The sequence below is a fragment of the Trachemys scripta genome, chromosome 1 (genome assembly GCF_013100865.1).
Source record: "Trachemys scripta elegans isolate TJP31775 chromosome 1, CAS_Tse_1.0, whole genome shotgun sequence".
NCBI classification, from domain to species: Eukaryota; Metazoa; Chordata; order Testudines; family Emydidae; genus Trachemys; species Trachemys scripta.
Window position 1 is genome coordinate 144,902,360 of NC_048298.1, and position 70,221 is coordinate 144,972,580.

Here is a 70,221-nt window from a genome sequence, read left to right on the forward strand (position 1 = left end):
TGAAGAGCAGGATCCCTGGCAGCTGATGGTGTATGTTCCCAAGGTGAGACCCCCCAGATGGAATGAGTATCATCCAGTTTTTGTCTGGATGCTCTCTTCCCATCATGATGTCCCAAGCTCAACACAACAAGGATCAAAGAACTCTAACCCCTGAAAATGATCCTCAATCTCCATATATCCAGCCCATGGGGCTGAATTGCTTAACTCTTTCAGGCACCGTGGAGTGGTTACTGAAGAGGTGCTGCTGTTGAAGCTGTATGTCCAAAGAAAGGATCCAGTATGACCATTTCTATGCTCTTGCATATCAGTGGTAGCCAGTTATTTTCATCCGACATTAAACTGTCAAACTGTAGGAACAAAATATGGATAGAATGATAAAAAGAGAGGAATCTGATGGTACTGGATGACCTAAGTGGTGTGTGTGGTGTGTGTGTTTTTTTTGGGGGGTGGGGGGTGGGACTCCTCCTTTATTGTATTCTGGAATAGTCCAAAGTACACCACATGGTGTTTTATAATGCTTCCAGAAACCCTGCTCATCTTCAACCCAACAGAGGCTACAGGTCCCAGTATATGATGCTTTTGATCTGTCTGTGTGAAGATGGAGTATAGTCTGCTGGGATCTTTGGTCTTGAATGATCACAAAGCTATATTAAAATGAGGACAACTTGAAACTAGTTCCTGTTACCAAATGTGGCCGTCAGCTGGGCAAAGTTTTGGGGACCTGACTTTAAGAACATAAAAATGGCCATACTGGGTCAGACCAAAGGTCCATAGAGCCCAATATCCTGTCTTCCGACAGTGGCCAATGCCAGGTGCCCCAGAGGGAATGAACAGAACAGGTAACATCAAGTGATCCATCTCCTGTCACCCATTCCCAGCTTTTGGCAAACAGAGGCTAGGGATACCATCCCTGCACATCCTGGCTAATAGCCATTGATGGACCTATCCACCATTAATTTATCTAGATTTAAAAAAAAAAAAAAAACCCTATTATAGTCTTAGCCATCACAACATCCTCTGGCAAAGAATTTCACAGGTTGACTGTTCGTTATGTGAAGAAATACTTCCTTTTATTTGTTTTAAACCTGCTGCCTATAAATTTCACTTGGTGACCCCCTAGTTCTTGGGTTATGAGAAGGAGTAAATAACACTTCCTTATTTACTTTCTCCATACCAATCATGATTTTATAGACTGCTATCATATCCCCCCTTAGTTGTCTCTTTTCCAAGCTGAAAAGTCCCAGCCTTATTGGTCTCTCCTCATATGGAAGCTGTTCCATACCCCTAATCACTTTTGTTGCCCTCATAATCCTAAATCACACAAAAACGCTGATAAATTGGCAAGTACAGTGACCTGATTCTACTCTTCAATGTACCTCTTCATTCTTATGATGCGCAAGAGCTTCAGAACACGGGCAATTAAGACAACTTGAATCACTTGCATTGTAACTTGTCTGTCATAGGAATGCTGAATCGTTGAACTCTACCTTAGGACAAGCATGTAACAGGATGACAGAAGTAGCAAAGCTGTAATACTAATCTTTATATTAAAATTCTTGTCCATATCTGGCTGACCACTTAAAACTTTTTCCTGTTGAACTGATCTTGATGTCCAGACACCAAAAGCTCATGATCTGTAAGCACCTTTGGTTTTTCAACTGGTAACAAAAGATATGCAACTGATCATGCAACTTTCTTGCGAGAAGGACAGTTTGCTATGTATTGTTTAACTCAAACAAGCACCGTATAATCTATCCACACTGTCATACTGTGGCCATCACTGTAGTATCTGAGCACTTGTTTCTTTAGCAAAGCCAGACATATGGGAATAGGTTTAAAAAAAAAAATGGTGGTTAGTAATTGGAAGGGTGTTGTTGGTTGTGTGTGGGTTTTTTTTTTTCCCCACTTCTTTCACATCCCCCCCCCCATTTTCCCTCTGTATTTATTTGTAAAGTTTTCCAGATTTACAAAAACCCACACATGACAGAATGAAGGGTAAAGTACTATGCATAAATAAAGTATAATGGAGCCACAATGAACATGCAAAATGGAATGCCAATATAGCAATGATCAGCCCATAAAAATAGTTAACAATATGTAAGTGTAATACAACTTTACCTAATGTACCAGTATTTTGTAGACCTACATCTGCTATAATTTCCTTGTGAAAACCTATTGTATTTATTTTGCAGTCTTCCATAGAAAGTGTTTTCTGAAATGCTTTGTAGAATACCAATTAGACAAGAGGGAGGGGGGAAAAAGTAAATGGCATAGACAAGGGAATGAAGTTCTATATTCAAATACCACCTGAAAATGAATGGAAAGACAATGAAGTGGAGGGTAGGTGTGTCTTGCGTTACCTTCTATTATGCTGTTTCTTCAAAAGGAGAGATATATGTGGGAGAGGAAAGGGGGAACTTCTCTGTCTTATCTTTAAGATGATTATAATGAAATCTGTAGGAAGAGCAGAGAGAGAGTCTGGGACAAACCAGGATGTGAGGTAGGCCTTCCGAATAAGTTTTAGATCCAAGATTGCTAGCTAGTCATAAAAGTGTGTGTGTGTGTGTGTGTGTGTGTGTGTGTGTGTTAAACATCCCCTATAGATTGGCCTAGCTTTTGGAGAGGAACTAGACAATGGGAGTGGTGAAAAGGGTAAGTACACTGACTCCAAACATGAAGACAACGTAGAATTTCCTGCAATCACATAGGGAGAAAAAGGCAAATATAATCCAAAACCAGCATAGTCTAGTTGATAGGGCCCTAATGTGGAAGTCAGGAGACATGAGTTCTGTTCCTGATTCTATGGATGACTTTGGGCAAGTCATTTCCCTACTCATTCTTTATCTCTTGATGTGTGTTTGTCAGAATATCACCAGATTGAGACTCTATTTACTTGTACAACAAATTTAGGACTCCACTATGCTGAGAGTATACTAGATAGCCTGTGAACCAATAGCCGAGCACAACCAGACTGCCAGAAACTGTGGAGTTTACTCTTCTGAAAGGTGTTGGACTGTATGGTTATATACGAGGAGCAGTGTAATTTGAGGTTTAAATGCATTGTGGTGGTGGTGTGAAGAGAGCGCGTACAGAAAACCCAACTAGGAGAGTATATGTGGGCTCCTTTGTGAGGGTGGATACCAGTGTATAGCAGAGTGACCCTAAAACAGCATCCCTATGCTAGAAGGCAAGGAGCTCCCTGGTATCTAGCAGAGAGTTTCAGCTGGCCTGACCCCAACTCATTATTGTTATAATCTGTATCTAAAAGATGTCATCTGATATGTCATTGGAAAATTCACTGATCATAAATAATCTAGCATGATATGTGATGTATGGTCAACCCACAAAAGCTTATACAGATATGCTGCAATTATAACTAAAATGTGTTTAAACCAGGCATGTCAGGGGAATCAGTAAGTAGGTTTTCTCCAAACAAAGGAAAGAGGCCAACACCTTAAACCAGCTTTGCCCAAATTAATGGGATATTCATTTGTATCAGAGGTTGCAGGAAGCGATCGCAGCCCACTTCAGCTTATTCTAAGCTACTTTTGGCTTGTTTGTGTGGCATTGGGTGACTGTTTTCAGGCAGTCATGGCATGTAGGTAAACTTGGCTCTCAGGTGTGTGTAAGTGTGTAAAATTTTTTTTGCCTCAAATCCTGTCCAGCATCAAGACACCTTGCTGCAAATGCCACCAGCTTCAAGATGCAAATCCCACCCAGCATCACGATGCCCAAATGCTTTTTTGGGACAGTTTTCACAGGTTCTTCAGTCCAATAACACTTGTTTGGGGGAAGTTTTCGGGCATTAGGAACTTTATCTGGGGCTACGTTTCAGCATACATTTCGAAGGCTTACTGAACTATAAAGAAAGGGGCAAAGAACACTGAAGTTATCCTGTCACCTGAGGAGACAAGGAATATCAGTATCATGGGCTCTGTGGGGAGCCTGACTAAGAGCTAATCAGTCATTGCTGGAAAACAAAGATTGTAACTTGTTAAGTTAAGCCTTAGCCATTAGAAAGCATATTTTACCTCTGTTTGTTTATAACCTTCCATCTTGTATTCTTTATAATTGAGCTCACTTAAAACCTATTGTTTGATTGATTGAATTAACCTAGTTTTACTTTTGATCTAAACCAACCCTGTGTTTTGATTGAATTGAGGTGCATGTTAACTCTAGTTAAGATAACAAGCTCCTGTTTGTTTCTTTAAAGTAACAGTAAATTTAATATTTTCTATGAATGTACAGTGACAGGCTGTGCATGGTAGAGAGCCATCTCTGAGAAGCTCTAGGGCTGGAGTTCAGATTGTTACCTGCTAAGCAAGGTTGGGGCTAGGAAACCCCTGAGCAGTTTGCAGGCAAGGTAGGGTCAGGGAGTTGTCACACAGCTTCATTGCAGCCAAGCTCCCACTTGCTGAGGTTGAAAGGGCTAACACTGTCCACAGCGCTAGGTAGCCCTAGCAGCTTGTCACAATCAGCCTCCCTCTTCCTTACCCATACACTGCTACCTGCTCCCAGAACAAGTTGTTGGGGCAGATGCAAGGAAGAGATACCTGCTCTCTGCTCAGGCCCAGCTCTAGGAAGAGGGTAGGAGATGGGTCTGTAAGGGGCAGGTCACGCAGTAGCAGTCCCACTCCTCGCCTTGGCACCTGAAGGGGCTGTAAGGGTGGATCACACAGTATGGGGCATGTTCCACCCTCCACTGCTCCCGCCTGAGGGCGGCCGCGCTATCAAACACAGTGAAACGCGTCTCCTCGGGGGCCAGCAGCCTCGCCACGCCATGGGGCTCCTGCAGGGCACGGACACAGCGAGGGGCGGGCTGGGGGGTGCAGAGCAGCGGGGGAGGGGGAAGGAGGGATCACTGTGGGGAGGGGCGAGTGGGGGCGGGCACGCGGGGAGGGGGTGTGGACACGAGTCGGTAAGGGCGACTCGCGTGGGACGAGCAGAAGCGCGGGGCGATAGCGGGGGCGTACGCAGCAGAACTCCTTTTCCCGCCGTGCTCCTGAATGGGCGCGCAGGCGCAGTAAGTGTCGGGTCACGGGGGGGAGGCCGCTGCCCGGAAGAAGTCGCGGCCCGCCAGGCGCATGCGCATTGACGATCCGTGCGCGGACCCCGGTAGGAGCGTGCGAGGGTTGCGCATGTGAGCGGGGGGAGGGGCCCGGTCTGTGCCGAGAGTCCCCGCGGGGGCGGGGGTCCCGCGAGGGGCGGGTGCACCGGCCGTTGGGGGCCGGGCGGGCCTGTCGGGTCGAGCGGGCTCTGACCGGCCCCGTGTATCCGCAGGGATCCCGCGAAGCCGCCGAAGATGTCGAGCCTGGCGTCCGCCAGCTGCGAGCCCCCGGGCCCCGAGCCGCAGGAGAAGAAGCCGCTGAAGCCCTGTTGCGCCTGCCCCGAGACCAAGAAGGCGCGAGATGCCTGGTAACCGGCGGGCGCCGCCGCCACCCCCCCCCCCCCCACCGGGGCCCAGCGGCGGGCTGCTCGGGCCTGGCGCGGGCGGGCCAGGGAGGGTGACGCTTCCTGCAGCAGCACATGGGCTTTGCCCTGGCTGCAGCGACTCCCCCTCCCCGCCAGCAGCGGCCCACAGACACATCTTCCAGCAGCCTGGTTGCGTCTGGGGGGGGGGAGGAGTTAGGTCAAGTCGGCTTAACTGCAGCCCTGGGGTGTGTGTGTGTGTGTGTGTGTGTGAAATTGTTCACATCTCTGAGTGACACAGCTGGGTCCAGCTAAATGGGAAATGTAAACCGGGGCTGTGTCACAAGAAGCCCTCTTCTTTCATCAGGGGTGTTGTCAGCATAGCTGTGTCACCCGGGTGTGTGTCTTTCCCTGGCACCACACCCTGACCAACATATCGCTGCCCATATACGTTTTACGTGTAGCCCAAGCCTCAGGCTGGTTCCCAGTGGACAGATGACCCCCTGCCAGAATCACCATTATAAGTCCCACTAATCAGTTCCTTCTCTTAACCTACAAGTAGGCTAGTGACTGAATAGGGAATGGAAATTGAGCCTTATAAGAATGGCTGTACTGGATGAGACTAATGGACTATCTAGTCCAATAGCCTGTCATCCAGCAGTGGCTGGTGCCAGTTGCTTCAGAGGGAATGAGCAGGGCAATTATCAACTGATCCATCCAGCCTGGAAATGCTCCTAGGATGCAGCCAAGGACTTGCAGTGGTGCTGGAGGAGCTTCCCCAGTCATTGCCTTTATTGCCTTTGTGTTGTAAATAGGGATTTCAGTTGCCAGAACTCTGTCTGGAAATTTTCTCTGTTTTAATTATACATTAGTCCAGTCCCTCAAAAACAAATAACTAACTTCCCTGTAGATGATATTTTAGTTCCTAGGGGATCACCTGCCTTTTTCAGGCAGTGATTACTTACTGTTTGGGATTTGTTTTGTCAGCATCACCAATTGATAAAAATGATACAAGTTCTCTTTAAATTATCAGGAAACTACTTTAGTCCAATGTGTTGATGTTTAAAATTCCAGTACCAGTGGTGATGCCAAAATAACTCTCCAGAAAAATCCAGGGTGTGTTCAGGTCTACGGGGTCTAATCATTACTCTTATTTTTCTTAATATATTGTCTTAGTCTGATTATAAATTAGCTTTCTGTCTTTTGAGGTACTCCAGCCAAATAAATATCTTATGGGGAGGGAGTTTCAGAGAGCAAAGCTAAAAGGCCCGATCTGCTAAGCATTTTTTTGTTTTTATATATCGCCACATCAGAAATTCATACTGGGTTGGAGGTGGAGGGAGTTACTTGTTAGGTCACAATTAGCTCATCTTCTCAGCTGTCAGAGGATGGTACGCTTTCTGGTCAAGTGAAAAATTCTCTGTTTTGCCCTTTCTAGTTTATATGTCTCAGGTGCTGGGACTTGCTTTACTTCCCTTAAGAGAATAATCCATGCTCTCAGACCTTGTCTACACTAAAGGGAGAAGTAGATCTAAGCTACACAATTCGAGTTACGTGAATAGCGTAATTCAAATCGATGTAGCTTAGATCTACTTACAGTGGGGTCCACACTATGCAACGTTGATGGGAGATGCTCTCCCGTCGATTCCCCTTACTCCTCCCGATCAGGTGGAGTACAGGAGTCGACGGGAGAGCGATCGGCAATCTATTTAGCTGATCCCACCACAACATCAATCCTCTGGTAAGTGTAGACAAGCCTTAATAGCTTGCACTGCTAAAGGTCTCGTCTTGGTATGCATCCTAATTTTTCTTAACTAAGTTTTATCCCGTTATTTATCACTTTGGACCTCCCTACACATTTCCTTTTTTTCCTCAGTGTTTTCACTCATCAGTTAGTGCAAATCATCTACAAGTATCTCCTTTCTGCGTAACCAGCTACCAGCCTCATAGCGCTCCCTCTTGAGAAATAATACACTGAGACTCTTGTGACACTGCAAGTTCACAGGACAAGGAAGTGTGTGTTTGGGTGCAGATATTAAATGGATATACCAAATTAAAAATCTCACTTCCGCCTGAAAATTGTTTTTCTACTGTCATTACAAGTAACAGAGAGGAACACTTCTCAATGTTATGTTTTATTTATGCATATGAAAGCCCTTCCTGTATAGTCAGTTCCCTATAGTTGTCTTCTGTCTTCTATAGTGTATATTTCACTGCACTTTCTGTATCATCAGTTTCTCTTGTTGCTTTTGGGATTTGCACACAGCAGCAAGTCAGAAAAACACTTAATTTACCTTTTTTTAAAACACCAAAATTGGTAAGTGATTTCAGGACACACATAGTATCAGAAACTATTAACTTAAAAAAAAAAAAAAAACAAAAAAAAAACCCCACAAACCTGACTAGCTCTCTACACATTCTTATGACCCATGCAGCACACTCTAGTTGCTTCAGACTTTAAAGACTTTTAATACAAGTTAAATCCTAATTTGTGAAGTTTTTACTACAATTTGTCTGCAAACTTGTAGAGTAGAATGATGTTTAGCATCTCGTAATGAACCTTGGCCTCACTGGGGAAGTTTTATCTCACTAAGTGACATTCTTCCCTTGAGAGGTGAGAGAATAGCAACAATAATTAGATACATAGGTTAAAAATAATATATACCCATTTTTAATGTCTTTAATTGTTACTAATAGCACTTTAGATCAGGGGTCTCAAACTCAAATGACCACCAGGGCCACATGAGGACTAGTACATTGGCCCGAGTGCTGCATTACTGACACCTCCCCCCCGGCCGCCCTCGGCTCCGCCCCCACTCCACCCCTTCCATGAGGCCCCGCCCCTGCCCCACCTCTTCCCACCCCTTCCCTGCCCCCATTCCAATCCCTTCCGCGAACTCCCCACCCCAACTCTGCCCCCTCCCTGCCCCCAGGGAGTGCAGGTGGTGTGTGGCGGGGGCTCAGGGCAGGAAGTTGGGGTGTGGGGTGCAGGAGGAGTGAGGGGTACAGCAGGGGGTCGGGGTGCAGGAGGGGTGCGACATGGGGCTCAGGGCAGTGGGTTGGGGTGCAGGGTGAGGCGGGGGCTCAGGGCAGGGGGTCGGGGTGCAGCAGGGGGCTCAGGTCAGGGTGTAGGAGGGGTGTGGCATGGGGCTCAGGGCAGTGGGTTGGGATGCAGGAGGGGTGCGGGGGTGAGGCAGGAGGTCGGGGTGCAGGAGGGGTGCGGAGTGCAGCATGGGGCTCAGGGCAGGGGGTTCGGCTGCAGGAGGAGTTCGGGGGGCAGGGATCTGGCCCGGCGCGTACCGGGGACCGAGCAGGCTCCCTCCCTGCCTGCCTGTCTGCCCCCTCGCTCTGGGAAGAGGCTGGAACGTGGGGAAGGGGGGGGCAGAGGGGCTGTGTGTTGCTTCAGGCACCGCCCCCAGCTTCTCCCATTGGCCGCGGTTCCCTGTTCCCGGCCAATTGGAGCTGCTGGGGGCGGTGCCTAAAGCAACACACAGCCCCTCTGCCCCCCCTTCCCCACTTTCCAGCCTCTTCGGGGAGCGTTGTGGGGGCAGGGCAGGCAGGCAGGACCCTGCTCTGCCCCCGGTGCATGTGCACGACTGGCCCGAGCCGCTCTAGGAAAACACTGGGGGACGGTGGGGGGGCTGCGAGGGGCTCGCGGGCCGCAGAAAATAGCCCCGCGGGCCGCATGTTTGAGACCCCTGCTTTAGATTATTTCAATAGAATTTCAGAAACCAATTTACTTTTCATCATTTCATCATTTTAACATTTTTTGAGTTGACCGTGAAAATGCTGTAATGAAATAGGTCTCTAATGGTCCCTGGAGAGCTTGCTGGTCCTCCTTTGGGACAGGGAGGCTGTCAGTTTGCAAGTCAGTGATTCTTAAATAAATAATTAATAACCATCTATGATCACAAAATGTAAACCCCACAGTTGGAAACAGGAATTATTTAGGACGATACAAAGTGGTTGGTTTTCTGTCTTGGGTAGTTAAAAATTAAAATAAGGACAATATAGGCTAAACATCAAGATAACTTCCTGAGTGTGAGGCATGGTAGGCCATGGAATACTTCCTCAAGGGAAAGGGCAGGTACTCCCTTCCATTGGACGTTTTAAAACTAGGCTATTTCACACAACAGAGAACTATCCAGTAGCACTAACTGCTACTAGATATCCTTGAGGATAAGTTCTTAGGATATGAAAAAAGTTTAGGCACTTATGTAGATAATGAGAACATCCACTGTTACATTAGACAGTATAAAAAGTTTGTTTTGTAGAATGAATATAAAACCTATTGCTTCAGGACATAATCCAATCACTAACTGAAGGAATTTAAACTTTCACTGCGGGTTATTCCAAAGTAGAGAAGGGCCTGATATATGGAATTCATTTCTGAACTTCCCAATAGTTTTTAGGTTTGGGGTCCTCTCTAGACAAAGCACTGCACTGTATGGCATAATTCTGCCCTGGACAAGGATGGAGGAGAGAGGATCTCAGACTTAATAGGGTTCTTCCATTTCCAATTTCTGTGATAAAATGCTGAAAGAATGGAAATAAGCCAGTTTAGAAGCAATAGGAGGATGTCTCCCACTTCTCTTATAATGGCTAATTCATCATGTATTGGTGATGGAATTCTGAGTTTCTTTGCACTTGCCCTCAGGAGAATTTATATAGCATTCAGCTTTATACTTTATTTGAGATGTGTTGCTTCTTTAATGGGGAACTCTTGTGCTCTGAATCCTGTTTTCTGAGCCTAACACTGTCTGATAAATTAGCATCAAATCTAAATTTTCTCAGGATTGTGAGTGGGACAGCAGTGGTAGAAAATACCCTTCATCTTCCTGTGGGAAAATGGTGGTGGAAAATCAAAGCAAGCTCTGCAACAGACTGGGCTTCCTGTCTTACACTTGCCACTTCTTAGCATTTTATGGGCCGTAATTAAAGTCTCATAGCTAAGGTTAAGATTTTGTCACAATTATTTTTAGTAAAAGTCACGGATGGGTTACGGCCAATAAACAAAAATTCACAGAAGCCTGTGACCTGTCTGTGACTTTTACTAAAAATAACCCGGGGTTTGTGACTGCCCAGGGGACTGTGGGGATGGGACTGACAGCCCCTGCCACTGCAGGGAGATGAGGACAGCTCCAACTTCATCCCCGGCCGCGTGGGAAGGAGTGGGGGACTGCTCCCGCTCTAGCCGTTGGAGAGGAGTGGTGGAAGGACAGCTCTGGCCACTGCTGCGGGATTGGGTGACAGCTCTGGCCACTACCACGGGATGGGGTGACAGCTCTGGTTACTGCTGTGGGCATCCGCAACTGCTGCGGCAGGGGCTGAAGCCAAAGAAGTCACTGAGGTCCGGAATGTGTGATCTCTGTGACTAATCATAGCCTTACTCGTAGTCCTCCACTGAGGTGTGTCAGTATCAGACCTATATTTTAGAGGAGAAACTGAGGCACGGGTGTGTAGTGACTAAAAATTATGGCCTAAATGACTTACCTAACATCATGCTGTGAGTTAATGACAGAACCAGGAATAGAACACAGTTCTCCTGACTGCTGGACCCCTCCTTAAGCCACTAGAATTTGGTGGCTTGCAAAAGAGAACTGTTTTTTGTGTGTGTGTAAAGTACTTTGGTGCAAACATGAAGATGAGGTGCGCTTGTTCCACATCACTGGAATCATTAACCCACACATATTTTTCCCAAATAACACAATGTATAACTTGAAGTCTCTTTAGGTTTCAACTTGATAACTATTCTTAATCATATTTATGGCCTTGTAGCTGCTGTTTCCACCCCTTACAGCTACAAATGTTCTACCCTGATAGGGAGATGCCAAAAGTAGCTCCATTGTTCAAAATTCTTCCAGAATTTTCCTTTTAATGGGAACTTTGCACAGACCTGGAAGGTGACAAACTTGAATACTTTTGGAGGAAAATAAAAGTATAAATCTGAACATATTTTAATGTTCTAATGTAGTCTTGTGTTCTGAAGTTCTGTAGTTGGCCAAGTGACTCAAGGTTTAACACTCAAATCAACTTAGTGGCATTTCTGGTTGTCGGTAACGTGATAACTTTGGAATGCTATATTTGATCAATTCCAAAATTTCAGGGATGTTCTAGGTATCTCTGGGCACAAGCCCAATAGATTTTAATGCAACTCAGGCACTAGAAAAGCCTTACTCACAGAAAAATCAGGGCCCCCAGACTGCCTGGTACTGCAGGCAAAAGGATCTTTCTGCCACCCCTTGCTGCTGCACACACTTGTCAGATTCTGCAGCTTAACTGTCTGTACAGGGAGTTCTCTGTAGCCTGGACTCTACAGAAATAAGAGTCTTACAGGGAGGGTTTGGAGTGTGTGCGGTGAATGGGGACCAGTGGTAGGGAGGGCAGGGGGGGGAGTGGAGCAGTGGGGGTGTGGGAAACAGCAAGCCAGAGTGGAAGAGAAAAGTAGAGGTGGAGCTGTGAGAAAGCAGGGACCCAGAGAGGACTGTGGTGGGGGGGGAGCCAGGATCCAGAGGAGTGTGGGGACAAGGAGACTCTACTTTGTGATTGTGGGGGTGGGGGAGTGAAGCAGGGATCTGCAAGAGAATGGACACGTGGGGAGTGTTGATGAGGGATGTAGGGTCTTAGAGAATGACACCCTGGCATGTGGTGGAGCTGTGGGAGAGTTCCAAGAAGTAAATAGAGGGGCATGAGAGGGTGGCACACAGGGAGGCTGTGAGGGGATGCAAGGAGCCCCTGATGGACACAATGCCTGTGGCCTACACAAGCTACAAAGCGTGCGTTCCCCTCATTGTTAAGCTCAAGTTTTCAAAGCCTTCTTCACCCCCATCACCCAATTTGAGGTTTCACCTTTTTTCAGAACATCTTTTTTTTTTTTTTTTAATTAAAAGATAGCACATAGACTCCTGGAAGAAAAAATAATACTGCCTTGGGTATAACACAGGCAAAAGTTTAATTCATTGGTGTCAAGTGAGCTTGCAACTGTGCAGCAAAAATGAAAAGATTAATGAGTATGCCTGTAATGTTAACATTCCCTTGTCTCCTTGTATTGTCCAGGTTCTCTGAGCATAGAGCCCAGCTGGCAGCCAGCTTCCTCAAAGTCAGCTTGGCTTCCATTGCAAGCTGTGAGAGGCAATGACCTTCTTTACTAAGAGTAGCCTCCCTTCCACTTGAAAAGGCTGTAGGGAAATGACAGCCATCTTATCTGAGAGAAGCCTGTGGCTTTATTCCTATGGGGAAGGACGGGAGACAGTCAGCATCTTTACTAGGTGTCCTTATTTCCACATGCAGTAACTAGATGAGGATAACCTCTCTGAAGTAAGCCAGTTAATTCTCCCTGAGGTAAACTGTACAGCAAATTAATTTGAAACTACTGCCTTTTCAATTTAAAATATTTAAAAACAAGCAGGGAAAGTCAAACAAATCAGCTGAGTTTAAGGGCAGCCTTATATTAAATCAGATTGTTTTATGACCTGCTTACTATGAAATCTATTATACAATTTCTTCCCTTCATGAACCCTTCACCTGTGAGAGTCCATTGGTCCTGCAAATCTGAGGATTACATGGTGTCCGTTTTGCAAGCTAACCAGGGAAATCTCTTTGCCTTGCAGCATCATTGAGAAAGGGGAGGAGCACTGCGGGCCCCTTATTGAGGCTCACAAGGAGTGCATGAGAGCCTTGGGGTTTAAAGTATGAGCGAGATGAGCAGCAGGGCTGTATGGATGGTGAGTATAGGCTGTGGGACCATATTCATCACTTGGTCTCTGCCTCTGCAGTGGCTCTGAGAACTCAGTAGATGTCACCTCCTTAGATGTGAAAGGTGGTGCTTTAGGATGAAGAAGAGAAGGCAGGTATCTGCTGCTGGCCTCACTGGCTCAAGAGTAACTGCTGCTGGCCTCTTAGAGCAGTAGTTTTCAAACATTTTTTTTTCTGGCGACCCAGTTGACGAAAATTGTTGATGCCTGCAACCCAATGGAGTTGGGGATGAAGGGCTTGGGGTGTGGGAGGGGCTCAGGGTTGGGGTGAGGGCTGCGGGGTGGGGCTGAGGATGAGTTTGGGGTGCAGGAGGGGGCTCTGGATTTGGTGGGGCTCAGAGCTGGGGCAGGGGGTTGGGCTACAGGAGGGGGTCAGGGCTCTGGACTGGGGGTGCAGGCTCGGGTAGGGCCGGGGATGAAGGGTTTGGAGGGGCTCAGGGCTGGCGCTGCACCCCAGAAGCAGCCAGCAGCAGGTTCGGCTCCTAGGCGGAGGCACACAAGTGACTCTGTGCAGCTCTTGCTTGCAGGCACTGCCCTCCCCCTCCCCCCCCCCAGCTGCCATTGGCTGGGAACTGGCCAATGGGAGCGGGGGGGGGGGCAGGGCGGCGGTGCCTGCGGGCAAGAGCTGCATGGAGTCATTTGCATGCCTCAGCCTAGGAGCCGGACCTGCTGCTGGCTGCTTCCGGGGCACAGCCCCATTTCAGAACAGGTAGGGACTAGTCTGCCTTAGTCGGGTAATATCACTGATGGGACTTTTAACGGCCCGGTCGGCGGTGTTGACCAGAGCCACCGCGACCCAGTGTCTTACATTCCACAACCCAGTACTGGGTCACGACCCACAATTTGAAAAGACACTATATTAGAGCATTTGCAGTGGTGAAAGGACTGCTGGGAGTCTGCATCCATATTAAGTAATTCTACAATGACAAAGCACAATCCAACCCTTATGAACAGATGTCCTGTAATAGATTTGGATTTGGAGGGGGTTATAAACAGGGAGTTTGGGAGGGTATTAAATGATTAAAAATGACAGTGCCTTCTTTAAATATGAAGTTCAGCTTTCCTTCTTTCATCTTTTTATTGTGTCACCATCATTACAAAGACACCATATTGTATTCTTAGAGTTCCTACAACAGAGAAACTCTGTAAGTAACTGTCACTAGTGTAGTGGTTAAATTGCTGCACATAGTGACCTTTATGACAAGAGGCTATTGAACTGTTCATATCCAGTAGAAGTCTTGTCTCTTATTTGATGTATTCTTTTTCTTCTCCTAGGTGATTTGCTGTTGGGTGACTGGTTTCTCGGGTGGCTGAACAATATTAAGTTATTTCTGCAAGCTACTTCAAAGAACAAACTTATGAGAAATCTATTTATAAAGAATTTCTAATAAAAACCATATGTATATTGCCTCTGTGGCACCTCCATTATCTGATCTTGACTGGCTGATAGAGATATATTTTCCTCTTAATAAAGGATTTAAAAATGCTCATTTCCCTTTTATTTTTAAAGCAAAGACACCCCCACCTTCTAACCTAAACCATTTTCTGTAGTATGGTGGGCAGCAATTGGTTAATGACTCTCCTCCTTTCCTTTCCCTATCCAAATTGGAATAAGAACCGTGATAGCTGTAATCGTATTAAAATATGCTGGTTTCTAGCGAAATTTTTCCCTTTACTACTATGGATGGGGAAATCATGCTAGCGATAAGTGACCCTATTGTAGACAAAAGCAAAGATATGCTGAAGTTTGTAGCTGTTGCCTGTTGTGCAGGGATAACTGGTATTGCAGATAAATCAGGGCATCTGCTCCTGTAAGCCTGCTGCTCTTTGCAAGGAACTTCCCCTAGGATTGAAGCAGGTTCTGCTGCTCCTAATGTTGTGCTGTCCACATCTGAGACAGAATTTTAATAATCATTGGCACTTCTGTACCATTGCTTGAAAAATTGACTAGCTCGTGGAAAGTTAGGAACTTTCCATGTCAAGTTGGGGAGGCTTAAGTCAACACACTCTTAAAAAATAAGTTTCTAGCCCTTGAGAATGCTCAGATACACTCACAGTTAACTGATACAGTGCTACCTTTGTCCTGAGTCTTCACCCATGTTTCACTATATCTACTGGCTCAGGGCTTTCCCAAGCCTGCTGCAAGGTGAAATTAACAAGACATTTATTAGTTTCTCTGGTGTTGTTCAAAACCCTTTGGGTGGCACAAAAACTGACAATTTAATTTTGACTGGTGCTTGTGAAAGCTGGGGGTTGAGTCTTTACAAGTAAGGGACCTTAAAAAAGCTGGGGAAGGGAGGGGTAGAGAAGCAGACCTCCCTTCACTAACAGCTATGGGTTGGGTGAGATAACTCGTTCTCCTTTACAGCGGCTCTAGAGTGGGCCCTTCACATTTGTCAGAGATCTTCTGTCCAGAAGCTGATCCAAAAGACTGAGCCTCATGCAGTCATCAGAAACAACACCCTGGAAGTAATCCCAATGCACTCTCACTTCCCAGAAACTTCTGTTTCTATTGGTGGTTCGTCTCTTGTGTTAGCCTGTGTTTTGAGAGTTTTGTTTTCTAGTAGAAAGCATACAGTAAACTTTTAAGTTTTGTATCTATAGCCACCTCTACCAAAGGATCTGTAAGCATTTTACATATGTTAATTAAACCTTAACCTGCTCTGTCAGGAAGGTAAATAATATCTTCATTGTATTGCAGGGAAACAGAGACCCAAAAGGGCAATTATTTGCTCAGGGTCACAGTGAGGTGGTGGCAAACCAGCAATAGAACTTGAATCTCCTGGTACATATTCCTGCCCTTTGGCCACAAGATTATCCTTTCCTCCTTCGTGAAGGCCAAGAAAGAGTGAAAAAGGAAGATGAGTGTCCTCCATTTATATCTCCTAGGTTCCAGTTCTCCCTAACCGCTACAGCCTACAAATAACTCCCTGTCAAGACAGTAGGAGTTGCTTGGGTCTGTTGGGGGGAGGAGCAGGGAAGAACAGCTCTATGTTTGCTAGGAACCTAATCTAAATGTCTTTAACTTTCTGTTGTCCTGTTTCACCCCCAAACAGACCGTGATGAAAGTGGTTTTTCAAATTACTCTCTCCTGGTGTATGTGCCAGCCTTAGCTTGTACTGTTTCTTCACCCTACGATAAGCTGCCAAAGATGACCCAGGCTCTGGTATTGCTTACTTTGGTACTAATGAGTGTTCCACATGGAGCCAGTCTTCCCAGGGACAAAATCATCCAGGGATGGTGATTGATTGACACTTTCCATCTCCTTTTTTAAAGGTGTCTTCAAATCTCACGCTAGCGCTTTCTAGTACGAAGTGTGTTAATCCAGAATACGGTATTAGTAGAGGAGTTGCTCATGTCTCTTTAAGTGACTGGTGCCCATGGGAATGGTATGATAGGCATGGCTGCTGTAAGTTTGTCCTGAAACACAACCACCCTTTCAATCCTATCTTACGCAAAGGCCTATTCCATTGGCCTATGCAGGCTGACTTCATACTGTCGTCCTTTGCATCCATATTCTGATCTCAAAGGATGCATCTGGCCGTGAAAAGTGACTGCTTCCTGACAACCGTGAGAATTCTCCCATCGGAGCACAGCTGATGATTTTGTTACTGATGCAGAGGATAGAACAGGATCCAGTTTGCTATCCCAGAGCTCTGTTGACACTATAGGACGACAGAAGAAGATGTTACAACCCTGACTATTGCTGCTGTTGTAAGGGACAGGAAGAGCCCAGCTGGATCCTCAAAGCCTGAGTGCGGTTTGCAGTAGTGATCACTAGAGAAAACATCCTTTTTGCAGCATATTGGTTCTGGAATCATGGGGAGAGAGTAACTGCTCCCATTGTGTAACTTTAGGAGTCACTCTGCTGTCAGTGCACTTCAAATACATGAACAAGGGTATGTTTTTCTTTCTGTACTGGATGAAACCCCTCTGTGTTTGCAGAGAACTATAAAAGTTTAACATGGTGTTATGTTTCCTGTGGGGTGGGCATTCCTTCCATTGCTGTGTAGCTGCCAGCTAACTTTGCTGGCATCAACAGTGGTGCTGCTGCTGCTGTAACATGGATTGTAGAAGGTGCACAACCACTGACAGTGCTGCTTAGGGGTCAGGCAGTGGTTGGCAGGACATCTCCCCGCTGAAGCACATCCCTGTCTTTCAGCGCTCACCCCCCAATAGTTTCCAGTCCTTCCCTTTTGCACAGGGGCTTTGTGGGCTGGGCCCTTGAACAGTTACAGTCTTTTCCAGCTGGCCTCTCACTGGAGGTGAAGGCTCTTGTAGTATTGTCCGTCTCAGACCGGGTAGGGGAGCTCAGGCCCTCCCTGTTCACCAGGCTCCAGTCCAGGGCCTAAATGGTGGGCAGCTCCAATCAGCACCTTGGAGTGCTAAAGCCACTGCCCCCCAGACCACTTCCTACCCTAGCTTCCCAGAGTAAGTCACTCTGATCAGGTCTCTGACCGGCGCACTCTGTCCCATGCTTCTCTTTTATGGGTTTGCACAAGTCTGTGTTGTCAGGTCCCAGGCAATGAGCTCCTAGGCAGCACTTTCCCCTTAGAGCAGCTGTCTTCTCCCTTCCACTGCCTGCCTTCTGAGCTGCTTTGCTCTCCTTTTTAAAACCCTGCCTCCAGCTTGTGCAGGCTTTGCAGGTGTGTCTGGGCGGGGCAGCCTGAGTCCAGAGCTGTTCCTTAACCCCCTGCTCTCCAATGTGGGGTTTGTATACCCCATCACATAGGTCCAAACAGAAGACCTGCTCACACAGTAGACAAGTGCACCCTAATTGCACCATGCCTTCCTCCTATTGGTGGACTAGAAATACAGCTTCCCCACAGCCTGCTGGAGATGGGAGGGAGGATCCTATGCTAGGGTAGAATTTGTCCATTGCACATTTCCAAGCAGTCCCCTTAATGTTCCCCGTCCCCCTGTGCCCTGTAGCATTATGTTAAAGGTGTGAAAATCCTATTGGCTCCTCCACTGAAATTCACCCCTCACACATTCATGTTTGCAGTGTGTTCAGAGCAGGATCATTGCGCACACTATAAGCTCCAGTACTCTGCCCAGTCTAAGTTTAAATGTCCCACATGATGGAGTTGCCACCATGTCCCCTAGGAGGCTATGCCACAGTCTGACAGGTCTCCTCACTAGAAAGCATTTCCTGATGTCTTGACTATGTTTTCCTTTGCTAGCTTCCTCCCATTGCTATTAGATATCACCCAGCAGAGAGGTAGACTTTCTGGTTTTGTAATATGATGGACATTCCTTTGTCCCAAAACAATAGTGAGGAATAGTGTGTAAGCACCCCCCCCACACACACACACACACACGCACTGTGATAAACTAGCTACTTTTCTCCTTTCTCAGCTCCGTGTTGGGCTTATCTAGTTCTCTGAGTTATGTTAAGTGGCCAGTGCCAGTCTGTTCTCTGTTCCCCTCACTGGCTTTGCTCTTTGGATTTCAATTCCAAACATGGTTATCCATTTGGGGTCTCTCTTCATTCTGTTGCCAAGTGATATACATTCCAAATTCAACACAAGTGCCCGTTGCTCCCCCCTCCCTCTCTGTCTCCCTGCTGCTCTCTCACAGTCTCTATTTTCACTCCTGGAGGGTTGGGGAGAGTGAAAGCAACAGGAGCTCTTTCCAATCCCATTCTCTGATGAGTTCTCTAGCTGAATCCCTCTCCTTACTCTGTGACTGAACTCTTCGGACCTCTTTCCCTGCTCCGTCTCCTGAAGGCAGTTAGTGGGGGAAGCCATCTGGCAGGACCGTGCACCTCACCAACAGCAAAGAGAAAAATAAGCCATTTGGATTCTCCAGCTTGGTGGTTTTTTTTTTTTGGTACGAACAAGTTTAAAGTTTTTTTTTAAAATGTTGCTCTGAAGGGCGTTCCAGTGGGACCAGTGAGCTCCAGGGAGAGGAGCTGCCAGGCGGCTCCGATTACAGCTATCTCTGTAATTTTTATATGACAATACATTTGTAAAGCAGGACGGCTGGGAGGGTGGGGAAAGGGGAAGGATGAGCAGAAACAGCTCCCCTTGGGACCAGCTACTTTTTCAGCCCCCTTTATGCGAGGGCTGGAAGCAGAATGTTGAGGGAGCAGCCTATCACCTGGGCAATTGCATCCTCCTCCTAGGCTACATGGGGGGAAGTGGGATCTTTGGCTCCATCTATATCTTCAGCCTTCTGGCCACTGGCTACATCTGCTATGCTCTGTGGGGCTGGCTGAATGCCTGTGGACTAGACATCTTCATCTGGAATATGCTGCTGGTCATGGCCTGCATACTTCAGCTGGCTCACCTGATATACCGGCTCCACAAGCACACCTTCTTGGAAGAGTTTGACCTCCTCTACAAGACCCTCTGCCAGCCCTTGCATGTGCCCTTTGAGGTCTACAAAGAGATTGTGAAATGCTGCGAAGAAAAGGTCCTGTCACTGGCCAGAGACCAGAACTACGCTGTGGAGGGCAAGACACCCATCAACCGCCTGTCTCTGCTGCTCTCTGGCAGGTAGGCTGTTCCCTCTCCTGACAAGACATTTCCCAGCCCTGGAATGTTGATCCACCTTAATATTTAGGAATAGTTTTGTAGAATTGAGCTAGCAACAATGAATTTGCCTGGTCAGCCTTCCTGGGGATATGTGGGGAGGATTTTAATCTCTTTCCCATTTTTAAAGCAATCTTAGAGCTGGTGGGAGGTGATGATTTACAGCGCTGGAGTCTGAAGGCCTCTATCGATCGAACAGGTACAACCTGGACAGCGGTAGTGAAGCTTCTCCCTTACCAGCTTGCTGGAGGAAGGAAGAGAGGCCTCTTTGATCCTGTGGTCTCTTGGGTACCACTTACGATGGTAATTTTTGTGACATGGTTGCCTGTCTCCTAGGAACTGCTCTGAAATTCACCAGTTTGTCTCAGCCAAAAGCTTAGAAGGGAATGGTTCCATCTCTCACTCCCAATGCCCAAAGCCAGTGGTTCACAACTGGGCCATTTGGTAAGAGAAAAATCCTTTGATGATCCCACCTCATCTGGCAGCCCTCCTGCCCTAATCCATCAATGCTGCTTCATTCTGTGGGCCACCAAGAAGGGTTCCATGGACCACTGGACATCCGCAGACCTTAGTTTGAGAACCATGGCACATAACTGTATTCCTCCATTTACCTGAGTCTCTGATTAGGTAGTGTAGTGCAGTGACTGTATTAATGAGGAAGGACTTTGTGATGTTTACTTGCTTTGGGCAATGAAGTCGTTTTAGCAGCATGTCTAGTTTTCAATTCAAAATATTAAAATATAGAAAAGCAAAAGTAGCACTATGGGTATGTCTACACAGTAATTTAAGCCAGGATCTGAGCATGGGCTCAAACCACCCCCCACCCCCACTTTGCGTCCACATTGCAAATGTGCTAACCAAGACCTCAGATCCAGGGCAGGAGAGTCCGAGCCCATGGTTAGCTGGGGCCTAGGGTCTGAGCCCTATTGCTTTCCTGTGTGCAAAGGGCCTTGGCTTGACTTGGGTCCTGGAAGTCCTCTGGATTTATCCCAGAGTTCCTGGCAGCAGAGGAGCAGTGCTGCAGGCAGCCAGCACAGTGGTCGGAAGGGTCATTACTACCTGGCTGAGCACGCTCCCACTTCCCGCTCCGGTGGAGCTTGCCTGGAGCAGGGAGCAAAGCCGACAGGTAGGAGGAGGCTCCTGCTCACCAGGATGCTCGGGATCATCCCTCCCCCAGCCATGCTGAGCCGGGAGCTCTGTTGCTTCCCCTCCCTGCAGGGTGGTGCTTGGTCCCACTCTGTTCTCTGGCCCTTGCTCCTGGGACCCTCCTCCCCGCACTCCCTGGGGCTGTGTATGCAGGGCACTCGGCCGTGTGCACTGCAGGGTAGTGACGGGCAGCTAGCTCCAAAACTTCCCCACAGCCTCCTGAGGATCCCTTCTGCCTGCCTCCCACAGTGTGGCAGGGGCAGGAATAAGGGATCCCAGAGGTGCTGGAGCACACTACAGCCCAAGCCCTGGGGACGCATTTCACCCTCTGCAGCTGGCACCAGCCAGGCTGGGGGTGTGTTCTGTGATACCTTCATTTTATGTCAAACTTAAAAACAAACAGACAAAGATAAATAAAAAAAAACAACCAAACAAAAACATCTTCATTGAACAGCTCATTTTAAAAATTAAGAATTGCAAAGTTTCATGGCAATCGTTTGACAGCTCTGGAGACTGTTGTGCTAATTATCCGCAGAGCAGGTGCCCATGGGCATTGTCCTGCCATGGGACTCAGCCTAGAGGTGTGGAGCCCAATTCTCAGATTAGATGGTAGTTCAATATAAGGCCCTCTCAAACTGCTGTCGTTCTACTGAGAGCCACCAAGGGCAGTTTATGTACTCGTGTGCTCCTTATGGGCATCAATAGCCCCGCCACAGTTAGGAAACAGGGTGAGCAGTAGAGTTTTCCCACAGTAAGCCACATTCCTAGGGTTAGAGTGTCGACACGTGGGAGGTGCTAGGCACTTTGGGATATGTTTACTTTGATTCGGGTCTGTGCACTGCAGGGTGAATGCCAGAGCCCTAAGTTCAAGCATGGGTCAGAAAATCCACAACCTAGGGCTAAAATGCAATGTAGACGCTCAAGCCCAGGGTTCCCTGACACTAGGCTTACATTGCTGTGTAGATATAGCCTATGTTACCTCCCACTGCCAGCCACTCTGCAGCAACACAAAATGAAACAGATCAAGAGAAAGGAAAGGATCAATGGGAGCCACTTTTAGTTCCAAGAATGGCCTGCCAGAATCCCATGGGCGAGGTAGTGAGCTTGGCTGGGGTAGACGGAGAACATTGGTTGGCATTCCAGCTGTCTGTAACTCACCAGATCATTTCTCTAGTGCTGCAGTCCCAACTCCTGCCCCACTGCTCTGATGGGGATTTCAGGACTTCCAAAGGGTTCAGGACCAATTTCTTTCTTTATTTGTTCACTATACTAAGCCCACGTACAATCAAACCATTCACAAATCTTTCCATGATTTCTTCCTACTGGACAGATAGGTGTGTGTGTGAGAAGGGCTGTTCTTCCTTCTCCTCCTGTTTGTCACCTTCCTCCATCATCTTGGGTGGAATTGCAGAGCATAGCAGGCTCATCAGACAACAAACATAATATTTAGTACTCTACACTTAGACCTTTCATTTGGGGACCTCAAAGCACATCACAAACAGTGATTGTTACAGCTTCCATAAGTTGCTTGACTCATCGAACAGACCTAACCTAATCACTGTGGGCTCAGAGGGCACCTTATGCTACGGAGCTTGTTGTTCATAGTCTGAGCTGTGTGTCAGAATCCTAGCGCTTGTACAGCTCTTTATATCTTTACTTGCTTTGTAAACAATTTTTACGCCCTCTCCCACCGTGAGGTATTTATGTAACGTCTCCCCCATTTTACAGAGGAAGCTGAGGCACAGAGTGGCAAAGCCCTAGTTCATATAAGGGGGTCTGTGGTGGCTGAGCTGTGACTAGAAGCCAGGAATCCTAATGCCCAGGGCTTTGCTCAGACCATGTCTCCCATTTTAACTGCTGAATGGTTCTGGTTTAAGGTTACACTAAGGGGGGACTGGGATGTGGTAGATAACGTGCTCCCTTTGAATAAGGAAAAAGTCAGTGACTAAGGCCCATATGCTCCCTCCCCCCGCCCTGCTTGCAGCCCCTTGCTGCGCAAGGTGAAGGGGAGCAAATCCACAGAGAAAATGCAGTGGGAGAAAGTGGCTAGGTGAGGGTACTGCCAAATATCTGTCCCCCTGCCAACAATCTGCATCCAGCAGCCTGCTTCAAAACTGTAGCTAACCTACTGGTAAAGTCAGTGGAGAGTTAATACTGTCTTACCTCCCACTGAGTGCTCTGTGACTCCCCTTCATGGGATCAGAGTGCTGCTGAAGGAAGTTAGCTAATTACATCAAAGCTATTGGTCCTGCCGTACTGCCACAGATGTAGGGGTAGCATGGAGGGTGAGTCTCAGCCCAGCTGCATGTGCTCCACAGGTCTGGCACTGTACCCCCAGTTCCCTCTTCTGGCCTCTCCATGCCAGACCTTTCTATCCCTGCAGGCTGTGGGGATGGGCAGGAGAATGGGGGAAAGGCTTCAATGGAGCATTACTGTGCTCCACTCTGCATGCTATTGTACAGAAAGGGAGTGCAGGGGCCTTGACTATTTCATTATTATGCAGGCTATTTCAGGGTTCCACACTAGCAATAGTCTAAAAGCAGCAAGAGGGGAACCTCAAAAGTACAGAGTTCATATTAGAAAGCTCAGATAACAATAGTTTGCCCTTCTCTGCCTCCTTCAATCTCAAGTGCTCCAACTACTTTACAAACATGAATGAATTGAACTTCCCAGTTACCCTGGGAGACAGCAGAATCACTATGGCCATTGTACAGATGGGAAAACTAAGGCATAGAAAAGGGAAGAGATTTGCCCCAGCACACAAAAGTCAATGGCAGAGCCAGGAACAAAACCCAGGTCTCCAGACTCCAAATCCTGTGCCTTAACTGCAATATCTGGCTTTCTCCCTTTTGTAGGCTTGAACCAGCGCTGGTCACAAGTTTGACCTTAACTTTGTTAGGCAGCTGCAGTGGCAATAAGGGAGAGGGATACATGGAAAGCAGTGAGGCCAAAAGAAACTGAAGATAGTATGAATTTGCTGTGTGATATGGCTGCAGCAACAGCCAATATGATTTTGGGCTTTATAAATAGAGGCATCACACCATGGAGCATGGGGGCATAGATCCTTCCTATACGGCCCTGATGCAACTACACCTGGGTTTAGTTTTGGGTATTGGTGTAGGAAAGAGGTGGATAAGTTGAAAGGAGTTGAGGAAAAGGCAACAAAAATGGTCAGTGGACTGGAAGGAGAGGTGAAAAGAAATTGGTACGAAGAGTTTGTCCTGATGACGGCTGAGGGGCAGTCATACTAACCATCTCCAAGTAGCTGAAGAGGAGAAACCCCCAGGATAGGAGGAATGGTTTAGAATGGGCCAAAGGAGTAATGTGATGACATTAAGAGAGGGAAAATGTTGGCTGAGTATCAGGAAAGACATACTAGCAGTGAGATCTATGATATCAGCCTATTAACAATTTCCCAAGAGAAGGGATAGAAGCTTCATTAACTGGAACATTTGTAACTAGACTGGAGAAGACACCAGACAAATATACTCTAGGGAACAGTCCTGCACTGACAGAGGGATGGAGTACATGTAGCTTCTTTGAGCAGATTCTGTACAGGTTACACTGGTTCACGCACCAGCCCTTTTCTGGCCTATGCCCGTCATTCTCCTGTTCTCTATCTAGGGTCAGAGTGAGCCAGGATGGACAGTTCCTGCACTATGTCTTCCCCTACCAGTTCCTGGACTCCCCAGAGTGGGAGTCACTGCGACCTTCCGAGGAGGGAACGTTCCAGGTAACTCAGCACTACCACCTGGCAGCTCTACTGCTCAGACTTGGGCTTTAGTGCTTTGTACATGTGCAGGAGAGAGTGGAGAGGAGGAAGATGGAAGGTAGTGGAGAGGGCCAGAGAAGCGTTGTTAATCCTCAGGCTTTGAGCTCTCAGCAGCTCACACAGCTAGGTCTGGAAGACATTCCTCCCCTATCTCCACCATGTTATAGTACAACATTGCATAATCAGATGCATTATCATATTTCTGTCTTCCTCTGAAACACCCAGCATTGGCTGTGGTTGACCATAGGATACCAGACTAGCAGTATCGTTGATCTGGTTCTGATTGGCAGGGAGACAGCATGTTAGACTAGCTCAGGGGTTCTCAAACTGGGGGTTGGGACCCCTCAAGGGGTTGCATGGGTGGTCGCGAGCTGTCAACCTCCACCTCAAACCCTGCTTTACCTCCAGCATTTATAATGGTGTTAAATATATAAACAAGTGTTTTTAATTTGGGGGGAGGGATAGCTCAGTGGTTTGAGCATTGGCCTGCTAAACCCAGGGTTGTGAGTTCAATCCTTGAGGGGGCCACTTAGGGATCTGGGGCAAAATCAGTACTTGGTCCTGCTAGTGAAGGCAGGGGGCTGGACTCGATGACCTTTCAAGGTCCCTTCCAGTTCTAGGAGATGGGATATCTCCATTAATTAAAAAAAAAAAAAAATTTATAAGGGGGATCCCACTCAGAGGCTTGCTGTGTGAAAGGGGTCACCAGTACAAACGTTTGAGAACTACTGGACTAGATGGATCACTATTTTGTTTCCATTATTGTGATTTTTAATACCAGCATTAATGTGTTGCACAATGAGAGGGGAAACCTCACAAGAACTGCAGAATTGTGTGCTGCTGCTGTGGGAAAGGATGACAGTGACAGGAAAGACTTAAATAGCTGATTTTTCAAAGATCTGAGTTTTTGATGATGATGATGATTCTCAGGCAGGGAAGCATGGGGAGAGAGAAAGAGGATGTTTTATATTCAAATCTAGTTCCTGTACTTTCAAATTGCGAACAACCCTCCTTAAGGCATGGGGGATTCTCCTGGGACTGAATCACTCATTGTTATTTGTAGCAATTAAACCTATTGATTTTTGTTTTCATCTATCCCATCAACACCGTAGAATCGAGTCCCTCCCATTCTGCAGGAAGGTTATTAAGTAGATGGACAGGTTCATCTCTCTGCAGTCTGGTGTAGGCTGATTCCAGTCAGTAGATGAATGGCCAGAACCTAGAATATGCCAGAAAGGACATGTCTGATGTCCCTGGGAGTGTAATCAAGGTCAGCAGAGAGTAACGCCTTTCCCCAGAGAGGGCCAAATTCAGACCTGCGGCAAATGGGTGCAGCTCTACTGAAGCCAGCTTCCTGCTGAGGTCAGCCCTGAATGTGGTCCACATACTGTGAGTGAGAGGATTGTTAAAGCTACTTTGAAAAATGAATCTGACAAACTGATGGTTGGTAGATTGCACGAGGAGTCTTTCCATATTATTGCTGAACTTCTGATTACAGTAGCAGCTTACCGGTAATTCTTAGCACAGCATGTGTGAGCTGAGCAGGGAGACAGTGGCCATGCCGTCCCCTGTGAGTGTGGCATCTCACTCAGGGTGGGAAAGACAGATTCGATGACAGTAGTTCTGGAAAGCTGCCTGTGGTGCTTTCTGGTCTGAAAAGTTAATTGGGCAATTTCTGGGGAAGGGTTTATTTTTGCTTAGCCAGCTCCACATATTGCAACATGCAGTTTTTGAATCCATTTAACCCGTCAGTCCCTCCTCTCTGTATCTCAGCTCAGTCCCATGGTGTGAATCACTCTGTAACTCCCCAGATGATCCCAACCTCATTTCTTCAGATATAATTGATTGCTCCAAAAACATTTTGGATAAAAGCAGACATTTCCATTTGAGGCCTTCCTTGAGGGCAGAGAGGGGGAATTTCCTTGCCTAAGTTCCCCCTCCACTGTTGGGCTCAATTGTTTCAATTTGGTGCAGAATGGAGAATGGCAGAAGATTAATTAGCTGTGACAGGATCTGGTTGCCGCCTGGATTCTGACCTGGATTTGTCTTCTACTCAGAGAGCAGCTGGCTCGCAGTCTGAACTGGATCAGGTTTCATAGTTACAGTATTTACCCAGAACATTGACCTATGGGGCCTGATGGTGCAGAGAGAGAGAGAGAGAAGAGAGAGAGCGAGTCTGTCTGTCTGCCCTGTAAGGACCTGGGGGGGAGGGGGGGTTCTTACTCTATTTCACTTCATGCATTGTGAGAGAAAGAGGTGCTGGTTCAGGAGGGATTCAACTGATTGTTAGGAAAATGAGGCTCTATCCCTTTAAGTTTCAGCATGACCCTGACTCACTCACAGCCCATCTCAGGGAAGTTCTCATATTCTACCTCCTATGTTTCATAAGGCAGCTGCTTGCATGGCAGTGGCATTAATATCAAACCCAAGGACGCACACTGCAGCTCAGCCTTGTTTGGCTTCCCAGCAGCCCCTGCCATGGTTCCTGGCCAAGGAGACCCCTGCGTATGCAGCTCACAGGGAGGCCCCAGGATATTTTGGCCCAGCTGTAACACTTGTTCACATAGCTGTGTCTCAGTTACACTTTGACATGCCACACTTTGCTGCAGCCTAAGAAGGCTTGGTCCTTTGACATGTTTCCCCATCCCACAGCCCGAAAAATAACCTGTTTCCCCCTGGGCAAGATTTTAAAAAACCCCAAACTTTCTGCAACAACAACCAAGTTAAACCCCTAATGTTCTGGCCAAATTCCAACTCAGATAATTTTGCTCTGCTTCCTGCAATCCCCCCCGCAGTATCAAATGCATTCGCTAGCCTTTCTCCCTCGCTGTCCTGAACTGGGGTGTGTTGCAGTGCACTGTTAAACAGCTCTTGTGTTCTACCCCAGAGGTGGTGGCCTGAGGGGTATCCAATGGAATGAGTTGAGAGACCCCACTGTCTAAAACAATCTAGCAAACTTGAATGCAGCCTGCAGCACCTGCCTTCCCTTGAGCTGGTGACTCAGCCACTCTGAAACCACACACACCTGCCATCCAGCTAACGAATGAGGGGAAGCCCATTACAATGCTGTGCAAGGGCAGTACGGAGCCACCGTTTTTTATATGTAGCTCTCCCCCTTGAAACCAATCATTCTCCCCAATGGTAACTGTTCTGCAGAATAGTAAGGCTCCCAATGCCACCTGTGCTACCCTAGTCTTTTCAGTGGCATTGCACAGGTACAAATGGGGGCATAATTTGAAGATGAGAGGGTGGCAGGGTTGGCTCTGCAAGTGGAATTCACTGGACAGTTGTGTTAATGATGCACAGGAAGGAGCAGACTGCAGCTCCCTCTCTCTGAGCCGTACTGGCGCTGCATGGAGAAAACAGGCCTGAAAAGCAATAAAAGCCCGATTTAGTCTGTAAACTCAGCAGCACCTACTCTTCTACACACAGGGAGCAGCTCTGTGGTGGAAAAGAGACCACGGTTCCTTTTCAGAGCAGAACCACACTGTAAAGTGATGGAACCAAAGTCTTCTCCTTGTGGCTTACTGTGCTCATTTCCCCGCTCCTCCCCCTGCAGGTCACGTTGACAGCAGAGACGGACTGCAGTTATATCACCTGGCCAAGGAGGAAGCTCTACCTCCTCTTGGCAAAAGATCGCTACATCGCCCGCCTTTTCTCGGCCTTCCTTGGCTACGACATCTCGGAGAAATTGTATGCCCTCAACGATAAGCTCTTCGCTAAGTTCGGCCTGCGCTTTGACATCCGCTTACCCAGCCTCCACCACGTCCTGGGACCCGCCTCCTCAGAGGCTGAGGCCGAGAAGGAGCTGTATGAGTGGGAGGAGCTGGCCGTGCCCCATCGTCCGATGCCTACCTTTGTCCAGACAGCTGCCTCAGCCCCACCTCCTCCTCCTTCTGCCCACCCCAAGGTGCCCCGGCCTGACAGTGCCCTGCTGGGTGAGGACTCTACCAGTCTTGTGTTGGAAGATTTTGCTGAGTTGTCAGGGTCTTTTATGGACTATGTAAGCGAAGGGGAGTATATGAAGTGAGGGCACTTCTAACGTGGGCACACGTCACCCTGTGTGGGATCCCCATGTAAGTACTCGCTTGCCCGCGGAAGGAAACACTTCCCTCTGTGCCTGGGCCTTGGAGGCGATGGCTAATGGGACTGGCTGTGCAAAGCTTAGCACTAACTCTGCCTAGGGAAGGGGAGGGCTAAAGTGTCCCAATCCTTGGCCAGTTTGCTCATGCTTTGATTCCTTGCAAACTTGGTAAATGGCATGAATCCTGGCAGCCTCCACTCAGTCTTTAGGGATTGGGCACCGTGTAAACAGGCACCCAATTGCTAGGTAGGAATAAAGAAAGGTGACCTGCTGGTGTCATTAACTCCCACTGGGTAGCTTCCTATCAAAGTTAACTTCATCAGTCAGCAAGACATTGGTCCCGGTAGAGCTGGGCTTTGGGGCGTGAGGGGAATCCCAGTTTCAGGGAAATGACCCAATGATCTTGTTACTTACCCAAAATAAATCAGATGAGGTAATGCTGTCAGTAAAGGCTGCAAAGACTGTTGTGAAATTTCCACACTACAGCATTTTCAGGACACTTCCTCATCAGAATCTCATGAGATGTGCTGAGTCGGGTGTATTTCCCCCAAGGAGGTTCATAACAGAATCTTCCTGAAGAACCCGGTTTAAAGGTTTGACTCCAGGCTCTGGTAGCCTCAGTTAACCATAACATTATACAGCCAGGCTACCGTATCCCTAGATCTGAGGGAATCTTAGACCAAGCAGAGTGTCTTGGGAGGAGGGTGCATGACACTGAGTAACGGTGTAAAGCTGAGGCAGAATGGAGACACAACAAGGAGAGACACTTATAAGGAATTTGAAGGGTGTCAAGTCATTTTCCTTGGTACCTAGAACAAAACAACAGGGCAGAAAATAAACAGATTTTCTGACTCTGTCAGGGCCATAAAGAATACAGAGGAGAGTGCAGGAGAGTGAGGTATGGATGCTTTTGAATTAAAGGGAGCTTGGGAAATTTCAGGGAATGCAAACACTGGCTTTCTCCGTGGGGTTTCTTGAATTCTCTGTGGCTCCCAGAAAGCACACAAGGCCAAATTGTGCCCTCAGTCACAAGAGACCAACTCCAGGGAATTCAGTAAGATTCAGGACTTTGGTGGGATTGCATGGGTGTCGCCACTGGCAAGCTTTGGCCCAGTGTGCCTGATTCTGTCCTCACACTGCCTTACTCTGGTGTGACTCGGTTGACATCAGTGGGGTTATTCCGGACTTACACTGATGTCAGTGAGGATAGGCTAAGGCCAGACTCCAGGGCACCAGACAAATGCATGGCTGGTGGAGAACTGAAACATTTCTATCTCTAGGGTAGGGCTGCGCACCAAGATACATTAAAGAAACGTCAGCTCAGGCTTTGGAATAGAGAGACTGACAGCTTACAAGAAACGCTCGGGGTTGATTCTGGCCCCTGCCCTGTACCCTGAATTGTCACCCTAGTGACATATAGGTGCTGTAAAGGTACCACAGCCAGTGGAGGGGAGAATCCCCCTATGCATGAGCAGTCTAAGGTCAACCCCATGTTGTCCCTCTTGCAGCCCCAGCCACGGCGCATGCTGTGGGTGAGGAGCACGGTGGTCTATTGCACTGTGCACCGTGGAGACTCTGGGCTGCTTCAAGCTGTAGAACAGGCCACAGGTGATCTGGGTAAGGCTGCTGTAAATTACAACAGCCCGAGGGCTGCTCTAATTTACACTAGGGGCTGCATCATGCCCCAGCTGGCACAAGATTTGAGGGGCACAAAGATGGTTCAAAGCCACCTTTGCGCCTGCTCTCCCTGGGCTGTCCTGCCTGTGAGGCACAACACAGAATCTGCCCCCTCGTTTCTACCTAGACTCAACTCAGCCAGATTGAAAGGGTTTGGCCAAGGCTCCCGTGTTCCAGTAGCCATTATTTTAAAACATTCCTGGGTTGGCTGAGAGGAGATGAGTGTGGTGGCCGCATGTCATGGGTTCCCCTCTGCATGAGTCTCATTACAGGAATGCACTGGGCTTCCCTGCCTCGCTACCGCCACTGGTGCATGGGAATAACACGCTGTCTTCCTAAGCTCCTTCCTCACACCCATTCCTCACTCTGCAAAGGAAGAATTGCTGGGGTCCGTGCAGGCTAAAGGGAGCTGGGAGAGATTTGTCAACAAAAAAAGATGCTGGAATAATTTGTGCTGGAAATTCTGAGCCAAAGGGTTAAGGGTTAAATTCCAGGCTGAGCTACATGTAGCCACTCGCTGAATGTTGATTCCAGTCACTGCACTGCGATAGCTATCCTTTGGTTTCCCGTGGCCAGTAACTAAGGGTACACCTACACCCCTAGGCGACGTGTGGGGAGGGCATGTGGGATCAAGTGCGCCCCCCCCATTTCTGCTTGGCCTGGCGGGTGGGGAGAGAGAGGGGCTCTGTCCTTCTCTTGCTGCACCTGCCCCCAGCATGTTCAGCCCTGTCCCTGGCAGCTGGGCCTGGGCAAGGGGCGGCCTGCTGCTGCCGCCTCCCCAACCAGGCTCTTTCAGGCAGCTGCTGTGCTGCACAGAGGCAGTGACTGGATAGGGTTGCCAACTTTCTACTTGCACAAAACCTTGTCCCACCCCCACCCCGCCCCTCCTTCGAGGCCTCGCCTCCAAATCACTCCATCCCCCCTCCCTCTGTCGCTCGCTCTCCCCACCCTCACTCACTTTCAGGGAGTTGGAGTGCAGGAGGGGGTGAGGGCTCCAGCTTGGGGTGCAGGCTCTGGGGTGGGGCCAGAAATGAGGAGGTCAGGGTGTGGGAGAGGGCTCCAGGCTGGGGCCGGGGGTTGGGGTGCGGGGGGTGTGAGGGCTCTGACTGGGGGTGCAGGCTCTGGGGTGGAGCTGGGGATGAGGGGTTTGGGGTGCAGGAGGGTGCTCCGGACTGGGACCGAGGGGATCGGAGCGTGGGAGGGGGCTCAGGGCTGGGGTAGGGGGTTGAGGTGTAGGAGGGCGTCAGGGGTGCAGGCTCCGGGTGGCGCTTATGTCAAGCAGCTCCTGGAAGCAGCAGCATGTCCCCTCTCCAGTTCCTATGCGGAGGTGCAGCCTGGCGGCTCTGCACGCTGCCCCGTCTGCTGGCACTGCCCCTGCAGCTCCCATTAGCCACGGTTCCTGGCCAATGGGAGCTGCAGAGCCAGTGCTTGGGGTGGGGGCAGCATGCGGAGTCCCCGGGGCCATCCTTCCATCTAGGAGCCAGAGGGAGATGCCGGCAGCTTCCCAGGAGTTGCGGAGAGCCAGGTAGGGAGCCTGCCTTAGCCCCACTGCACCGACCGGACTTTTAATAGCCCAGTCAGCGGTGCTGACCAGAGCCACCTGAGTCCCTTTTCAATCGGGTTTTCCGCTCAAAAACTGGACACCTGGCAACCCTAGACCCAGAGCAGCCAGATTCAGCCACGTGAGAAGCAGCTCCCTCCCATTCCCCGCCCGGGACCAGTGCCAGGGAGAGTGCCCGAACATGCCAGAGGGAGGCACAGCGGGAGAAGGACAGAGCCTCCTCCTCCCCCACAGGTAACTCTGGAGGGGCAGGGAGAGTGCAGCAGCCCCAGGCTGGGCACGGGGGGGGGGGGTTGTTGGGCAGAGGAGACATGTGGGGCAGTCATGTGTCCTCCCCTTTAGTATGGGGAGGCACGAGTGGTCTATGCCTTCACAGCAGCTGGGGGTGGAATTTCCAGCTTGGGTAGACATACCTACACTAGGCTTGATTGAGCTAGGGTGCTGAAAATAGAATGGTAGCCCTGGTGGCATGGGCTAGCTGCCACAAGTGTGTGCCTGCCATCTCAATGGGATTGTACATGCTGTAGCCCCCACTGCCGCAGCTACACTGCTATTTTTAGCACACTCGCTTGATCGAAGCCAGCTTCTATATGTCTGCTCAAGCTGGACATTACTCCTCCAGCTGCAGTGTAGCCACATCCCCAGCATGCTGATCACCACGCTCCAGTGTCCGGCAACTGTGCTCTGCTAGCAATAAATGCATTCCAAGTGCTCAGTCTCTGTGCTCCGAGGGCCACTCACTGCATTCTGGTGGCTCTCACTGCCATTGTCCTTCAATGCTAGTCCTGGCATTGTAGTGCTATTCACTATACTCCAGGGCAAGCCACTCTGCTCCAATGGTGATGGTCCAGTGTCTTAATTGAAGCATGAAAATGAAATGAGCCTCAGAGACCAGATGGCTGCTTTTATTTACAGAAGATGTGTGTGTTGGGGTGGGGAGGCTATTCTGGACCAATTTCCTTACTCATTTTCAAAAACCACATGAGAACAACAATGACTTTATCTGCAGGACTGAAATCTTCCTGTTTTCCAACCTTACCTTGAATTTATGAGCTAAATGCCCATCCTTCGCCTTCCACACAATGCCCCTGTATCTCCAGTGTTGAAAAGGGGCTTTGTGGGTGCCCATTTTTGCTTCTTTTATGTGGGATAAAGATGACCTGCAAAGATTTTTGTCAAAAACCACCAACCAACAAGGCAACAACAAGCCCCAAACTCAAACAAAGTTTATTCCCTCCGCTTGTTTTTTAGCTTAGAAATTTCAGGAATGGCAAGTCTGGTAGTCCCTGTTTTTGTTGAAGGACGCTTTAGAGGATGTGGATTTGGAACTTTCTCAGTCCTTGTTAAAGAGCCAGGAATGCTGAATTTTTCACATAAGGGCTTTTTTTTTAACTGTCAGGCATTTGAATTAAATAGGTGTAAACTGAAATAAATGAAAATCAAAGTTTTGAACAGTCTAAATGACAAGCACTTCATCTTTCATTCAGGTTTCACTTGTCAGTTACCCTCATGGCAGAATGCAATCAGTTCTCCAGTCATCCATAGAATATTCTAGGATAATCAGGGTTTTGTTAGTGTAGGGTTGCTCATGAAAGCTGGGGCTATGCACACTGGTTTGTTGTTGTGTGACTATGAATGACACAGATTTTACAAACTGATTTTAGAGGGAAAACAGTAAGGTGCCCTGTGGGCCCCACCAGGCCCCACTATCTCCTGGGTGAGTTTGGCAAATGGATAAGATCTGTGGCTGTAATAGTAATAGCCTCTTCTTTCCCCCTTTTCCTCCCACAGCTTCTGGAAGCCTTACCCGGAGTTACCCCTGTGCCCTCTTCAAAGGACGAGCCCCTCTGGCTCCCACCCAGACCCCAGAACTCTAGGGCACAACAGTTGGTTTTGATCAGGAAAACCCACGCATGAGTGTATGCTCACACACCTCTAACCAGAAAGACACTCATTAACATGCATACATGTCCACACAACACTCCTGCAAGCACATGAAGTATCTGCATGAGACTGAAGTGTGATGGCTGGACACCTTCCACACCACATTCTGTTCACCTGCAGTGGCACAAGGGATGTCTGGGTGTTCCTTTTTGTATTCTGGTCTTTCACCCCCATGGTCTGTTAACAGCTCTGTTATCAGTTCCATTAAATGTGTTGGAAACACAGTGGTATTAGCCTGTCCAGGGAGTCTTTTGATTTGAGGACACCAGTTAAAGAGTGTGTTGATTCACTAGGGTTCAGTGACTTGGAGGGGAGACGCTGATGTTCAGAGGATTTCACATGAGCTCTAGAAGTAGGAAAATGGGACTATAGAAAGACTAAGAGTTTTAATATTTATGTATATTGGGAGTCGGGGTGGAGTGAGGTATGGGACTTGTGCTAGTGATATACATGGAATCCATTTCTATCAGGCTTAAAATTCCATGTCCAGGATTTAACGCTTTTCATTTATGATAACAGCAGCTAAGTAATGAAGTACGTACCAGTTTCTGATGTTGGGAAAAGATTCACTAGGTCTTTTGGTCAATCCACTTGAAATAAAGAGGATGAGAAGAACCAGGACTGAATTTCTGTGCCCTCTTGGGATGGATTCTGGGTCTAGCCCTGGTAAGGGGATGGACTTAACCTGGATTTCTGTGTCCCTCTGGAAGGGAATATGGGTACATGACTTTGGAAGGAGAAGAAGCTGAACTGGATTTTTGTGGACTCTGGGTGTCTCCACTGAGATGGAAATGAAGTGAAGGAATAAGAAAGGAATAAGAAGCAGGATAGGGAAGCAGGGAAGATGCAATATTTTAGTTAAGAACAATATGGAGATGGTAGGCAACTCACAAATATAGCGCTGACAATATTTCTACTGCAAGCTCACCTAGTGGTTTCATCTATGGGGGCTCGCATGGTGTGATAATAGTCACCAGGGGCCCCTTTTGGCCTTTTTACTCCCTTTAGTCTGGTGCCAAGGGGCCACATGGCAGGCATAAGGCCCCCTATGCTCAGGTACAGAGGCGGCTCCACCAGCTCCGTGCTGTTCCCACAGGGGCCCCACGTGCAGGAGGTATTCTGGAGTGGGCCAGGGGCATGGCTAGGGCATGCTCCTGCAAAGCTCTATAAGGGTCATTGAAGCACGGACGTAAGTAGCCAGTACCGGGTCTATGCCAGCCCCTGCAGCACGAACTGCCTCCTCTTTGTTACTCTGCCACAGGAGAATCAGATTCCAGCATCCTCTATCACACCCTGCTGTGTTGTTGCCCCAGACAGACATCTCTAGCTATTCACTGCGTCTGCTTCTCTCTGACCCAGTCATCCTCTGTAGGCAAGGAAGCTCCTCCAGTGGAGAGCTGTTGGCTTCTCCTTAGCAAAGGAGTGGAGGTTTCTGTTCAGTGGCATTAAACTACATAGCAAAGTAGTCACCACCCCCTGAGCTGTCGGGTAGACCCTGAGGTAGCTGTTAATACATATTGCTACCCCAAGGTATCCGCGCAAAAGACAACTGCTGTTTCGGGTGCTGACTTTTATTTTTCCCGGTGGCTGCTTCACCCCCACTCTCCCCCAAGGCCCTGCCCTGCCCCCACACCGCCCCTTCCCCTGAGGCCCTGGCCTTGCTCTGCTTCTTCCCGCCTCTGCTACGCCCTCTACCCTGAGGCCCCCAGCCCACCTGCCGCCGCTCACTGCTCTCCACCCTCCCCAAGTGCCTCCTGCCAGCTGCCAACAGCTGATCGATGGCCCTGCCAAACAGCTGTGGCTGGTATGTGCTGAGCACCCCCTATTTTTTTCTGTGGGTGTTTGAGCCCCTGAGCACACGCGGAGTTGGCACCTATGACTGCTGTCACAAGAACTGATACATGAACCCCAGAGCGCATGCACACCTAGCTAGAAGAAAAATCAAACCCTCAAAGGACTGGGGCTTTGCTGAGTCCCACAGTGAAGCCATCAGAGGGGTGGGTGCACGCTCCCTTGTGAACTTCCCACCAGGATGTGCCCCCCCCATGATTCTTACATAAAATCATCACTTAGAAAGTTTTCAGATGACACAAAAATTGGGGGGTGGTAAATAATGAAGAGGACAATTCACTGATACAGAGCGATCCGGATTGCATGGTAAACTGGGTGCAAGCAAACAATAAGAAAGAAATGTAGCCATATTTACAGGATGGGGGGTTCCCTCCTGGGAAGCAGAGACTCTGAAAAAGATTTGGGGGTTGTGGTGGATAATATGCTAAACATGAGTTCCCAGTGCAACACTTTGGCCAAAGGAGCTAATGCAATCCTAGGATGCATAAAGAGAGGAATCTCGAGTAGGAGTAGAGAGGTTGTATTATCTCTGTATTTGGCACTGGTGAGACTGCTGCTGGAATACTGTGTCCTGTTCCGATGTCCACAATTCAAGAAGGATGTTGATAAGCTGGAGAGGGAAGAGCCACATGAATGATTAAAGGATTAGAAAACATGCCTGATAGTGATAGTCTCCTATAAACTGGATGGGCAAGTGCTGTCCCAAGGGATGAGCTCGGGACCCTAGTTTTGTAGGGTTCTTTCTTCACTCCCTTCCCTCCCCAACCCAATTACCCATCTGTAGGGTTCTGAATCTTGTCATGGTGGGGAAGCCTCCTGGCTCCAGATGAAGACCTCTCCTTTGCTCTTGTCCTGACTTGCTTCTGCTGGCCAGCTGTTCTCTTGACCTCTGTGTTCTGTTTCTTTCATGCAAGGAAAGGGCTTCTCCACCCCAAGTCTGTCTGGTGAGGTGGCCAATTGAGGGGTTAGAACCCTGATTTTCTGAGGTATTTATTAAAATACACCTCTACCTCGATATAACACTGTCCTTGGGAGCCAAAAAATCTTACCGTGTTATATCGAACTTGCTTTGAGCCGCCGGAGTGCGCAGCCCCCTTCCCCCCCGGAGCACTGCTTTACCGTGTTATATCAGAATTCGTGTTATATCGGGTCGCATTATATCGGGGTAGAGGTGTATGTTTGTTTGGGAAAACCCTGAGAAAAGGGAATGGCCCTAAAAGAGACTGATGAGCTCTGGCTGAGAGACTTCTGCCAGGAAAGGCCTGAGTGTCCAGGTGGAGGGCCACTCTCCCAAGGCTAGATGCAAAGCTCTTGCAGAAGAAGTTAAGGAAGGGCTGTCCAGCCCTCGGAGCAGAGCTCTTCACTGACTCCTCTGGCTGTATCTCTTGTTCTCCAACTGCCAGGGCTATTGAGCATCTAAATGTAGACGGGTTCCTGAATCAGGGCAGATCCTTATTTTTCAGAGTGTTTTTGGTGTGTTTTTTTCTTACTAATAAATCATCTGTTTTAATATTTGAACATTCCTGGCTCTGATAAATCTGAGTATCCAAGAACAGGACACATCAACTTTGCCAAAGAGACCCATCACAAAATGACAATCAGATAGCCAGAATAGCAGCTGGAGTCTTGTCATGGTAAGAGAAAACATATCGATGCTGATTACACTGCAGGACCACTCATGTGAAATCAAGAGGTCCTCAGACTCTGTAGGCATCCATGGCCCGGACTAGTTATTTTCACATCTGTGTGTGTGTGTTGCTAGGGGAATGACCCCTTCCCATACAAAACCAAAGCCACACAGCTGCATGCTCACTAATAACAATAATACTTTGCATGGCTGGGGCGTTTAATGTGAAGATTTCAAAGCACTTTAGAAATATTAAGGAATTAACTAACCCTCACGATCCTCTTGAAAGATGAGCATTATCAGCCCCTTTGACAAAGGGGGAAGCCAAGATTAAGCGATTTGTCCAAGGTCTCACAATGGTGCATTTGTAGAGCTGGGAATAGAGCCCACGAGTCCTAACTGCCAATCTCCCGATCTAACCGCTTGACTATAGTCTTCCCTTTCGGCAGTGCACTTCTCTTCCCAGAGCTGTTATTCATTCTATCCCCAAGGTGGGTGGATGAAAAATCCAACTGGTTCTGTCCTTTTTGGAGGAAGTATCGTCCAGAGGGGGGAAGTACAATTTGGAGCCCAGCGCTGTGCCTGTGCATGCTACATGCTCCAGGGGACTCTCCTATGCACAGTCCACTGCCAGGTCACGTTCAAGGGGACTGCTCGCTGTCAGGGACAGATCTTGAGACAGGCAAAACATCTTCTCACTGTGAGAGAAGCACACAGGAGTTAGGCAAATCTTAAAACAACCAAGGGCGAGAACCTGCTGGTGTCAAAGGACTAGCCCCAGAGGGACTCTCTCTGATCTCCATCTCTCGCAGTTGCTGCTGCATTAGTTAGGGGAGTCTCAGATTTTGTGTTTCTCTGTGAGGAATATGGGCTTTCACAGGGTGCCAGATCAGTGCACAAGGAATTGGCATCACACGCTGATGCTTCAAATTTGGCTTTGACATTGCACCCAAACAGTCAGAGGTGATGGGCCAGATTGTACCATTTAGGCACAGCCCCAACTAGGGAGCGCTGTGGAAGGGGAAGCACAATGCTTTCCAGAATTCCAGCGTGGAATGGATCACAGCTGCTGCGCCAGCCTTTAGGAAGGTGCAGCATGTGCTCCTCTGTGTGTCCGGCTGGTCCGTGCAAGCTGGTGTGGGGGACATAAGGTCATGACTCTGCCACTCCCCTATTACCTTTGTGGGTCTTTTGCTCTCCAGGGGGCACTGGAAAGGAACAGTCCTCAAAAGAACTCTGGAGCAACAGTAGCATCTTCTCTCTTGTGTGGGGGTCTGAGAGTGAGGAGGCTTGTGTCCTCTCCTGCTTGTGCACCTGTACAAAGGCCCTGCTCTGTCTAGCTTTCAGGTGGGCTCTCTAGGCATAAAATGAGGAGTATGTCTCCTAATGATTATGGGGTGCAGTCGAGGGGTCTGCTTATGGTATATCAAGGACTGTGTTGGAATTGCAAGCTCTCACTTTAAGTGTGAGGGGGGGTTTCCTGGTCCTGCATGTAGGCTAGTGGGCTCTGTAGCAAAGCATGCAATCAGTCAGACTGGAAAGAGCCAGCTTAAAGAAAGGTGGGGTGACGTGTGCCTCTCTGCCTTAGGGGAGCAGCCTGCTTTGTCTCTCTCTGTTTCTGGGATCATGTGTGTTATTGTTTTGAAGTCTAAGCAATAAAGTAGTGTTACGTTGCAACCTTCCATTAAGAGTATTTATGTTTTTATCTAACTTCTCTGTGTGTATGCTGGGAACATAACACTGGTCATCAGGAATGTTGTATTAGGGTGAGAACCTCATCCAGGTTAGACGGGTTTGCTTTTGGTTTGTCCTGCTTTGGAGAGGCTAACTAGGGCTGGATGGTAACTACAGTTAAACAAATAATGGATTTTTTGGTTCAGAGGCTGAATTTAAAATCCAGGAAAAATAATCCAGTCTGTCAAATAAAAAAAAAACTCAAAAAAAAAATACTGTTTCAAACCAAAACTATTTGATGACCCAAATTTGGCAAAGGAACCTGCCAAAATGCATTGTTTGGTGACAAAATAATTTGTAAAAAAAAAAACAACCCTAAACATTTGCCTCGCTCTAATGGTTACTGGTTCACAGTCTCTGGCTGCACAGCTCATCCGTTAAAATCAGGGGTGTCTCCCATGTAATTCATTTCCTGAATTGTCTGTGTGTGTGTGCATGCAAAGGAAGGGGTGGGGGGGGTGAATACAAGGGCCTTTGTGGCACCTCAGCCCTTTCCCAATATCTCCTTCATTTCTGCTGTATGTGGTACCCAGCAACAGCCAGAGAAGAGAAAGGGGAGAAGTCTAATTAACATTCTTAGCAGCTTCTGCGTGACCCCAAGAGGAGTTGTGCTCTCACGCAGGGCGAGAAGCTGAAGCATTGAGCCGGCCAATAAGGCTCTCTGGCTGGAGTGAGCTCAAAGGATGTCTCCTGCTTACCGATTACTGACAGGCAGTGCGGTTGTACAGAAGTTGCCAACAATGACAGCCTTGTCCTTCTTCCAGATGTGCAACTTGGGGAGATACTTCAGTGTCACCGCCTCTATCTGGCACAGTGGGACTGGGTGAGCCAGCACCCCTTTGCCCAGCTGCTGCTGCTTAGGTCTGCAAGGCAGAGGGAGGGATGTGAATAAGAACAAGGGGCCAACCCACAGTAGCATGTGAGCATGCAAGGGGGTATGGGGACACAGGTGTCTACTGAAACATTGGAGATGATGGGGTTGTTAACAGGAACCCACATAGAACTTGGTGAGATCTAAGGATCCTTCTATGGCAATCTGACACTTCATGAGAGGTGGGAGGCTCTGCCCCAATAGACCCCTCTCCTCCTCCAGAGGGATCTCTCTGTGTTATATGCCCTTCCTCTTCAAAGGCTGGAGAATGTGTGGATGTGGATGTGTATCTTTCTTCTTATACCACATGATTAAAGCAGCTCCCCCAGATCAGCAAATATTCACGCCTCAGTCCCTCTGTATTGTAATCCTATCCTGACACTCCAACAAATACAGCACTAAACATTGCACAGATGGCCAGGAGCATTATGAAGTGGGCAAAGTGTGGGGTGGGGGATGTTGCCTTCTTTGAAATGTCAGGTGCTGGCCACTGCCAGCAAGAGGGTAATGGACTGTAAGGACTATTGATCAGATCCACTAAGACAAAGCCTGTCTTACAAAGAACAATGAGGCCTATTAATCCCTACTGTAACTGCACTGATTTTAGTGGATTACATGGGAAGGAATTTGGCTCACTGTGTCTGGTTTGCAGTTCTCAGAAAATAAAAGAGAAATGAATGATAAGAAAATGTAAAACAAACCAAGGGAAATCCTTCTTTCTGCAGCGTGTACTCAACATGTGGGATGCACCCCCACAAATGGGAAGAGAGTCACTGGATTTCAAAGAGAGTTGGTTAATTTTATCGCCAGTAGTCCTGTGTATGTGTGGAACTCTGGTTGACTTTAATGGGAGTGCTGTGTTTGGAGGCTCTGCGGGACTGAGCGCATGATGGCCAAACATTTCAAAGCTGAGTGTCTATAGTTAGGGTCCTAACTCCATATGTAGGCATGAAAAAAACCCAACTCCAACATGTTTTCAGAAGTGCTGAGCACCCACAAATCCTACAGAAGTCCCTGGGAGCTGCTGAGTGCTCAGCACGCTTGAAAGTCTGGTCACCTATTTAAGTGCCTAAATATGGACTTGGAAGCAAGCAGGCAACCAAGTTTGAAACTCTTGGCCTGATTATGTAGGAAGCTTAGGCCATAGCTGCATGGGAAGCTTCTTCTGTATAATCTGAGGTGTGAATTTAAGCTGATATAGTTACCCTGGTAGAGCCCACCCCAGGCAGACACTCTTATTACGGTATGAGAGGGTCTTCTTTCAGGTGAGATTATGTTGCTTGGAAAAGGGGTTTAAGCAAAACCAAAAAAAAAGCCACTCTTATTCTGGATTAGAAGAGAGAGAGAGAGAGTGACTGTGTGTGTGTGTGTGTGTCTGTGTGTGTGTCTGTGTGTGTGTGAAAGAGAAAGAGAGCGAGAGAGCGCGCAGTATAACTACAGACAAGGCCTTAGGTTGCATGTCTGTAACTAGAGCCCTGCAAATCTTTATATCCACAGACCATGTTTGCAGATTGGATACGGATACTAATTTTGTATGTTCAGAGGGCTCTAGCTGTAACCCAACCAATTTCCATATGTCCTGTCCTTCTTGAGCTCACGTGCCACCTGGTGGACATACTTAAATTACCAGAACCGCTGTTTGCCTCAAATAGTCATGATTGAGCCACCAAGGTTTAGAGTAGAGCGGGGCCCAGATCCAAGCACCTACACACACATTGTTGGGAAATGTAGACCTGGCCTTAAACTTTCCTGGGCTGAACTTGTCTGTAACTCAGAGGTTTGATTTGTATCTCTTCAAGCTCCAGGAGGTTGGCTGCTTATCTGAATTCATCTAAACTTCTTTGGTCTGCAACGTTAGGCTGGAAATCAATGGAGATGTACAGTGCTTCTTGTTACTGGCCAGGCTGGAAATCTCATGGAAACAGCCCTTCCCTGAGTATCTCAGCCCTGCTGCTCTTGGTCCCAGGCATAGAGGCAGCACACTTCAAAGATCTGGACCAGACTTTGTGCTGAGTGGAGTTGCTGCTCAGCTCAACAGAAAGGGGCCATCTGGGAGCTAGCTCTGGTGCTGCTCTGGCCTTGGCCCCCAGCACACATCCTGCAGCATGCTCTGCTCTCTTCCTCCCTGCCCCACCTTGCCTGTAGTGCTGGAGGTTGAGGGAAGGGACAAAGGAGCTGTAGAAGCCAGCAAGACTGGCTCTGTGCCTGTTGGGCACTCTCCTTTGCTGGGGAAATCCCAGCGGAGTTAGGACACAGGACAGGGAGGGGTCAAAGAATCTGGCCCTTGAATTCAGATACAATTTGGGGGAAGATGGCAGGTTCCAGATGGATCTTACTGTCCCGAACCTGCCTCTATCCCCAGCCTCGGTGGATTCTCCTCTCCCAGGTTCATTGCTGAGTAACTGCAGTTACAATATCAGGGGGTAGCCGTGTTAGTCTGTATCTACAAAAACAACAAGGAGTCTGGTGATGCATCCGAAGAAGTGAGGTTTTTACTCACGAAAGCTTATGCCCAAATAAATCTGTTAGTCTTTAAGGTGCCACCAGACTCCTTGTTGTTTTTGCAGTTACAATGGATCAGTTAACCACTGTCCTGTGGCACAGAAACGCTTCAGTCTCCACAGCCATTTTCAGCTCACATCTCAGGGTCATCAGGACAGCTGCCTGATGAGTCAGGTATGTATGGCCAGACCCTGGAAGGGAGGTTTGTGTTTGCTGGATGTCCCTCTCTTTGCCAGCAGTTAGGTTATCAGCTACTCAGTTACATTACCAGGACACCTCGTGGTGATTGCATGTGGTCACTCGCGCTACCACTATGCACGTACATGGCTTAGAAGGACATCCTTGTGCCTGCAACAAGGAAGACGAGGGACTAAAGACAGGTCAGAGGTGCACATTGTCACTCACATGGTGATCTTCACGCTGGCTGTAGAGTTGCTGCTGCGGAAGGTGATCTCAAGTTTGGTGACCAAGCTTCTGTTCTGCTGCAAGTGAAACTCCACCAGGCTGTGGTACACTGTGCAACAGAGAGCACACGACAGAGTGAGGGCACAAGTCCCTGGCTGGACCATACCTTCAGCATTAACCCTCACCTTGTACCAATAGGAGGGCTGTCCGTCCTCACCCCTGCAAGCTATGACCTCTCCAGCACCGTATGGAGCAGATTAAGCAGAGCTTTGACATAAAAAGGGAACAGGCTGCCTGCTCAATTGGACATATATTTGTTTACTGATGGGACTCCATTCCTCACTGTTATTTTCTGAGAGTGAGAGTCAGACAGACACAGACAGAGCCAGAGAGGGAGGAGGGTGGCAGCAGGGCCAGCTCCAGGCACCAGGCAACCAAGCACATGCTTGGGGCGGCACCTGGTAAGGGGCGGCCAATCTTGGGGTGGCGGGGGGCAGCATGGTGTGGCATTCTGTGGGGGGAGTGCTCCGGTGCCGTGGCGCACGGCGGGAGGGGGGTGGCGTGGGGCGCGGTGCTCGGGGGGGGGGGGCCGGCGGCCCGGGGCGCGGGGGGGGGGGGGGGGGGGGGGGGCTTGGCGGGGCGGCGCTTTTTTTTGCTGCTTGGGGCAGCAAAAAAGTTAGAGCCGGCCCTGGGTGGCAGAGAGAAAATGGAGAGACCAGTGGAGTTACACAGGTGTAACACTGGTGGAAGTGAGAGAAGAATCAGGCCTATTATCCTCTATAGTCTCCAGGAGTGTGGCATGAAATGAGGCTGAAGGCCAGATCTCAAACGCCTTCTAGGGCCAGATTCTACTCTCAGGTACACCGGTGGAAAATGGAGTATCTCGCCAGGAGTCAGTGGGTATGGAACTGGACGGAGAAGCTGGCCCATAACTCAGAAAAGGACAGTGGCTTGGGTTATCCCAGCATTTGTAACAGTGATGTTCTTCTGCGCCTGGTGAAAGCAGCCCCTCCTCCGCTCCCCCAGTGTACAGCTGCTGAAGAAGGCCTAGGGATAGTGAGACTCACTGAGGAGTGTGTGTGCGGGGCATGACAATCTCTGTTGTCCCTCGCTGAGGAACATGGCACAGCACAATACAGCATTTCTGCAGCAGGTATTGAGGGATTTACAGAAGCTACCATGAAGCCAGATACCCTCTGAATCCATTTCTCAAAGCACCTGCAGTTTCCATTGGGAGCAGGGGAAGGACCGACATGTTCCAGTCAATGACTGTGACTCTCTTCAGGAGCACTGACATAAATGGAAAGTCTCCATAGTTCATTCATGCCACCAGCCTGGCTTCCTTCTCTCTTTGCTACTTACTGCAGTACGGGGCTGAGGAGGCAGTCACCAAGTAAACCTTCACCTCCTCGGGGAGCTTTGCCATGCTGACTCCACCGCGCTCCAACAGCCCTAGGGGAAGAAATGAAGCCAAGGTGGAGGGGTAAAGGTCCGGAGGGAACGGGTGGCAGGAACACCTGATTCACTTCTCACCTATCCCACTATTTTGATGTGGATCAAAATGGTCTTTACTTACCTCCAGCATCAGTGAGATCAAAGGAACAGGCTCACAGTGTCTGCATCCCAGCTACTCTCCACTGCAGGGTTTCACCAGCACACCCAGTGTTACACCACTGTGATCACCAGGGCAGCCAGCAGTAATGAGAGTCACTGGGGCATCCAGGTATGCTCCATGATGACACTATTGTAGCCTCTGGGCCTGATTCCCCACTGCCCTGCAGCCAGTGCCATCCTTTGCATCTGTCCCAAGTGAGTGTAAAAAGGCTTCCCAGTCAGGGTGGTACGGTTTCATGCTCACTTTGTGCAGTGTGTACCTAGGGGAAACAGGCTGGCTGTGCTGGGAGGAGGGCTAGTGACTCCTGTTATGCATTCCCCCAACACCAGAGAAGGTACCATACCTTTCAGGGGCAAAATGCTTCCAGCCAGTGGCTTTCCAGCGGTGCACCTCCTCCCACCCCCAGCACAGCTCAGCCTCAGGGGAGCATAAGAGAGTCCTCCCAGTACTGGAATGCAGCCACCTCTGGGGTGAACAGAGCCACTGTTGACCAGCATACTGATGTAGGAGCAATGGGTGAATCTCAAAAGGGTTGAAGTTCAGGTACAGCTCCATTTAGGGTAAACACTCTGGCTGCTTCTCTGAACTAGCCAGACTTTTTGATTTAAGTGTACATTGGTTAGGCAGGTAAGTGAACAACATCTCCTATTGAAACTGCAGGTGGGAATGTAAGGGCTTATCCACACAAACATTGATTATGCAGCAAGCTGGGGTGTAAATCTACCCTGCACTATCCTGCTGTGCACTAAGTGTCCATGTGGTCCCTGCTGATACGCACTAATGGTTCATTTGTGCACTTGGATTTACTCCCATTTCATCAAAGCGCACTAAGGAGCTGTTAATGCACATCAGCAGGGTCCACACAGACACTTAGTGTGCAGCAGGATAGTGCAGGGTAGATTTACACCCCAGCTTGCTGTGAACTAAATGTTAGTGTAGACAAGCCCTGAGCAGGAATTGAATTATTCACATTGGAATATGGCCAGGAGACCAGGTTTAACACTAGAGTTGGTCCCAAACTACAGAACTTGGATTCTGATCTGAACTCAGATTTCTAACCTGCCCCAAGTTCAGAGGAATTTGGATTCAGGATTTTGATTTAGCCCATTCAGAGGGAGGGGTCAGCTACAAATCTGACCTTTTGCAGACTTTAGCAGGGGGCTAGATCTGGGGACTTTGCTCAGATTCATTTCCTGCCTTTATGAAATGTGCCATCGGGTGTTCAGTGGCCGCAGGTGTTCAGAACCTTGGTTTTACATCTCATCCCACAGATGCACTTGGAATGCTTCCCTGGGCAGGTCTGAAACCCAGTAGCTCCTGACTATCCCCAGCTCAAAAAAAATCCAATCTAAATGCCTCACCCTGCATCAAAGACCTTCAGGGTTCAACTCTCCTCTCCCTTTGGACAGTGGAGTTCCCAGGCTGGTATCATACCTATTCTGGGACAGGAGAGCAGGAAAGGATTGATACAGTCCAGGCAGTGGCCAGCAAGGAAATTTTCATGACTTGAGCATGGAAACGCCATCAAAGGACAGGAATTCTCCAGGGCACTGACATAGAGCTGTATCGCCCTCACGTGATCACAGATCAGATAGTTATACCCTGCAAGATAAAGCAAGACTACAGGTAAGGTGACCAGGAAGAAGTGAGGTTTTTACTCACAAAAGCTTATGCCCAAATAAATCTGTTAGTCTTTAAGGTGCCACCAGACTTCTTGTTGTTTCAGGAAGGGACTGACCTCTTGATCCAATATGGACTCTCTATGCATTTCTAAGGAGCCCAGCACAGTAATAGCTAGGGTGCAAGTTAAGAAGCACTTTATTCTGTCTGCGAAGGACACATCAGGTACAATTTTCAAAAGTGCCTAAGCAATTTAGGCATCCAAGTCCCACTGAAAGTCAAGTCACTTAGGTGCTTTTGAAACTTTCATCCAAAATCCCCTCCACTCATCCTTTCCAGGGCAGCTGTGGACTAAGCAAAAGGCTGCAATTCAGGAGTCATAGGTATTAGCTCCCAGTTCTGCCTCTAACTCACTGTGTGACTGTGAGCAATTCACTTAGCCTCTCTGTGCCTCAGTTTCCCAATCTAGAAAATGATGCTACGGATACTCATCCTTCTTTATAAAGCGCTCTGAGACCTATGGATGGAGAGCCCTATATACAGTAAATTCTAAGGCCTAATCCACATTAGAAAAGGTATGCCAGCAGAGCTGCACTGCCAAGCCCTCTCAGTGTAGATGAAGCTTATACCAGAAGAAAAGGTTTTCTGCCATGATAGCTTATACTGGTTCCCCAAATGAATAAAGTCTTACTGGGCAGAAAACTTTTTTTGCGGGTAGAAGTTTCTTTTCACTAGGGCTTTTGCTGGTATAGAAATATTTTAAAAAATCACCTCCTGGGTACAGGCAAAAGTTTCTAGTGGAAACCTGGCTGCAGTGTGCTTTGTGTTTCGGCTGTTATGTTGTTGCATACCATAGGTAGTGTTATCTGGTCATTCTTCTTCTCTGAATGCTGAGAGGCAGCTTGGGCAAGATGGGCCGATCTTGTATGATACTGTCATGCTATGGCTTGTCCTTTACACGTTTACTGTCCTGCTGTAATGTCTGCCATACCCCTGCCCTGGCTCAGGTGGGAATTGTTAGTCAAGCAGTAGCTTTACAGGCTGATCGATTGGAAGGAAGGGAACTTCCCTTGACAACTTGCTGTGAATCCTTCTTACCTAATGAGGTGAACCGGGGGCATCCAGGCTGGTCTTTGCCTCCATTGATGAAGTAATCAATATGGCCTACAGGAATCCGGATACCAAAACCTGAAAGGAGCAAACAACCCCGCTGAGCTATTATTCCTGCTCCTTCTTCTCTAGGGAAACATTCTAGAGGAAGCTGCTATTTTCCATGTTCCAAGGTCCTAAGAACAGGATGTACCTAACAGTATCTGAGCTGGCCCCAGGCCCACACACAATATGCTGGTTTCTTCACCAGTCTAAGGGAGGATTTCAGGTGTCTTGCCATCTGTTTGCACTGTACAGATTGCTCCATCCTTATGTATTGAAGCATGGAGGAGAATGTTCACCTGGGCCTTTGTTTTAATGGGACTTTAACACTGAAGGAAACTGAATGGGAGAAACCTTAATTTGGGAAATGATTCTCTGGTCACCTTTTTGTTGTTTTTCCTTTACTCTCTTTGCAGAGATCTGCAACTGAATTAGAAGTTGTTTCCCCCTCCCTCATGGGCTACCCTGCCTGATCCCCAGTGATGTCAGTGTCCTGGCTTTGTGACTTCATGGTGTGTTTCCCAGGAAATGACTGTGAGGTCACCAGTCACCATTGTGACTTCATTGCAGGAGAAGATGATGGACTGTGATGAAGGGCAGGACTTTTTCTATGTTCTTGCCCTGCATAAGTATCTGTGAGAGGCAGTGATATGTAGTGGTTAGAGCACAGGAGCGGGCGTCAGGAGGCCTAGATTCCATGCCTGGCCCTGCCACTGATGCTCTCTGTATTTTTGAACACATCACTTAATGTCTCTGGGCATCAGTTTCCCCCTGCTGTAAAATGGAAATGATACTGACTTCCCTCCTGGGAGTTATGAAGCTTAATTCATAAATCTCTATAAAGAGCTTTGTGGTCTTCAGAGGGAAGGTGCTATAGAAAGGCAAAGCATTATTATTCTATAACATCTTTCACCTACATTGACCCCTAAGCGCTTTACAAAGGTTACTACGTCATTGTACTATCTCTGGGTCTGATTCTGCTGTTGCTTACACCAGAATAAATGCGAAGTAACTCCCCTGAAGTCAGTGGAAGGAGGAGGAGGAGGCCCTACATACTCACAGGAATCACTGGGAATGTTCAACAGAGCCCATCAGCACAGCATAACAGTTTAGGACCGGAAGTGAAGGAGAATATTGAATTGAAATCTCCAGGGGCATTTTGGGAGCAGTATGTAATGACCAGAGATGACAGAAGGCAAGGACAGTGGGTCTTGCACCCCAACCTTTGCAAAAGCTGTCAGGGAATCTATAATGGCAATATATTGTCAGGGCCTCAGGTTGCTCGGGAATTGAAAGTGATCCTTCTCCCCTGCCCAACCTTGGAGGAGCTGGACTGATTAGTTTCAGCAGAAACAATCTTCTCCTGGCAAAACCAGGAGCTATGCTGAGCTGGTCCCAGCAGAAGCTCTCTCTGTGTGTTCCTCCACCTGACTTCCTGCCCATTCATTGATCCTGCTGCTTTCAGATGCTGGGGATGAAGAGAGGCAAAGGGAGGAGCAGTATTTGAGAATTGTTTGACATTGTCTGTGTCTACGCTGGGGACATTTACAATGTAATTCTCAGGGGTGCTATTGTTGGTGGGGCTTCTAGTAGAGATAAAGCTCTTACGGCCAGATTTATTTTTACTATCATTTGAGTTAAGCCTTCTGGAAAGCAAATCTAACCAAAGCACATCCACATCCTACTGTGAGACTTGAGCCTATTATCTTCTGACCTAGAAGGAAGAGCCACCGAGGGCCAGATTAACCCAACTCTGGGTCCCAGGCAAGCATACACTTTCTGGGCCCCTATCTTCTAATAACAAACAGTGCTATAGTCCGCTCACCTCAGCCGGGCTGGCCATGCTGTAGATCTGCCAGGACTGGCTGCTTGTCTTGCCGCTGCTTGGGGTACTGCTCACCGTGACTGAGGGGCAGCCAGGCCAAACTTGAAGGGGACTGCAACCTGGTGCACCAGGTTGCAATGCCACTCACTCAAGTGAGTGAAGTTCTTTCAGTTTGCACACAAATTTGCATTGGTAAAAAAAATCACCTCCCTCCTGCCCCCTCCTCCAAAATGTGGGCCCTGGGCGGGTGCCTGGTTTGCCTATGTGTGAATCTGGCCTTGGAGTTAGCTGCTGGGCCACACTGACAGCTATACACTAACCACGTTCCTGGGCATTAATGATGATGGCAGGGAGGGGAGAAGCAGTGGGCTGAAAGGAATAGAAACCAGATTACTGTCTGTATCGGTGTGAATGGCTTCCACAAAGAGAGCATCTCCAGGATCCAGGCGCTCCTCACGGCCGGCTTTTGTGTACTTGGGCCCCGCAGGATCCAGCCCTGTACCAAGATAGAACTAAAGTCTTAACAGCAGACACACTGCCACCCTCTTCCCCCTAAGAGCGCCAGTGCAGACTCTGGAACCAGCCTTGGGTTGGAAGAGTTTAGGTTAGCATCAAGAAATCCAGATGCTGATCCAAATGTCTTCAGGCTGCAAATGGGAACAGGAAATTGGATATAATTTCTGGTATGCTTGTGAAATCACAGGGTGGGAATGAGTGGGGAAAGGGAATTGCCAGAAGGTATTGATGCCTGTAATTTACCTGGCAGAGGTAAAAGGGGAGAGAAGGAAGACATATATTGAGCTACTGTTACCACTTAAAGGTTCAGAAAGGGCAGAAGGCCTTGAATGTGAGGTTGGTGAGCATGTAATTACTGGGGAGGAAAATGATGCTACTTTTATAGGCCTGGCGAGGATGTAAATAATAATGTTACTGTTGAAAGTGAATCTCAAAATGCTTATGAGGAAACAGAGGAAGAACAATGCCAATTTCCCCTTCTGCTAAATAATTTGGGCCATAACATATACACAGACCTAATATCAGACTAAACTAATCATCATAATGCACATATTTTTTAAAATGTAGAGGAAGAGGATTGTGGTGCAGGTAGCTAGACAGACTGTCTTGTATGTAATGCACCTCTGAGTGTAAAGTGTGCCCTGTGACTGAGCTAGCTCAACATGGTAGCTTTACAGAGTGAGTCACACACACTGTGCTCTCTCTCTCTCTCTCCTGGGAGCTGTACTGTTGTTCCTGCTTGTTGTTGTTCTTCCTTAATCGGAAATAAAAGCTATTCACTTGAAAGCATGTCTTCTGTTCTTTTTGTATTGGAAACATAGGAGTGACCTTTGTGCTGCGGGGCCAGCAAGAACCATCTGACGCAAGCTTTTTTGTGGTTCCCCTGGTACCAGGTCCAATTAGGCTTCCCAGCCAGGACATTTTCCCTCTAAGATGGTACAAGCTCTGAGCTGAAAGGGTCAGCTCTTCATAATTCATTCCTATTGCTCTCAGTCACACACAATCCTTTGGTATTGGTCTGAACATACAAAACTATTCTCAAGCATTAACACTTTGATTCCCATGGGGTCTAGATTTCCCATCGTTAACTGATGGTGCAGTGACAACCGGTCTCCACCCACCCAGTAAGTGGTGTGAATTCTATTATTTGACTGTGTGTGAAAATATTACGGGCTCTTCACAGTCTGAACAGTGAGTCCTGCAAGTGAAATCCTGTGCTCATCAGAGGGTTGCTGGCCATTATTCCAAGAAAAAACATTCCTGAACCGCTCTGTAGCTCAGAAGTACCCACAAGCCCAAGACTTCTCAGCTAAAGGACCATTATCATCAACCTTGACATGCTCTTTCTGTCCTCACAGTTCAGGGCCATTGGGAGAATCCTGGACCCAATGTTACAATACCTGTAATCCTTCCCAGCTGGCCTCCATGGAACTGCCCCACCAGACCTGCAACATGTGCTCCAAGGCTCACCCCAATGAGGTGGATAGATGTCCGTGACACTCCGAGTTCCTGAGGAGTTGATAATAATAGTTAGTACTTTTCATCCCAGGGTCTCAAAGCACTTTTCAGAGGTGAGTCTCTATTATTTACCCCCATTTTACAGATAGGAAAACAGAGGCACAGGGAAATGTGATCTACACAGTCACACAGCAGATCAGTGGCAAAGCCTAGTTTGCTGACCCCCCGTCCTGTGCACTGCTCCTGGGCTGCACAGCTTCTCTCAGTGCATAGGGTGGGTAACCAGAAAGAAATGAAGAGTGGTGGATATTATCCTTACTTAATTCTTTCTGACATATTGATCACGGACACAAGATCACTCCAAGTCAGAGTGGTCATCTCCTCCAGCCCCCTTCATGTTCCCTCCCCTTGGGCTATCTTCACTCTGGAGCACTTCCCTCAGAACCTCCTAGTTGGGTGACACTGCCCCATCATCTGGATGTCCCTTCAGCAGGAACAAGAAGGACAAGGTCTCTCTCATGGCTTCGTCAACTCCCCACCCCATGCTGATGTTGTTTTCTCTCATTTCATTGGTTTTAGTTGCATAGGTTAGATTCTATTGACTTGAATGGGACTAAAGCACTTACTTCAGTGTTTTCTGAATAAGGGTCAATATGATGTGATATGATACCATGTGCCCTAGTTAAATACAATGGAATGCAACAGGGCAACACATTCTGAGGCAATACAGTATAATGGGACAGGACACAACACATTTATCCTACCACCTCGGCTTTGATAGTGTTTGAGACCCACTTTTCACAGGTGTAAACGATGACACAAGGGGAAAGCAATGGAGGATCAAGGCCTGTGCCTGCAATATGTGAGGATACAATACTGTGCAGGGCCTGTGATATAGACAGGACAATGCAGTATGGTACAATGCAATATAGTGAAACACAATGCTAGGCACTACAGTATGTGACAATGCTATACAATAGGGTAAATGAGAGGGGGCAAGATGTGGAGAAAGGCAGTATCCTTAGTACACAGACCCATGGAGTGATGGGTTGGAGCAGCAGATGACAGCTCAGTGCACAGCTGGGCTGTGATACTCAGGAGGAAGAGGATCTGGGTATCTGGGAAGACGGAGAGTCTATTTGGCCACTGCAGTGAGCTTATTATGGAATAAACAGCATAGGTCAGAGTGGAAGCTACTGTCTGGGTTGGTTTGCATTCGCACCTGTTTCTGTCCCTTGGCCATGCTCCTCCCACTCAGACATTCATTTCCACCTACCAGCAACTGGCTGATGAAAAGAGAGATCTCTATGCTCAGCTCTACGACATTTTCCACAGCACCAGGGTAGGTTCTTGTAGCTCCATTAACCCAGTCAACTGCGACCACATTCACCTTGGCAGCTCGGAATAATGCACCCATGAGTCCATTGATCCAGGAGGGCTTTTTGCCCAGTGCTCTGGTGAGTCATCAGAAATAAATATGTCAGATGCCTTCCAAAATGGGGCGCACACACATGCAGACTTCCCCTCTGGGGTGGGGTCTCAAAATCTCCCTGCTGGGACTGCCATACAGTAGGTGAAAGTTTTGCCTACTATCAGACAGCCCCAAACAGTCTTCCTTCACTGCAGTTCACAGACTGTTTTCACCTATAGCCATCCTGTCCATTATGAGTCAGAAAGAAATCAGACATTTACATGACCAAAACTAACACCTGCAGTGACAACATCTTGAGTGAAATTGCCAGAGGTATCAGTCTTGCTGTAGTGCTTAAGCTGATCACCAGCTGAGGTTAAGAAGAAATTTCCTTCCATAGAGAGAGTATAGTCTAGTGAACAGAGTAGAGGTCTAGGCACCAGGAGCTCCTAGTCCCAGCTCTGCTACCAGCTGGTTAAGAGACCTTGGGCAAGTCGCATAGGACCAGATTTTGAAAGGCATTTAGCTCTGGAACACCAAATTAATTTAGAAGTCTAAATCCCATTCTTAAAAGGGATTTAGGCACTTAAGAGCCAAAATCCTGTCAATTGTCCTTGGTATTTGGATTTTGGCTGCCAAGTGCCTAAATCCCTTTTAAAATGAGGTTTAGTTTCCTAAATCAGTTGGGCATTACAATGCTGAGTGCAGCGATGCCTAAATACCTTGAAAAATTTGGGCTTTAATCTCTCTGTGTCACAATACCTCTTCTATAAAATGATATGTATTTACCTCTGCGTGTATTTTATTTATTCATTTCATTTTATAATATCTCACCCTTCACGGAAATTAAACTAACATGATTTAAAATCGACTATGGGCTGGCTGATGCTCCCACAATAAAACAAACCCACCAAATGGCCATAGCTTTAAAAACTCTGGCTCAAACTCCCTGCCTCCATGATGAGAAGAAGAAAGGTGGGTTTGGCAGGCTTCCTAGTAGGTTAAGAAATTCAGGCACTGAATGGCTGGGGGGGAAAGAGGGAGAAAACTCCAAAGCAAAGACTCTTAATGAAGAAAAATAGTAAAAAGACAGGGGGAAAGACTGAATTTTGGGAGTGGGTGGGGGGATATCCCTGGTTTTTTAAACCTATGGAAATTTGAAATTTTAACATTTAATTGAAATGTTGAAATTTGAAGTATTTTGACCAGCTCTGCAGCTCGTCTCAAGATGAGGGTGAATTAAAGTCACAAAAAGTATATTAACATTTTCTCCTTTTTTTTTGGTTGGAATTAGAAATGTTGACTAGATTTTTCACTGACATTTTGAAATTCAGCTCTTTTGACATGGAATATCTTCCCCTCCAAATTAAGCACATTGCCTGATTGTGGATTATAAACTCTTTGGGGCAGGGAATATCATTTCATTCTAGGTTTGTGCCGTGCCTACCATCCGGGGGTTCTGGTCCATGACAAAGGCTCCGAGATGCTATTGTAATACAAATAATAAATAATAATAATAATTGCTGAGGTATGGCATGAGGAGAGAGAAGGAGATCTCTGAGGTAGCTGGGACTGAAAGTGTCCAGCTCGGTTTATGCTTACGTGAAGCCATGAATTATTATCTTGGTGTCCAGGCTAATATTGAAGCTGGAGTTCTTGATGCCATCGCCAAGTGATATCAGCTGCCCACAGCTGGGGTTTGAGGAGGTGAACAGAAGAAACTGGACCTTAAGTTTCATGCCCTGTAAGAAGCTTGCAGTCTGAAAGTCAGAGCAGGGCTGCGCTGGGACATAGGTCTCATGCCCTGCAGTGAGAAAGAAACAAAAACATACATGCCTAGTCTGCGTATGCCCACTGGGAAAGAGCAAATGGAGGGGAGGGGGATGAGGGCTTGTAGTTAGGGCACTGCACTGAGACATTGGAGAGTGGGGTACAATTCTTCACTCTACCACAGCCTTCCAGTGTGATCTTCAGCAGGTCACTTAATTTTTCTGTGTCTCCTTTTCCCACGTAAAATGAGGATAGTACTCTTGTGGCGCTGAGGCCTGTTGATGTTTCACTACTGTGTGTCAGCAACTCATCAGTCCTGACTTACTGCACCTAACACACTGTTGTCATAATCTATTGTATACAAACTGACAACATGCTGGTCCCAAAAATCATTGCGTGGTATATACACAAGGATGTACAGAGAGTTATAAATATGTGCTGGAATTATGTTCTTAAAATGTGCTTGCCAATAATACATAAGTCCAGTCTGCCCTAGACAAAAAAGTGTATATTTGCTTTTCTGACCAGCCAGGCAGAGACAATGAAGGTACATCTACATAAAAGGTAAACAGAGCTGACTAGTGGGGGAGAAAACAGCCTGGTGTCTACACCCCAGCAAGAAAGAGAAACTTCATCTGGGCTTCCTTTTCAAGAATACATTTCAAAGGTTTACTAGACTATGGCAAGAGGGGGAGAGAACCACTAATTTAAGTTATCCTTCACCTGAGGAGACAAAGAAACCAAGCACTTTGAGATCTGAGAAGGGTCCTGGCTAAAAAAACTGATCAGCCAGACTGGAAGAAAGATGGGTGAGAAAAACTTCTTTGAACAAAGGACTCTAGCTTATTAAGTTAGATCGACGTCTTAGAAGCGTATTCTTACTTTTGTTGTTTGTAACCATTTCTAGCTTTATTCCTTATACTTGGTATCACTTAACCCAATATCCTTTTATTAATAAACGTACCTCTTTTTTTTTTTACTATAAATCATCTCCGTGCTTTAGTTGAAGTGGAAGGTTTGTCAACACCAGTTGAGTTAATCAGCTGCCGTATACGGTCTCTTTTCAAGGAGCAGTGAACTATACAAAGTTCTGTGAGTGCTACAGCCAGAGGGTCTGAGCACTGTGGATAGATGTCTCTGGGGAACTCGGGAATTGGGGTTCACTGATTGTTACCTGCTAGGCAAGGCTTGGACTGGCAGGGTAATAAAGAGTTTGCTGGCAAGACAGACAAGCTGGTGTGGCAGGGATCTGACACACGCAGCTCAGCCGCAGCAAAGCTCTCATTTGCTGAGGCTGGGAGGAGTAACAGTGTTTCTTAGGCTTGGAAACCCCAGCAGATAGATCAACTAGAGTGTAACTATTCAGATTGGGATGTTTTGAGGGCAGGGACAGCCTTTTGCTCCGTGTTTGTACAGCACGTGAGCCAATGAAGCTCTGATCATGAATCACTGGCTTCAGAAAGGCTCAGACTGTTGACATATCTCTGTGAAGCACATGCCCACTCTGGTCTGTGTAATTCTTGCATGTGTTTTTCCACCTCCACCCTCCAGCATACCTGGCTACTCTCTCTTAGTCACTGGAGATCTAGAGATGGCTCTCTGCAGATCCTATCAGCAACACAGTGAGCACCAGCAAGAGAGGATCACTCAAGAGCAAAGTAAGGTCCCTCTTCAGTCCCTTAAGGCAGAGCTCCCAGCCCCCACCTCCATGACAACACATCTGCTACAGTGCCCCAAATGGATGTTTATTCTCTGTGCTGCATTTGTCATTCTGAAAGTAGTATAAGCTCCCTGTCAACATAGGCTGTTATATTGGTCTAATTAGAGTGGTATAATTATGCTGGTGTAGTTAGGCTGGTAAATTTCCCCATGTAAACAAGGCCTTAGTGTTTTGTTTAGTCCGTCACCATAGTATGCAATCTGCCAGGTATATTGTGAGGTTAAATGTATTATTATTTGTAAAGTGCTTTAAAATCTTTGCATGGAGAACACTACAGAAATGCTATGTTTTTATATGCTCAATGACACTTTTACATGTATGCATATATTGTGCAGAAATGACATAGGTGACAATTTGAAAATGTGCCCTTTAGGTCATATTCATCCTTGGTGCAACTGTGGTGCTCTGTACCTCGGGGAAGCACTCAGCACCCCCATGTTCATCCTTATAAAATGATTGTGTGGTATCCAATGCAAAGTTTGTCATGTCTGGTGTCTTTGGAAGGCTCATGATGCACTGAACATTGTTGTTGTAGTAATGTCATAGGTTGTAATTTCATGTACATAGTTATGAGGCTGAAAATGTGTCCTCATGGCTTAAAACAAGCCCAGGCAAAACTCTCCAGGAACAGAGGGGCAGTTCACACCTCATCAGGACATGTATGAGACAAACCCAGCCCAGCCTGACAGGAACAACGTACACTGGCCTAGCCAGCAACAAAGGATCTGTTGGACTCTCGTGTGAGTCACCCCCCTTCCCTTGGTCAGTTTGGAACTATGATGAGGTAATGCTCACCTGACTCTGAAGGGGTGGGGGTCAAAGCCAAGAGGGAAGAAAGAACATGATAAAATGGAGAGATGTTTGCCATGCTCTCTCTCTTCCACCTCCGTCTACAGACACCCACCAAGCGACTGAAGCTCTGATCAAAGGGGAGAGCCTGGTTGAAGGGCAACCAGTCAGACTGTGGTGAGACGTATCTAAGTTTGTAAGGGCAGTGAAAGTGTTAAGATCAGCTTAGAATGCGTTTTGCATTTCGTTTGACCAAATCTGACTTCTTGTGCTTTGACTTATAATTACTTAAAATCTATCTTTTGTAGTTAATACATTTGTTTGTTTATTCTACCTGAAGCAGTGCGTTTGGTTTGAAGCATGTCAGAGACTCCCCTTGGGATAACAAGCCTGGTACATATCAATTTCTTTGTTAAATTGACGAACTCTTATAAGCTTGCAGCGTCCAGCGGACATAACTGGACACTGCAAGACAGAGGTTTCTAGGGTTGTGTCTGGGGCCAGAGATATTGGCTAGTGTCATTCGGTTGCACAATCCAAGCAGCGGCTGGCCAAAAGTGCTCACTCGTGTAGCTTGCATGCCAGAGGCTGTGCGTGAACAGCCCGGGAGTGAGGGTTCTCTGAGCAGAGCAGGGTAAGGCTGGCTCCCAGAGTTGAGGATTGGAGTGACCTAGCAGATCAACGGTCCAGATAACACCAGGGGAATGTCACAGAACCCCACTGAAAAGCTTGACTCTTCTCCATGCTCATTCTCTCTCCACTACACCCTAAACTTTCTTTCCTTCTCTAAACAACCTTGAAGCCATGTTTAAAACAGAAACAAGAACTCCCCTTATAAATCACTCATTATCATAGAATCATAGAATATTAGGGTTGGAAGAACCTCAGGAGGCCATCTAGTCCAAGCCCCTGCTCAAAGCAGGACCAACACCAACTAAATCATCCCAGCCAGGGCTTTGTCAAGCCTGACCTTAAAAATCTCCAAGGATGAAGATTCCACCATCTCCCTAGGTAACCCATTCCAGTGCTTCACCACCCTCCTAGTGAAATAGTGTTTCCTAATATCTAACCTAGACCTCCCCCACTGCAACTTGAGACCACTGGTTCTTGTTCTGTCATCTGCCACCACTGAGAACAGCCGAGCTCCATCCTCTTTGGAACCCTCTTTCAGGTAGTTGAAGGCTGCTATCAAATCCCCCCTCACTCTTCTCTTCTGCAGACTAAATAACCCCAGTTCCCTCAGCCTCTTCTCGTAAGTCATGTGCCCCAGCCCCCTAATCATTTTTGTTGCCCTCTGCTGGACTCTCTCCAATTTGTCCCCATCCCTTCTGTAATGTGGGGACCAAAACTGGATGCAATACTGCAGGTGTGGCCTCACCAGTGCCGAAAAGAGGGGAATAATCACTTCGCTTGATCTGCTGGCAATGCTCCTACTAATACAGCCCAATATGCCATTGGCCCTTGTAGCGCAGCAGCAACACACAAACACGGCGCCTCCCGCTGGTTGTCCTGGGAATTAGCTCTCCAGCCTTTGGAGCACCCTCTGCTGGCCGATGTCCCGCTTGCCGCTGCCCCCCGTGTCCCTCCCGGACCCGGTGCCCCTTTACCCAGGGGTTATGCCCACTGCAGCAACCCACAATCTGGGTCTCCCCACTCAGGGGAACCCTCAACCCCATAGCCCCACCTCAGTCTGTGGCTACTGCCAGTCACCATCTAGCCCCCGCTCACTGGGGCGGACTGCAGTGTAAAAGCCACTCATCACAGGCAAGGGAGTTTGGACCTGCTGCCTCTGCCTACCCTTGACTGCCCCTCTGCAACCCCAGTATCTTTCTGGCCTTTATCAAGTTTCCAGGCTGGAGCTCCCCAGCTCCTCTAGCCTTTCCCCAGCCCTGCTCCACTCAGGTACCCTGTTCAGCTCCCAGCAGCCAGGCCCATCTCTCTCAACAAGCTAGAGAGAGACTCTGTCTTAGCTCCAGCCTACCAGCCCCTTTATAGGGCCAGCTGTGGCCTGATTGGGGCGTGGCCCCAGCTGAGGCTGTTTCCCCAGTCAGCCTAGGTTCTCTACCACAGCCCTCTCCCAGGGCTGTTTTCAGCCCATCAGGGCAGGAGTGGGGGTTATTGCCCCGCTACAGCCTTCTTGGCAACAAGGGCACACTGTTGACTCATATCCAGCTTCTCATCCACTGTAATCCCCAGGTCCTTTTCCGCAGAACTGCTGCTTAGCCAATCGGTTCCCAGCCTGTAGCAGTGCATGGGATTCTTCCTTCCTAAGTACACGACTCTGCATTTGTCATTGTTGAACCTCATCAGATTTCTTTTGGCCCAATCCTCCAATTTGTCTAGGTCACTCTGAACCCTATTCCTACTCTCCAGTGTATCTACCTCTCGCCCCCCACCCCCCAGCTTAGTATCATCTGCGAACTTGCTGAGGTGCAATTCATCCCATCATCCAGATCATTAATAAAGCTGTTGAACAAAACTGGCCCCAGGAGCCATTGATCACTACCCGTTGAGCCCGACAATCTAGCCAGCTTTCTATCCACCTTATAGTCCATTCATTCAATCCATACTTCTTTAATTTGCTGGCAAGAATACTGTGGGAGACCATATCAAAAACTTTGCTAAAGTCAAGATATATCACATCCACCACTTTCCCCTCATCGGCAGAGCCAGTTATCTCATCACAGAAGGCAATCAGGTTGGTCAGGCATGACTTGCCCTTGGTGAATCCATGTTGACTTGTTCTTGATCACCTTCCTCCCCTCCAAGTGCTTCAAAATGCTATCCCAACTGAGGACACTATAAAAATATCCTGTAGGGACCATTACTGAATGTTGCAAGGAACTGAGAGTGAAGGGACTCAGGACCCACGTTTCCCACTGCAGGATATGAGAACCTCCCACTGAAATCTATTTGGGACTTACCCATGCCTGTGTGGACGGGGAAAGGAGAACTGGGCCCAGGGGTTGCATTTCTGACTGCGAGTGATCAATGGTATGGTTGAAAGGACAGTCCTGTGCCTTCCATGAACAGCAATTGGCAGCAAATGAGGGAAGGAGCAGGGAGTTACACTGTAGGAAGTGCAGGTTCCATGGGATTTTAGCATAAGAGAACAGTTTTTCAGTGATTTTTTTTTAAACCAACCATAGGGTCCCATATCTTCTTTCAGATCAGACATGCTCCATTTTCAAGATAGAAGTCGGTTTTCTAATTTACCAAGCCTGCCAAACTGAACATCCCATCTAGCACTTTCTACCTCATACTTAACTACTGCTAATAAAGATTTTGCAGTGTAAACTTAGTTGATCATTGGGTTGCTGTAATTACTTTTGTAAAGCCAAGTTGGTGGACCTGCCTCACAGACATGTGTGGTGGAACCAATATGTGGGGGTAAGAAAGGGTCATTTCTACAATCACTTTTCTTACCAAAACTCACTTGGCTCTAGCAGGGACCTGATATACATGTTGGATTGTGTAGTGTAGGGACCATCAGTTGAATTCACTGCCAGAATCTACATCTGTCAAATCTTCCAATTCCTTGCCCACCACCTCTGGCACATGAGCCTCCACCAGTACCCTCCTTACCTGCACATGCTGAGCTGAGCAACAAGACAGCGGCAAGAACAAAGAGAGGCTTCTTCCTGGGATCCTCAGCCTTCTTCCACGTCAATCTTCCCATGCTGTAATCCACAAGGCCTTCACCAGAGGCGAGGGAAAAGCAAGCCCTCTGCAACAGGAGCCTTCTGAGCAGGTTGGTTCTGTTAATGTTTAATACAGCCTGTGTTTTTTTGGAAAAACGTGGGAGCCCTTGCTTGATTATTGGCCGAAGTCACAGCAACAGGCATAGAACATTATTGATTCTCACATAAAGGACATTGAACCCACTCTCCTCTCCAAACAAAGTCAGAAGTCAATTACTGGCATAGAATCATAGAATATCAGGGTTGGAAGGGACCTCAGGAAATCATCTAGTCCAACCCCCTGCTCAAAGCAGGACCAATCCCCAGACAGATTTTTTTTTTAACCCCAGTTCCCTAAATGGCCCCCTCAAGGATTGAACTCACAACCCTGAATTTAGCAGGCCAATGCTCAAACCACTGAGCTATCCCTCCACCTTACATGGCATGATTAACACAAGCTCAGTTCCTGTCATTGTAATAATGATATACTTCTATAGCCCTTCCATCCAAAGTCCATTCAACTGTTAATGAATTAAAGCCCCAAAGCTCCCTGGTAAGGTATGGAAATATTGTCATCTCCATCTTATGGAGAGCGATGAAAATCAGTTATTGGTTGGTAGCCTGAGATCACATATACTCAGCCCCCGGAGTCAGCCCAGTGAAAATGAGCAAGGGAGTGAGGGTGGGGAGAGTAAGCGACAGAGGAAGGGGAGGATGGAGTGAGCAGGGCCGGGGCCTCCGAGAGGGGACAGGGCATCGGCAGGGCCTCGGGGAGGGGTAGGCAGGGGGCGGGGCAAGGGTGTTCAGATTTGTGCAAGTAGAAAGTTGGCAACCCTATCTGCAGATTAGGCCACTTACCTAGAATTCTATAATCTAAAGCAGTGGTTTTCAAAAAAATTTTCTGGCGACCCAGTTGAAGAAAATTGTTGATGCCTGCGACCCACCGGAGCTGGGGATGAGGGGCTTGGGGTGCAGGAGGGGGCTCCAGGTTTGGGGGACTCAGGGCTGGGGCAGGGGATTGGGGTGCAGGAGGGGGTCAGGGCTCTGGACTGGGGGTTCAGACTCTGGGGTGGGGCTGGGGATGAGGGGTTTGGGGTGCAGGAAGGGGCTCCACGTTTGGAGGGGGCTCAGGGCTGGGGCAGGGAATTGGTGCTCGGGCTTACCTCGGGCGGCTCCCAGTCAGCAGCGCAGCGGAGGTGCAGAGGCCGGCTTCCTGCCTGTCTTGGCACCACGGTTCACGCTGCACCCCGGAAGCGGCCAGCAGCAGGTCTGGCTCCTAGGCAGAGGCGCACAAACGGCTCCGCGCGGCTCTTGCCCACAGGTACCGCCTCCCCAGCTCCCACTGGAGCGCAGTGCTCAGGGCGGGTCAGCACATGGAGCCCCATGGCCTCCCCACCTAGGAGCTGGATCTACTGCTGGCCACTTCGCGGGGCGCAGTGTGGTGTCAGAACAGGTAGGGATTAGTCTGCCTTAGCCTGACTTTTAATGGCCTGGCCGGCGGTGCTGACCAGAGCCGCCGTGATCCAGTGCCTTCCATTCCATGACCCAGTACTGGGTCATGACCCACAGTTTGAAAACCACTGATCTAAAGCCAGGCATCTAAAATTCAAAAATGTTGGTGTAAATGACTTTACAATGTTGCATAGCAAATTAGGGGAAGAACATTATTGGGCTCAATACAGGGTAACTGGGTAAAACTTGATAGCCTGAGATACAGAGGAAGTGAGACCTTAAACTCTATGAATCTATGAAACTCACATTAGAAACCAGAACTTCCTGATCCCCAGCCCCCCTTCACCACTTCAGTCACTAGACCGTACTGCCTCTCAAAATAAGGCAGTGGCAAAGTTTTTACTTTAACGGGACCACTCCTGCTTGCCTTACACGCATAGCCCCACAGATTTCAGTGTGATTGTTGATGAGTAAGGATATGAGTGAAGCTTGCAGGATCATGCTCCAAACTATTAAACTGATCTCATAAATTTAAAATATAGTCTCCATAGCAACAGTATGGGTGTAGCAACACTGTGTTTATTCCTTATAATAGAACAGAACAGACCACAAGAAGGAAACTAATGAACTTTTCCTTCCTTTTTCAGTTGAAACCAAGATAACTAAACCTTCTTTTTAGCAGGATTCATTAGTTAATATTTATCAAGTGCTTTGAAAATATATAGCACTATATCATAAGTGCTGAGTATTAGTATTACAACATTATGTTAATACAAACCTACAGGTAAAATGCACGGAAGAGATGTATGTGTCTTCACAGCATTGTACGTACTTTCAGAGCTGTGTAAGGAACCGATGCATTAAATGCTACCAGGTTACTTTAAAGGGCCAATTTCCTTTTTTCAAATTACAGGCATGTTTCTGGGAGGTTTTTTTAAGTCATTGTGATGATTTTGGGAATTTGACTATGTACAAGCTACAAGTTCTGGTTCATTTGATGAAATTGCTGAATCATCAAATTCCTAAGGGCTTGCTTACACTAGAGAGCCTTTTTCAAGATAGGTTTCAGAGTGGTAGCCGTGTTAATCTGTATCAGCAAAAACAACGAGGAGTCCTTGTGGCACCTTAGAGAGCTTGAAAGCTTATGCCCAAATAAATGTGTTAGTCTCTAAGGTGCCACAAGGACTCCTTGTTGTTTTTTCAAGATAGTTATGTCAGCAAAGCCCCCTATGTAAATGCAGGAGCATAAGCCGATAAAAGGTGTTCTGACAGCATTGCTATACCACCTCCCGGAAAAATATTGTCTAAATCAACAGAACCATGCTTGTGTCCGTATAGCTGTGTCTATCCCAGGGTTTTTGTAAGTATAGCTAAGTCAGCTAGGGTGTGTGTGTCAATTCCCCCACCCCCAACACACACTCCTAGCAGACATAGCTATACCCACAAAACTTTGTCGGGTAGATCAGGCCTCAACATATAGTGAGTTTATCATGGGCTGATAAGTTCCCTGACACACATCACCTGCCATATCTGGAAGAAGCTACAGAACCAGGGGTGCCAGAACAAGGCCATGGCCCCCCACTTTTTACTGGCCATAATGGTGAGCAACAGGGAGGAGGGGTAGCGGGGTGGCGTGGCATGGTGTGGCATGGGGGATGAGGCCACAGTTTGGGCATCTGTGCCCTGCCTCCCACACTTTTAGGGTGCTTCTGCCACTCCTGTACAGAACAAACAAAAAAAGTTGTTAATATAAGGACTGGGCTCTGGCTAAATGATGATATATGCCTCAGCTGGGAGAGCAAGTTCTACCCAGGTGGTTTGATGGCAGAGGGGTTTGGAGACTGGAAAATCCCCAAACAGGGAAACAAAAACCAGGTGGGAGTGCTAGCTTTTAAAAAGAGGCTGAATGAGGGGGTGGGGAAGGCACAGGCTCTTGGTGGGAGATGTAGGAGCAGCCCACGTCAAAGGAAGCGAAGAGAGACGGCAGACTCCAAAATCCAGACAGGAAGCCCAGAGGAAATTGCTCCAGGAGAGGGGACTTGGAACCTTGAAAGGATGCTGTCCCACATCTTGAACACTGAAGCAGGAAATGGCATATAGAGGTCTTATTGTCTTGTCTGGATCTGTATATATCTTGTGCTGTCCACAGTAAAGAGTGATTGGTTTTTTTGGAACCCTTACAAAGCCTGTGTGTCTATTTGCTTCAGCTACCAAGTGCCCCTGGAGCTATAACTGTAAACCAGAGTATGCACAAGCTTGGAGCTCTGGAAATAGGTGTGATACGCTACTGGGGTGTCTGGGCGCGTGCGTGTCAGCACTGGTCCTGGGATCCTAGGACATTTGGGCTACAAGGGGTAACAGTCTGGATGCCCAGGAAACATGCCAGAGAGGCCAAAGAGACAGCGCTGGAGCCTATCTATGTTCAGGGAAACTTAAGAGGACACAGGTGTAGCATAGTGGGACCCAAACACAGCAGTCTGGTGAGTGTTCCGCAGGGGAAGTTTGACCGGGGCTGTGACAGTCCTATGCTTAAATTTAATCCAGTGGTTCCCAAACTGGGGTTCGTAAAATGTTTATGCAGATGTTTCATATATAAAAATGTCATGCTTGTGCCCTTTAGACACATGTGCAGGCAAACTATAAATATGCATCTAACAGCAGAAAATGTCAATTCTTCACTTGTTAAAAAAAACCATCAGGTGCCCTGAAGAAATATATAGGCCTTGCAATGTGCCCAGCGTCAGTACATTGGGGTTCTGTCAGAGTAAGGAGAGGGAAGCAAATAATGTAGTCTGCAGAAATCAGCTAAGATTTGAAAGCTGCTATTCGTATGGAAACTGCTCATCGGGGAGCTGGAAGAGACTGGTTCTGTTCTGAGCAAATTATGACCATTTAAAAATTCTGTACTGTGTGCACCTGAGGGACAGGGCAAGGTGCATGCACAGCTAAATTAACTATGCATTTAAGACCTAGCTCCTCAAAGGAGTTTAGGCTCCTCGCTTCCACTGAAATCAATGGATTACCTCTGTGGATCTGACCCTAAACTCCTACATCCCATTCTAGTTTGAAGTGATTCAGGTTCAAATCTTGATGTGCCAGGTACGTAAGCTTGTCAACACAAAGTGGTCGGAGCCCAGTACCACTTCAACTTTAGGTTCCTGGTACCTATTTTCTTCATTTGCTGGTTTCAGCTAGAATGCCTTCCCTGCTTCCTGCAGCTTCTCAGCCAGCCTGCCCTGGCAGACCCAACTGGCAGAGGTGTTTCCCATTCAAACCACTTTGAAAATCACAGCCCTTGTCTAGAAAATGAGTTTCTAAGAAGCCCGAGGGATTCAACTCTCTTAGGATTCTTTGGAAGTCTCAGCCTAGGGCTAAAGGGTTGATAGAAGGAAGCAGAAGGGAATTGAAATCTGGGGGTATGGCACTAATGGAGGTTCTGAGGGAACATGGGAAAAGCAGAGAGGTACAGGGATGGAATTAGGAGGATAGTGTAGCCTCTGTTTAAACTGAATGGATAGTTCTGTGTTAAACTACAGTGTCCCTTGGGAGTGAGCTCAGCTCTTGTGTTGCTACAGTCTTAAGATCAACACGCTGAAAGTTACTCTTAGTGATTTTCTTAGACTGGGAGACTCTAGGAACACACAAAGAATGAGGGCTGTGACCACACAGTCACAAGTAAGGAATCGTGTTGTATTATAAGTTTTACTAAGCAGATGATCAAAGTTACAGTCACAAACAAATATATAAAACCTAAGAAAGCCCCTGCAATAGCTAATGCAGTATTCATACTCACATCCCCAAAGATAGTGTTGAGTCTGATGGCTCTCTCAACAGGTGGTCATTAACAGAGAAGTGATTCCTGCTACTGTCTTCCCACCCTGTCTGCACCACGGAACCTCTTTTATCCTGTTGTTATGACCAGTCCTAACACCTTATGCATATGCATGAAGGTTCCACAACCCTCCTTTCCCTTATCTATACTTACACACTACAGAAACGCTGGGGTGCCCTGCTTGTCAGAGGTGGTTTTCTTAGTTCCCCTTATTCTCATTAGCATCTTATTAATATTTGCTTCAACCTGTTTCCAGGGTTACCTGCGATAAGAGCAGAACTTTCCATGATGTTACAATCAGGTGTCTTGTGGTTTAGATGGGTACATTGTGGTCTACTTTTGCAGCACATCAACTGTTGACACATTCTTTACAGTAATCCTGTAATTTTCCTGGACTGGGGTTATTCTTAGGTCACCCACTTATGCCAAGCCTAGTGTGGCTAAGCCTTCACCTGTAGGCCTTGCATTACAGCCATGCTTTACTTATATACCTAATGCACACGTATCACTCCTGAATACTTGTATGCAGTATTGTTGTAGCCGTGTCTGTCCCAGGATATTAGAGAGGCCAGATAGGTGAAGTAATATCTTTTATTGGCCCAATTTCTGTTGGTGAGAGCATAGGCACTGACTCTGTGGGTGCTCCAGGGCTGGAGCACCCACCGGCAACCCCCCTATCAGCTCCCCTCTTCCTCACAGCATCTCCTGCCTGCCAGCAGGCCCCGTCAATCAATGCTTCCCCCTCTCTCCCATGTCTCCCGCCCGCTGCGATCAGCTGTTTTGCAGCTTGCAAGAGGCTCTGGGGGGAAAGGGGAGAGAAGCGAGGGCATGGAGCATTAGGGGGAGGGGACAGAACAGGGCAGGAAGAGGTGGGATGGGGGTGGAGCAGGGGCAGGAAGAGGTGGAACAGGGCTGGGGCCTTGGGGAAAGGGGTGGGGGCAGGGCCTGGGGCAGAGCCAGGGGTCAAGCACCCCCAGCACATTGTGAGTGAGAGAGACAAGCTTTTGAGCTACAAAGAGCTCTTCTTCAGGCCTGGGAAAGGTACACAAAGGCTTTGTCTACACTACCACTTTTGTTGGTCGGGGTGTGAAAAAACACCCCCCTAACAGACATAAGTTTCATCGACAAAAGTGCTGGTGTGGACAGTGCTATGTCGGCAGGAGAGGCTCTCATGCCGACATTGCTAATGTTGCTCGTTGGAGGTGGTAATTATGTCGGCAGGAGAGCTCTTGCCTGCCAGCAAAGAGCAGCTACATGGGAGACTTTACAGTGGCACAGCTGTAGCATAGCCTGTGGTGTAGACATAGCCTCAGGGCAAGTCTACACTATGGTGCTAAGTTGACCTACATTACGCAACTCCAGCGTGAATAACATAGCTGGAGTTGATGTAGTTTAGGTCGACTTATTGTGGTGTCTACACTGCACTGGGTCAATGGGAGAAACTCTCCCATCGACTTACCTCATGCTTCTCATTCCGGTGGAGTACCAGAGTCGACGGGAGAGAGATCGGCAGTCGATTTAGTGGGTCTTCACTAGACCTGCTAAATTGACCTCCAGTGGATCAATCGCCTCACATCGATCCCCGAGTAAGTGGAGACAAGCCCTCAGTGTCACAGCTAGATACAAGATGGAACAGATAGTTTAGCATAAGTAGTTAGCAAATATTTTAAGGGACCATTCAAGGTGAAGTGGACCATTAACGCCCCATTAGGGGATGGTGACAGAAGAGTATGGGGCAACAATGTGGCCACTGTGGTCAATGTGGTCAACTGGCCACTTCACTTTGAGTGGTCCCTTAGAATATATGCTTACTGCTTATGCTAAACTCTCTGTTTGATCTTGTATGTAGCTGTTGCTGTGACTGACACAATGAGTACAGTTTCCCAGACCTGAAGAAAAGCACAGTGTAACTCAAAAGTTTCTCTCTCTCACTAACAGAAGTTGGTCCAATAAAAGATATTACCTCACCCACCTTGTCTCCTAAATACTTGTCAATCTTAGGCCATGTCTACACTAGAAAATTATGTTGACCTAAGTTACGTTGACATATAGCTGCAGCCAGGGGTGACAGTAGGCCGGTACGGTGTACCGGTAAGAAGCCGGTACTGGCCCATATGTAGCCGTCGTTAAAGCGCTATGGCGATTTAAAAGAGCCTAGGGCTCCCAACTGCCGCCACCGCTACTGCAGCCCCAGGTGGCACGGGCCAGGCAGCATGGATGGGCTGGCTGGAAGAGGCTGACCCCCTGCCCCGCCCCTTTCGCCCAAGGCCCCACCCCTTTCTGGGGCCAGGTACTGGTAAGTGTTTAATATTACTTTCATCCCTGGCTGGAGCAGTAATTAAATTGCTTTTGCGTGTCCACTTTACACGCCTTGTGTTGGTGATGCATGTCCTCACTTGCAGCACTTGCACTGATGCAGAAAGCAGTGCACCATGGGTAGCTCTCCCACTGTGCAACTCACAGCCATCTAGCACAGGGTGTTTTGACAAGGTTTTGCAATGCCTCTTGGGACCAAATGAGTCACGCAGGGGTGAGTGGGAACATGACTTCAACAGGAAGAACTGGAAGTGCAAATAAATAAATACAACTATGACATTGTTGGCATCACTGAAACTTGGTGGGATAATACACATGATTGGAATGTTGGTGTGGATGGGTACAGCTTGCTCAGGAAGGATAGACAGGGGAAAAAGGGAGAAGGTGTTGCCTTATATATTAAAAATGTACACACTTGGACTGAGGTAGAGATGGACATAGGAGATGGAAGTGTTGAGAGTTTCTGGGTTAGGCTAAAAGGGGTAAAAAACAAGGGTGATGTCATGCTAGGAGTCTACTACAGGCCACCTAACCAGGTGGAAGAGGTGGATGAGGCTTTTTTTAAACAACTAACAAAATCATCCAAAGTCCAAGATTTGGTGGTGACGGGGGACTTCAACTATCCGGATATATGTTGGGAAAATAACACAGTGGGGCACAGACTATCCAACAAATTCTTGGACTGCATTGCAGACAATTTTTTATTTCAGAAGGTTGAAAAAGCTACTGGGGGGAAGCTGTTCTAGACTTGATTTTAACAAATAGGGAGGAACTCATTGAGAATTTGAAAGTAGAAGGCAGCTTGGGTGAAAGTGATCATGAAATCATAGAGTTTGCAATCCTAAGGAAGGGTAGAAGGGAGAACAGCAAAATAGAGACAATGGATTTCAGGAAGGCGGATTTTGGTAAGCTCAGAGAGCTGAGAGGTAAGGTCCCATGGGAATCAAGACTGAGGGGAAAAACAACTGAGGAGAGTTGGCAGTTTTTCAAAGGGACACTATTAAGGGCCCAAAAGCAAGATATTCTGCTGGCTAGGAAAGATAGAAAATGTGGCAAAAGACCGCCTTGGCTTAGCCACGAGATCTTGCGTGATCTAAAAAAATAAAAAGGAGTCATATAAAAAATGGAAACTAGGACAGATTACAAAGGATGAATATAGGCAAACAACACAGGAATGCAGAGGCAAGATTAGAAAGGCAAAGGCACAAAATGAGCTCAAACTAGCTACGGGAATAAAGGGAAACAAGAAGACTTTTTATCAATACATTAGAAGCAAGAGGAAGACCAAAGACAGGGTAGGCCCACTGCTTAGTGAAGAGGGAGAAACAGTAACAGGAAACTTGGAAATGGCAGAGATGCTTAATGACTTCTTTGTTTCGGTCTTCACCGAGAAGTCTGAAGGAATGCCTAACATAGTGAATGCTAATAGGAAGGGGATAGGTTTAGCAGATAAAATAAAAAAAGAACAAGTTAAAAAACACTTAGAAAAGTTAGATGCCTGCAAGTCACCAGGGCCTGATGAAATGCATCCTAGAATACCCAAGGAGCTAATAGAGGAGGTATCTGAGCCTCTAGCTATTATCTTTGGAAAATCATGGGAGATGGGAGAGATTCCAGAAGACTGGAAAAGGGCAAATATAGTGCCCATCTATAAAAAAGGAAATAAAAACAACCCAGGAAACTACAGACCAGTTAGTTTAACTTCTGTGCCAGGGAAGATAATGGAGCAAGTAATTAAGGAAAGCATCTGCAAACACTTGGAAGGTGGTAAGGTGATAGGAAACAGCCAGCATAGATTTGTAAAGAACAAATCATGTCAAACCAATCTGATAGCTTTCTTCGATAGGATAACGAGTCTTGTGGATAAGGGAGAAGCTGTGGATGTGGTATACCTAGACTTTAGTAAGGCATTTGATACGGTCTCGCATGAAATTCTTATTGATAAACTAGGCAAATACAATTTAGATGGGGCTACTATAAGGTGGGTGCATAACTGGCTGGATAACCATACTCAGAGAGTTGTTATTAATGGTTCCCAATCCTGCTGGAAAGGTATAACGAGTGGGGTTCCGCAGGGGTCTGTTTTGGGACCGGCTCTGTTCAATATCTTCATTAACGACTTAGATATTGGCATAGAAAGTACGCTTATTAAGTTTGCGGATGATAGCAAACTGGGAGGGATTGCAAATGCT

The 70,221-nt window shown here is 47.7% G+C and overlaps 3 protein-coding genes across 4 annotated transcripts; 2 read left to right on the top strand and 1 right to left on the bottom strand.

The window, feature by feature from the left end:
- The first annotated feature begins 5,068 nt into the window (after positions 1-5,068).
- On the top strand, positions 5,069-14,649 carry LOC117886696 (cytochrome c oxidase copper chaperone). Its single transcript, XM_034788717.1, has 4 exons — positions 5,069-5,140; positions 5,281-5,415; positions 13,020-13,133; positions 14,439-14,649. The coding sequence occupies exons 1-3, from the start codon at positions 5,085-5,087 to the stop codon at positions 13,102-13,104; spliced, it is 276 nt and encodes a 91-aa protein (XP_034644608.1). The 5' UTR covers positions 5,069-5,084; the 3' UTR covers positions 13,105-13,133; positions 14,439-14,649.
- A 4,074-nt stretch (positions 14,650-18,723) lies between these two features.
- POPDC2 (popeye domain containing 2) lies at positions 18,724-34,121 on the top strand. Of its 2 annotated transcripts, none has more exons than XM_034788700.1 (4): positions 18,724-19,663; positions 24,470-24,578; positions 28,177-28,693; positions 33,731-34,121. In XM_034788700.1, the coding sequence occupies exons 1-3, from the start codon at positions 19,173-19,175 to the stop codon at positions 28,645-28,647; spliced, it is 1,071 nt and encodes a 356-aa protein (XP_034644591.1). In that variant the 5' UTR covers positions 18,724-19,172; the 3' UTR covers positions 28,648-28,693; positions 33,731-34,121. The 2 variants fall into 2 exon arrangements, with proteins under 2 accessions (XP_034644591.1, XP_034644597.1); XM_034788706.1 differs by having other exon boundaries at positions 18,725-19,663; positions 28,177-28,555.
- A 3,225-nt stretch (positions 34,122-37,346) lies between these two features.
- Positions 37,347-60,507, bottom strand: PLA1A (phospholipase A1 member A). Its single transcript, XM_034788725.1, has 11 exons — positions 60,335-60,507; positions 54,073-54,274; positions 52,336-52,513; positions 51,002-51,110; positions 49,480-49,581; positions 47,207-47,296; positions 45,923-46,090; positions 44,236-44,325; positions 42,874-42,982; positions 39,794-39,958; positions 37,347-38,059 (listed from the first exon to the last, which is right to left on the bottom strand). The coding sequence occupies exons 1-11, from the start codon at positions 60,426-60,428 to the stop codon at positions 37,975-37,977; spliced, it is 1,392 nt and encodes a 463-aa protein (XP_034644616.1). The 5' UTR covers positions 60,429-60,507; the 3' UTR covers positions 37,347-37,974.
- Between the last annotated feature and the right edge of the window lie 9,714 nt (positions 60,508-70,221).

Bases quoted from the DNA above. Each gene is read 5' to 3' on its own strand.
- LOC117886696 (XM_034788717.1), top strand. From the start codon at position 5,085: ATGCGCATTGACGATCCGTGCGCGGACCCCGGTAGGAGCGTGCGAGGG. The intron at 5,141-5,280 runs GTGAGCGGGGGG...GTGTATCCGCAG, and splicing joins AGCGTGCGAGGGTTGCGCAT to GGATCCCGCGAAGCCGCCGA. The intron at 5,416-13,019 runs GTAACCGGCGGG...TTTGCCTTGCAG, and splicing joins AAGAAGGCGCGAGATGCCTG to CATCATTGAGAAAGGGGAGG.
- POPDC2 (XM_034788700.1), top strand. From the start codon at position 19,173: ATGAGCAGAAACAGCTCCCCTTGGGACCAGCTACTTTTTCAGCCCCCT. The intron at 19,664-24,469 runs GTAGGCTGTTCC...TTCTCTATCTAG, and splicing joins TCTCTGCTGCTCTCTGGCAG to GGTCAGAGTGAGCCAGGATG. The intron at 24,579-28,176 runs GTAACTCAGCAC...CTCCCCCTGCAG, and splicing joins CCGAGGAGGGAACGTTCCAG to GTCACGTTGACAGCAGAGAC.
- PLA1A (XM_034788725.1), bottom strand. From the start codon at position 60,428: ATGGGAAGATTGACGTGGAAGAAGGCTGAGGATCCCAGGAAGAAGCCT. The intron at 49,582-51,001 runs GTATTGTAACAT...ATCTTGGTACAG, and splicing joins CCAGCTGGGAAGGATTACAG to GGCTGGATCCTGCGGGGCCC. The intron at 46,091-47,206 runs GTAAGAAGGATT...TTTATCTTGCAG, and splicing joins CCCCCGGTTCACCTCATTAG to GGTATAACTATCTGATCTGT.